The sequence below is a fragment of the Tiliqua scincoides genome, chromosome 1 (assembly GCF_035046505.1).
Source record: "Tiliqua scincoides isolate rTilSci1 chromosome 1, rTilSci1.hap2, whole genome shotgun sequence".
In the NCBI taxonomy this organism is placed as follows: domain Eukaryota; kingdom Metazoa; phylum Chordata; class Lepidosauria; order Squamata; family Scincidae; genus Tiliqua; species Tiliqua scincoides.
In genome coordinates this window covers 265957234-266029322 of record NC_089821.1, presented here as the reverse complement: position 1 = coordinate 266029322, position 72089 = coordinate 265957234, and the positions used below count along the sequence as shown (strand labels likewise).

Below are 72089 nucleotides of genomic sequence, written 5' to 3'. Positions count from 1 at the left end.
CTGCCCTAATACTTTTTGTTAAGATCCACTCCTGGGCACTGCCAACACCCAAGCTGTTCCCCAAACTCTCTTGCTTTATTCTTTGTTCCCTGCAATTAGCCCACCCCCATTTTATTTACTCCCCCTTTGTTTGGTGTTTTAAGAAAATAGATATATATTGCCCAGTTCATTTTCACAGTAGTCATGTCTCCCCCATCCTGTACAAAATATGACTGCAAGCAGAGTTCACCATGTTTGGACACAGTGTCCCAAAATGGCACTACATTGGGGGCATTGTGGGGAAAAATTGGTATTGGCCATCTTGCCTAACAAGAAGAGTGCCACTGCTGCCAAGACAGCATAAAAGAAAGAAAGAAAGAAAGAAAGAAAGAAAGAAAGAAAGAAAGAAAGCCAGCCAGCCAGCCAGCCAGCCAGCCAGCCACCTGGGTGAGGCAACCTCTGGACCCCCCTAGAAGGGAACATTTGGGTGCCCTTTGGGGAGAAAAGCAGGATATAAAATGAGTAAATAAATAAATTTGCTGAGGGTTCATTCAGTCCTGGGGCTGTGACAGCTATGAACCTTGCTGGGTCAAGGTTTCTTATTGCTCTAAATAGCTACACATTCTGTTGTGACCTCAACTCTTCTCCTCAGTGGCACAGGAGCTGGACCTCATACTGAAGAACATATTTATTCCTGCTTTCCTACTTCATACCCGTCAGAGTGAACAACTCCTAAATTAAAAAAAAAAAGCATATGTAACAGCAAAGGAAAGAGCAAAGTCAAAAGTGGGGGTGGGGTGGGGAAACACCTCCATATTGCCTGAGTAACTTTTTTCATATCCTGAAAGGATTTTCAAAAGAGAATATTAGTCATATCTAGTAATTTCTGATTTTAAAAAACCTAACAGTCGACAAATAGAGGGAGGTTGTTTTTCTGTTTAGTGCCAGAGGGGAAAAAAACAAGAAAAATCCTGTCGCACTAATAACAATCAAAATGCCAGAAATGGGTTGCAGTTAAAGAAATTCAAATAAGTGGAAAGTGGTAAGACAAGAGGGCTATGCTTCCTCAGTCAATGTACTGTACTCAAACAAATGGTCACAGAAGGGCAATCTCAGTGTTTATATGCGCAGAACCTCCATAACCAGAGACAGTAAGGCCTTTCACACACTGTACATATTTCCATGTGAATGAGTCTACCTGGGTTCATTTTCAAAGTCAACCTGGGATCAAGGATCCTTGAAAATCCAGTGCACAGAACCCAGAGACAACTCTACGTAGGGATCCTTATTTGATCTGTAACCCTACCCAGTTTACTAACCTGCAATATATAAAGAAAACAAAGTTCCTGTACTTTAGGACAGGGGGGTCCAAACTTTTTGGCAGGAGGGCCACATCATGTCTCTGACACTGTGTTGGGGGCCGAATTAATTTACATTTCAAATTTGAATAAATTTACATAAATGAATATATTAGAGATGGAACTTGTATGAATGAATGAAGGTCTTGCAATAGCTCAAGGCTTATAAAAATCCTTGCACAAAGCAAGGCCAGCCTTTCCTTCACTACCACTGCTACATCACAGATGTGAAACAGCAAGCAGTGGAGGGAACCCTTGTCCCACAGCTCATGCGAGAGGTCAAACAGTCATCTTCACACTGAGAGCAGTTGGGTCAGGCCAGCATGGGCTCCAACAAGTCTCCGGAGGGCCAGATGCTCATTGGAGACTGGGGGCTCCCTGTGGGCCAGATTGTGAGTCCCTGAGGGCCGCAAGTGGCCCCCGGGTCGGGGTTTGGGCACCCCTGCTTTAGGAGGCAGAAACACTTATCAGTTTCTTGCTCTTTCTTTTGAATGGTTGGTGAGGACAAAGGAGACTTGAGAACACTGGAGAAGGGCAAGAAGTCAGTCTAACAGGATGCTTTCAAAGCCAGCTGCCATGCTCCAGCGCCCTCACTGAGGCAAGTAGCAAGCACCTCCCTGAACTCCCTAGCAGGGCTGTTGGTGGGATACAAAACAACCCTAGAGGAAAGACAAAGTGATGAAGAAATGCCCTTTGATGGGCAAAAAGGCCCTGCCACAAAATGTGCATACTCCATTAGGTGTGAATAATTGTACCCAGGTATACAGGTGTATGCAGGCAGTTTAATGTGAGAACAGCTCCAGCATGTCACCGAATACTGGTTCCTGGGCATTAGTGCTGGGCATTAGTAGCCCATTTCAGATACCATCTTAGGTCAAAACAATCAAGAGATATCAGTAAATTCTTCCAAGTTTTGAGATTAAATGTATACATTCTAAAAGCAAATCTGAACTTCAAACCTGAAATTTTACATTCAACATTTGGGTGTCAAATTGAGAAAACTTGGTTCATTTTGAATATTGGTGAATATTTGTTTTGGCTCTCTAAGGCTGCAGTCCTATACACACCTACCTGGGAGTAAGCCCCATTGAACAGAATGAGACTTATTTCTGAGTAAAGAGGCATAGGATTGCACTGTTATTTTACTTTCATGGGAGCTCCAAGATGAATGTTCTACTTTAACCAATAAGCAGATTTGCAAAATAGAAGGGGGGGGGGATCCAGGTGCAAAATGGTCCTGCAGAGTCAAGTGTTTGCTGCACCCCAAGAGCTGCCCTGATCCTGGTCCCAATCCCGGTCAACCCATAAAGTCCATGCTTTACACTCATGATACACTTTAAGCTCTTGAAATGTATTTAATGTCACTCCCTGCAGTTCTTCTCCAAGAATCCCTCTTTGCCTTTGTTCTAATTGCCTTTGCTGAAAAACAGTCATGTGTAACTTGAAGAGCTTTGCTTGTAACAAAGTACAAACAGACTCTTAGCAGAAAGAGCCCCTGTTGGGGTCCAGCTTTGTACAATGAAGTTTCATAGGTTTCATGGAAGCTTGTCAATAGCACATGGAGCCAGCTGGTGGGGGCTGGATGTCTTGTGCTTTGCAATGATATGACAACTCACTCCTTTTAGGGTAGGGAACAAAAGCACCATGAGAACCAATGACTGTTTGCTGAAGGTAGACAAAGTCAAAGCAAAGTGAAGAAGGCGCAGAGCAGAAACTGGAGTTTACACCCAAAGTCAAGGCAGTGGGCTAGTCCTTCCCCCCCCTCTTGCCAAGCAGTTACTCAGATGGGGGTCCCACTGATGGCAGCATGACTGCTTGTACCAGTTATTACTCTCCATTGTCATAAGGGGATCAGGTGCTGGGAGACAGCGGGACATTCTTGCTGCTGAAGAGCCCTTTCCATTTACCTCTACAATGTAAATATTTCAGGCTGGCAGGAAAGGCACACACTTCCACTTTCCTCTATGCAATCAGGGAAGAAGCTTCAGTAAAGTGCTTGAGGTGGGGAAAGGGGATATTTGTTGCCAATTTGGGTGTTTGCTGTGCAGAGAAATGGAACTGGCAAAAGGGCTGGACGTTCAGTGATAATGTCATTGCTGAACTTCCCGGTTGCCAAGGAGCTGGAAGCGGCTGTGTAGAGCTTGGCTTGGGAGGCTTTGTATCCCAAGCTCAGCTCCAACATGGCCCAGATAACATTGGCTGGTGGGCTGGATCTGCAGGTTGCCAACCCCTGCACTAGACCATGCTGGGTCTCATATGAAGCTACCTTGAACAGAATATTGATCAATCTAGCCTATAGTGCTCTTCTGGCAGAGCCTCCCTCAAAGTCTTACAGCCCAATCTCATTCTGGGCTTACAGTGGTGGATCTCATGATCTGCCATTGTAACTTCCATACTGATGGCACGAAAGCTGCACTGCTGTCATGCATGTTGGGGCCTCCAGCACAAACAGCCTGAGATCCTGTGTGTGCAACAGCAGCTCACATACATCCAGTGGGAGCAGTAGGGGTGGTTTGGGGCAGAGTTGGGAGTGGTTTGGTGTGGGGAGCAAGTCATGTGGTGGCTGGGAGAGAGAGGAAGGGGAGGATCTTGACAGTAGCTGAAATCATGCTATCTTGTCTCCTCCCCACAGCATGCACTCTGTCAATAGTGCTGAGGGCTGGCAGGGGATAGAATTAGGCCCTTAGCCAACTGCTACTAGAGCTGCTAGAGACCGAATGCTACTACTCTTTCTGTACAGCTCACATATTTAGCCAAATGTCTAGGATTCATGTATATCTTTTGTTCTCTCAGGGAGAAAATCAGCTGGGGCAGGTGTGCTTGGGTGAATGTCTGGCAAAGAAAATTAAACAAACCATTTCTCCTTCACTAGTTCTCCGTCAACCTGAAGCCATCCGCAGCTGCTTTTCATGCTTTCAACATCACAAATGTCATAATGTTTTAAGAGAGCTTGGCAGAGGACACTTGGGAATTCATTTCACAGTCTGTGTGCTACTTGCTAACAGCCCAGTCCTAAGGGCAGGCCAGTATTCAGGACTCATTGGGAACATGAGAATGAGGCTTCATGGAAATCCATAGCTCCATAGCAGGAGTGTCACAAGGAACATAGGCAAGCAGTAGCAAAGGATGGAGTCAGTAGTGGAGCCATCACCAGAGGAATGAACAGTCTGAGAGAGAAGAAGGGACTTCACAGAGCTGTGGTCAGATCAGGGGCCAAGAAGGCCAGATCAGGATCCTGAGAACCCCCATCCCTGAACTTTATGAAGGCAATTGGACAGTGGGGAGGCTCATGGGAAAGACTGGGTTTCAGGTTGAGGCCTACATGCTTTTGCAAGTGGTGTGACTCTGCTGTGGCATGCTGGGAGAAAGCCCCTTGCCATGCCCCTTGTGCAGTGTTTGGAAACCTGGAAGTGCAGGACTGGTTTTATTTACAGGGAGCTCCTTTGTTCTTGCAGCTCCTGTAAATAAAATGGTACGTCCCACATTTCCAGTGTTTCTTTTGGGAACCACCCAGGGAGATGGTTTCCTGAGAGTCTCCTGAATCCTGGAACCATTATCACCTGGAATCCTGGTGATAACAATGAGGTGGGAGGATCACAGATGAATAGGTTCCTGTGGCTTGCCAGCTGCAGTCTCTATGCCCTTCCCTTGGTTGGTTCCAGGGAGTCACTGGACTGGAGCAGGCAAACCTTTTTTCTGCCACTGAGTTCAGGCTGGCATCTTCCCTTTGAAATCACACTTAGGACATCTCTTGGCTGTTTTGCCTTCCATAGCATTTGCATGTGTCGAGCAAGGAACATTTCACCACACATCTCCATTCTATGAGAATTTTGGGCAGACCCAGTAAGGACAACATTCTTCACCATGGGGGGGGGATATGCAGTAGATCAGCTAGAGTTGCGAATTCCAATAAGATGGTCTTTCTCTTCCCCCCACCCCACTTACTGTAATTTAGGCTACTGAAAGGAATGAAGATAGGGAAAAATAAGGAGTAGATTTTTGCAGGTAGATTTCTTATGTGCTCCATTCTGGGAGTTTGTATGCTGCTCATATGCTCAGAGGCACTCTGTTCTTTAATTCTGAGTGTTTTGTACCTGGCTATGGCTGGACGACCCACTAGGTGGGTTTCAGGTGGGTCTCTATTCATTTCAATATTTTATTTTTAATATATTAGACTTGATGCTACCATGGTACGTGACTGCATTTGGGAAATGTTACAGACCTGTACTTTTAACAAGCTACTATGTTAATTGTTAGTATTAACAATTGTAGTAAATGGGACTTACTCCTGAGTAAGCGTGGATAGGTTTGCAGTCTAGGATTGTTAAAAATTTTCCTGCATTATGATGTCACTTCTGGTCATGACATAACTTCTAGTGGGTCCTGACAGATTCTCATTCTTAAAAGTAGGTCCTGCTGCTAAATGTGTGAGAACCAATGATGTAAACAATTTAAAACAATTAGCACAAGAGATAAAAAATAAAATTGGGATTCTAGCAAAAAAACAGAATTGTTCCCCCAAGCCTGAAGTCTACCACAGACAGTCACCTCCCCACATGCTTGAAGGCTGACCACTGTCAGTTACTGCTTGACAAATGTCTTTCTACATTATTTGACCTCTGATATCTACTAGCCTAGGCTACGCACGCCACCTTTTGGTGTTTCTGGCACTACAGTTAAGAAAGCAAAACAGAAGCACCTGGTGAAACGAGTTCATGTTTCCACAGTACTTTCCATTTGTTGATCTCATGGCACTTGTTAGAGATGGAAATTCAGAAGAAGTGCCATTCTATACCTTTCAAGGTCACGGATCTTGTTACTTTAGTCTGAGAAGCAGTTGTACTTAACACAATATCTAAGCCTTGGATCAGTCATCTCAAAACCCTGGTTCTATTTCTGACTCTATTGTCCATTTCCCAAGTCACCTTGAGTAGGTCACCGAACCTGTCAGGAACTCAGTGACTCCATCTCTAAAACAGGTGGTCTCCAGCTCGGTTGGGCAATGCTGTTAGGTTTAATGAAATAAAGGTTGCACAGTGTGCACTGTTATGATCACCCTGGGGAAGAACATAGAACGTTTTGGCATCCTGCCCAGAGTTCTGGATAACTGAAGGGTATTTGAGGCACATTGGGCTTTTCAGCAGGCCTCTGTATGTTGGGAATTGGTCTGGATTCTGTCCAACCTGATTGAGTATAATCTGACAATTTCATGGAGGACAGCTGTTGGTTATGAAAGCCTTAGAAAAAAGACCATACCCTTCTGAGTAAAAGGTCTTGGGGAAAATAATGGGATAGCATCACCATCATGCTTTCCTTGTGCACCACTGGAAGCTAGTTGCAAGGGAGTAACAGTGGGTGAAGGGTATGCTTTAATCTCCTGCATGTGGACTACCCAGAGGCAATTGATGGGCCATTGTGGATAACAGGATGCTGGACTAGATGAGCTTTTGGCCTGATCCATATTCTTATGATCCAGAGAGCTTCCATTTAGCTAATTGCTTCTGGAACAATACTGGATTAGACAGACCTTAATCTGTTGTAGTAATTCCAGAAGGGGAGCCATTTTACATGTGCTGCAGCAAAATCAGCAAGGAATCTTGCACTACTTTGAAGACTTAACAGCCCAATACTTCCCCTCAGCAGTCTGTGTGATGCAGTAGCACTAATGGAATGTGTGTTGCATCTTATGGTGGAGGCACATCCTGAGGCCTGGGACATGTAAGTCAGAATGGTTTTTACTTACCTCCCCATAACAGTGCCTATACCTCCAACCATTGTATGGAAGAGGGAATTTTGGCAGGTGCAACTTTTTAAACCTTTCCATGTTGCACCTGCCAAAGTTTCCTCTTCTATACAATAGTTGCAGGTGTAGGCACTCTGTCCCACCTTGTATCTGGTAACCCTAGGATTGGGCCATAACACATTTATTGTAGCATAAGCACTTTCATGGATTGGAGTCTGCACCATCTGACCCACGAAATGAAGATGACTCTTTATGCATCTAATGATGCAGCCGTAATGCAGCCTTGAACAAACATTCCCGTACCTGCTTGAGGAGGCTTCCATGATTGCCTCCTCACTGCAGGATGCAGAACACACCCTATTGGCATGGTTGTATAATTGCTGGACAGTTGGATAGGATTGTGTCCAAAGTCTGGCAGTCCATGGCATAATGTATCTTGGAGATTCCCCACCCTAAAGGCCTGTATCTGACATATACCAAATTCTCACCCCCAGTTCTCTACATGGTGCCTTCCTTCCCTCCCCGAACCTTCCTTCCCTCCCAGAAGTCAAAAGCTGACAACCCTACATGCAGATCTAAGGAATAAAATGAATAACTGGCAATCCTTTCAGTAATGGGCTAATTCACAGTGAATGAAGACTTCAGTCGGTTACTGAGCAAGGGATTCTCTTGTCTGGTTCAATCTCTATATTGATATCAAGGGAGGGATTTTGCTCAGTATTGATCACAAGAGAGGATATCCTGAATTTGCACATAGCTGAATTTGTCATCTCTTCATCTTGGATTTCAGTTTTAAGGATAAAGAGAAACAGAAACTTGATGATAGCAGTCCAAATGCAAAATTACAGTGTGTTCTGCACACATTTACATTTACTGTACATATTTTACTGTATGTTTTGGTCACAATACACAAGTGGTAACAATTATTTCAATAATAAATCCTTGAAGGGGAAGAGTTCTATACTACATTATAATATTTATATGGGGCTTGTTTCTGCATGGAAGTAGCTTAAGGGTGTTTTGTCACAAGTGAAGCTTAAAATAGTTTGATGACTTGGTTCTTGCTTCAACTGGTTTGTACAGCCAACTTAAATCCTGCACTGGGCAGAATGTTCACTTGTATTTTAAATCACTTCCTTCCCTCTTTCTTATGAACATCACTCACAATGGTCAGCAAAAAAAGGAAACAAAGAAAAAATGAGGATAGCATCCAAATGCTGGGAAGAAAAAAGCTGAAAAAATCTCTGAAGAGGTGCTGAAAACCAGTTTATTGTAAAATATTGTTGAAAACCCAATGACTTTCAGTGTATCGCCTTCTTTCAGAGTATGTTCTGCAACAGTAAGTCATCAAAGAGGAGGACTATATTGACAGTCAATACAATCATTCTCTTTAACCTCATTACAACTTGCAGTATGTGTAGACCAAGCTATAAACAACCTCAAATGTGATTTATGTCTCTACCAAGAAAACGCTCTAGAGACCCCACTTCTAAATTTGGAGACGCAATGCCGGGGGTCTGCCAAAGAAAATGCCAGGAACTAGGTCCTTTTCCAGACTGAGGCACTTCAGCTTTGTTGTCTGTGCCTATTTCCCCAGAACAAAACTGTTGCATGCAGTTATGATAAGAGGGAGATAAGAAGCCCCACATATAAGGCAGAATGCATCTTGGACCGGCTGTTTTCTCTACTAATTGACATACAATGACATGTATGTAGCTGGCAGTTCTTGAACTGGGTATGGTTTGTTGCAGTACAACAGTGAACCACTAGATGTCTCTATGCTCTGTGAAGGGATGCAGGCAGAGTGTGATCCAGGGCCAACAGAAAGAGAGAGCAACCTGCAATTCAGGTAAGGGGTGGTTCATTATCATCCCAGTGGGCTGCAGCTTTATTTTACCTCGTGTTTCAAGCAGATGATCTGCTGCATAATTAGACAGCTCCTCATTTAATTGCACATGACCTGAAGAATAAGCTCACTCTTAGTTCAGAAGAAGAAAATCAGAGCAAGGTGCTTTGTTTTGTACTCAGGCTTTTTTCCCACAGGTAACCTGCAGAAAAAGCCCAGCCCACCTCCCCAGTTTCCAGTTTCCACTCCCCTTAGCTGTATATTCCTGTCTTCCATGGCCTCAGCTGTGGCCACTGCATCTCATGCACGCATGTGTGTAAAACATTTTTATCCTGCCATTTCACAATAACTCAAAATGTCACAACTATCTGATAACAGCTATTATGTCTATTCTCTGTGCTGCAGAGGAACACCAGGCGAAGCCCTGAAGACTGCAGAGGTGGAGGCTTTGCTTTTTGCCCCTGCAATGTGAATGAGAGAGAGAATATCCCGTGTGTGCACCATGATAAATAAATAATATGCAATAAAATTTCACTGTAGAAATCTCAGTGACCTCTGGTTTACTCAGAAGGAAATTCCATTGTGTCCAGATAAGTGTGCATAGGATTAATGTGGAAGCATTGTCAAGCATGCAATACCCTCCTACCATATTAGAGGTGGTACAGTCTCATAGATGCAGTATTGTTTGTACTTTCTGCTCTGTGTTTCAAATGGCTATTACTGCCAGCTCCTGTTGGTGGGTTTCCTAGATCCACCTGGTTGGCCACTGTGGAGATTGGGATGCTGGACTAGAGGGATCTTTGTTCTGAAAGAGCAGGGTGGTCCTTACGTTCATTTTGGGATGGGGGATTGGTGGAGAAAAGGAGCTTTGTACCCCCATTTTCCCCATGACAATCTTCAACACAGTCTAAAAATGATGTTCAGTATGGTGGTAACCTCACTGGTGCAGCTTACCATCAACTAGGTAGGAAGGCATGGCCAATGCCCTAGACCAGCGTTTCTCAAAATATGCTCCTTGGAGCCCTGGGGCTCCTTGATACCCCTGCAAGGGCTCGATAAGTGGCCACCATCTGCCCCTTCTCAGTTTGCTCCTCTGTTTCTCCTGCCTTCGGTGCTTGGGCTTCTCATTCCTCATTCCCCTCCTGTTCTGGCTCTTTGCCAATATTTGGTGTTGGATGTGATATTGTGCCACTCCCCACATGTGCTAGTACCCTGAGGCTCCCCGAGACTCTGTGCATGCACCAGTGGGGCTCTCTGAGACTCCTCTTTGGAAAGGGCCCTGGAGACTGAAAAGTTTGAGAATTGCTATTCTATTGCTATTCCCACAGACTGCACTTTCTATAACCCAGCTGCTCTTGATAAGCCAACCGCTGCCATCTGTTTGCGTAGGGATGTAGAATATATGCTAGTGCCTCAAGTAATTTGGAGGGGAATTTAGAGGGGAAATTAGTATTTTCAGAACTAATCTGCGGTGTTTGACAAAAGAGCGACAGTGAGACAATGAACTCAACGAGAACAGTTGTTGTTTTATTTCATGAACACAACCAAAGCCACGAGCACATTCTGTTGCTTCAATGGCACTGTGGCGTGGAGGTTCTTTTGTTGTGCAATAATTGCATGTTTAGTTTACAAGGCTTGACTGCTGAATAATTCAAGGGAAAACATGGCAAAATATTACTAGGAACATCTTTATTTTGCCACGAGAAAATAAGGTCACTCCCCTCAATAAACAATATCCCTGTAATTATTGTTTGGGCCTTTTCCTCTTTCAGAGGAAAATTCTTTTCTCTCAAGTTGTCCTCATTGACACTGCTGGCCCATCCATGAGGCCACCTGATGCAGCTTGTATCAGTGAAGGGTCTAAGGGGTGGCCAATTTGGGGTGCCTTTCACCCCGAGTGTGCTGCTACTGCTGCTTCCCTAAAATCTACTGCAAATGTGAGGGGCAATGAACTGCCTTTGAGCAAGAAGCAGACCATTCCCCTCCTAACTGAGCATCTTGAGCACTGTTGTGAAACCTGGGTGGATGGGGTTTCCGGTTTCATTGACAGGGACTGTGCAAATACACTGTCACTGTAAATAAAGACAGAAGTCCCTCATTTCCCGTTTTCTAGGCAGGATGCAGGGAGCATTGTAAGGTTTTGGTTCTTTCTTTGTAGCAGAGAGGCAGTGGACCTGAGATAGCATCAGGTGGTGTTCTAGGTAGCACTGCCCCTACTCACATAGGTTTCCATTCAGGCATGATCATAATTGAAGATGAGAACCTAAGAAGAGCCCCACTGGCTCAGGCTAAGGGCTCAACTAGATTAATTTTCAGCTGTTTTCAGAAGCAGCAAGGAAGCTAAAAAGCAGGGCATGAAGGCCACACCCCTTCCCCACTGTCTGTCCCCAGCACCTCTTTCCACAAACATTCTTCATTTTATAAACCTCAGTCATGTCCTCCTTACTTGTATTTTTTCTAAAGTAAAAGTCCCTGCTGTTTTAGCCTTTTTTCCTCAGGGAGAGTTCTTCTGCTGCTCTTTGTTTACCAGCTACTCAATGCTTTTCTCAGTGCTGTGATAACTATTCTGAGATGGATTAACCAGAACTGCATTACACATGCAATCATAGTTGCAATTTATATACAGGCTGTTTTGTCTTTCAGTCTTTTTTCTAATCATCCTTCATATTGTCAGTTTTTTTGAAGCGACTCATTTGGCTAAGGTTGCAATCCCCTTTAACCAGGAGTAAGCCCCACTGAGCACAGTGGGACATGCTTCTGAGCAAACATGCATAGGATTGCACTGTACCCTTTCCCAGCTGTCCCCCTTGTGTCAACACCGATGTGCACCCTTCCCCTCTTCTTACTTCTCTCTTAGGGTGGCGATGGGCAAGCAGAATGGGGCAGGGAGAGGTGAAACAGGGTGGAGGGGAGGGTGGAGACAGCTGGAAAAGTCTTTGGAGTCCAGGTCTACCCACCCCTGTGGCAACAGCAGTTAGATACAGTAATATGGAAAACCAAACACACTCCTAAGTTTCTCTAAAATCTTTTAAGTATAGAAAATCATGCAGAAAATTAGCATCCTGACATTTAGGCTCACACTAATGGAATGTGTCCTGTGCATACCAAAACTTGCTTCTGCAGCAGCTGTAGCCCTGCATTTGTGTTCCTGAGCTCCTACACACTCCTTCATGGTAAGCATATCCACAAGCCAAAGACCTATTGTAGCAGGCCAGTTTCCTCCCGGATTTGACACCGTGTTAAGGGGTGTCATATATGTATTCCTCAGCCCAGCATATAAGGCTTGCCAGTAGCTGCGGTAGCTGCAGCCACACCCTGGTAGTACCTCCAGCATCCTGTGCGGGCAACAAGTCTGAGTAGATAGGAAAATGTAAGATCCCAGGAAATTTCTGGGCCCCCTGCACTGGCTTCTGGGCCCTCTTTTTGACCCTGGGCCCGGATACAAGTTACCCCCTTTACCCCCGTCTCCTAGGCCCTGCTTTTAACAATGCCCACCCCATGACAAAATCGATCATCTCAGGTTCAATTCAGAATGTGGCATTTCCAAGCCAGAGAGGAATGATTTCAAGTCGTGGTGAACTTGGGGGAATGTTTGATGTTTAAAGCAGAACAACTACCCACTACTGACTGTGCCGTTTGTAACTGCCAAGTTTAGTCAAACGTGCTTTGGTGCTGGCTGTGACATCTTAGGCAAAAGGGACCTTATTACATTTCATTCACTTTATTGGCATTGTCTTGTTCCTGTCACATGTCCCAATAATCCATTTTCCCTTTCATTTTGCTGTTTTGTTCATCCCCTTAAGTTTACTTATAGCAAAAATCAATCTTTGGATTGCTGACCATTCATCTCGTCTCCATTCACTTTATTGGGACTATAAATGACTTGGAAAAGTCACTTCTGTTTTACATTCAAAGGTCATTTGGCAATAACAGAACCTAATCAAATCTGTTTTTATACTTTGAAAAGTTGGGGGTGCCTTTTTGAAGTTTTTTTTTTTTCCTTTTCTGGGCACACACAGCAATTGTTTGAACTTTTTTGACTTAGATTTTCTTTCCTGGAGTCCAGCTGGCTAATATGTTTTTCAGCAGAGGTTCAAGGGTTAGGCTGAACAACGGAGACCAGTTTGCAATCTGTTTCACATTGACAATAATGGCGTAAGTATTATGACAGGTTTGTTTTAAATCAAAATGATCTGCCTAATTTTGGCTGGCACCTTAATTGATGCCTTAGCTTTTCTCATTGGTTGTTGCTGGCAACTGTCTCTCTTCTCTTGGAAACAATCTCCTTAGTCCTCTTTGATTAAATCAGAAGCAGTGGAATCTGACCAGCAGCCTGCCTTTACATGAATGGTGAATAAAGGATTCAGAAATATACATGTAAACTACTCGCAAGTAAGATTTTACGCCCCAAAATTTTGTGTAGGCTGATGAATGCTGATACTTGCATACAAATATTGACACACATTGTTGGCAACCTTCAGTCTTGGAAAACTATGGTTTCGAGCTCTGAATGGTAGTTCTGGCACAGCGTCTAGTGTGGCTGAAAAGGCCGATTCGGGAGTGACAATCCCTTCTGCACCGGGAACAAGTGCAGTCTGTCCCTGGTCTGTCTCCCTGGCTATGGGCCTTCCTTCTTTGCCTCTTTGCCTCAGACAGTTGGCCAAGTGTCTCTTCAAACTGGGAAAGGCCATGCTGCACAGCCTGCCTCCAAGCGGGCCGCTCAGAGGCCAGGGTTTCCCACCTGTTGAGGTCCACTCCTAAGGCCTTCAGATCCCGCCTGCAGATGTCCTTGTATCGCAGCTGTGGTCTACCTGTAGGGCACTTTCCCTGCACAAGTTCTCCATATAGGAGATCCTTTGGGATCTGACCATTGCCCATTCTCACAACATGACCGAGCCAACGCAGGCGTCTCTGTTTCAGCAGTGTATACACGCTGGGGATTCTAGCTCGTTCCAGGACTGTGTTGTTTGGAACTTTGTCCTGCCAGGTGATGCCGAGAATGCACTGGAGGCAGCGTATGTGGAAAGCGTTCGGCTTCTTCTCCTGTTGTGAGCGAAGAGTCCATGACTCGCTGCAGTACAGAAGTGTACTCAGGACGCAAGCTCTGTAGACCTGGATCTTGGTATGTTCTGTCAGCTTCTTGTTGGACCAGATATCAAATGTATTTAAATAGATAATTATTGCTCCATTTAAAAAAAATTGCCCATTTCACGTGTAGGGCCAAGCAAGATATTATGTAAATATGTAATTTTTCCTTCCATTTGTGTGAGTTTTTTTCCCCTTAAATATCCGGCATAGATGAGACATATTGAGGATGGATGGATTTTTAACTCTTTCTGCTACACTGCACTGCAGATGAAAATTACCCCCACCCAACTGCTCTTTGATCTGGAAAAGAACTCACCATGGGCACCAGTGACGGATTTCCTTCTGGGACAGAGACGTGCTCCAAGGTGGGGATAAGCCCACAGTGCAGGTTTTCCATTGTTTCTATTTAAGGAAAAAAACGCACAAATGGAAGAGCAAACTGTGTGTTTGTGTCAGATGTATTTTGATCTTGGGTGGTTGCCAGCATTGTGTGTTTTGTTTGGCATTGTCAACCTGTGAAGAAAGGAAACTGCCATATGCCAAGGAAGACCATTTCCCCATCTAGATCAGTGCTGGCTACCATGATTTGCTGAAATTTTATAAAGTCTCAGGATGGGGTCCTTGGGTCCTAGCCCTGCTGTTTAACTTGAGAGGTTGGGGGCTGAACACATGGCCTTGTACTTACAAGCCACGTGCTCTGTTACAGAGCTATGGACCCTGACATTCACCGCATTTCAGACATTCACTGTAACATAATCAAGATGTTGCTTTTCTTCCTTTCTCCAGGATCCTTCTAGTTTATTTTCCTTTGCTCCTGTCTGAATACAGAAAATAACATTTTTTTACATTAGTAAGTTTGTAACCTATGTGTGGTAGAATGAAGAAATTGACCAGAAATTACACACCTGCCCACCACCACATGTAGGTGTCTGTGCACATCATCACATCCAAGTTTGTCCTCCTTCTAACTTGTTCCACTCACTTCTTATGTGAGGATGGAGGCTTACAGAAATTGAATGAATTGTGCATGTGCAAACATCCACAGTAATTTAGCTGTGATGTCACCAAGTCTAAGAGGCAGGGATAGGAAAGTCCAGCACAGCTTGAATCTAGAATCACCGCCCCCCCTGTGACTCAACTCAAAAACGAGTCATGATGGGGGCACTTTTAACGAGTCACCCTTTTGCACTTTAAAGAACTCAGGTTGAGTTGCTGCCTTTAAAAACCCAGCCATGGAAAAAATAAGGATGCTGCTGGGGTGTGTGTGTGTGTTGGAGTTCTCCTTTAATGCTCCCCTGATGTCTGTAAATAAGTCAGGAGGGGGTGGGAGGAACTGTGTGAGAGTGGGGAAGGAAGTGGCAAGAGGGAGGAGGGTCGCGCAGCAACTGCGAGGCTTACCAGGATGACACAATCCTTGGCAGCTGTACTCAGAAGTAGTCCCACTGTAGTCAGTCATTCAATGAGGGTTTCTCCCCCCAAGTAACAATGGAGCCATACCATATGATGGAAAATGTGATCGCTATGAACTGTCTCCTCCCCCCACCCATATCCCTGCCTCCTCCCTCTCCCCGGGCTTCTTCAGCCAGTTGTAGGGCAAGAACCCCCATTGGCTCCTCTTCCTGCCCTACCTCAGCCAGAGAAAATATCAAACCTCCCATCCCATCCAATGATAATTGGTTCCTTCCTTCCTATCAGAGATGGGGAAAAGAGCTCAAGCCTGCCTCTCCCAGGAAGGGCCAGTGTGGTTATTCTGAGATACTTCTAAGCCCTTCCCCAAGCTTCTGTGATGTCTCAGCATCCTAAAAGTTGCTGAGACATCCTCTTGCAGTAGCCTTTGTTCCCTTTAAATTCAGTTCCACTATCAGCCATGTGTCCCAGTAGCAAGGTCAGAATTTGACCCTGTTTTCTTGTCTAGCTTCCCAGACAATAAAAATAACTTATCAGCCCTCCTGCTGGAGCTAGCATCAGTGTTCCCTCTAATCATCAAGCGGAGTGTGCCCTACACAGCCCTACAATGGCTGTGCAGGGGCAGCTCTGGAACGCTTGTCGATGACATCATCGCTGAGCTCCAGAGTGCCAACAGGGAAGCTCTGCGGGGCTTAGAGGGAATGCTGGCTGACATGTGCCAGCCATCTGATCACCCAGTCCAGAGGGGGCAGATAGAGATCGCCAGGTCTATCAAGTCTTTCAATCAGATGGACCCAGCCCTTCAGCCCTAAGTTTTATAAAGTCACATACAGGGATGCTCTGGATGATGCCTCTGTTTATCATTTAAAGCAGGTTTTGTTTTGCAAAAGAATTTTAGGAAGCTGCTTGCTAGCCTGTGTGCGAAACTTGCCCAAAGTGGCCTTCCCCTGTCTGGCTCCCTTGCCTCCCTCCCACACATCCCCTTTTCTGCTGTTGCACACTGATCGCCCAATTTTCAGTTCCAACTTGGGTTCATCAGTATTCTCTGGCTCAGATATGATGTTTTAAAAGCGGCTGGTGAACTAGAACAGTGCAATCCTAGGCATGCTTACTCATAAAAGGTCCTACTGAGTTTAATGGGATTTACTCCCAAGTAAATATTTGTAGGACTGCAGCTTTAGATATGTTGAACCAGAGTTGAATGAGTTTAGATACACTTAGTGCAGAATAATATTAAGCTCTTTTTCTGGCACCGCAGTCCTATAAAACAAATACAATGGCAATTATTTAACCTGAGAAGATAATATTTATTTTCAGTTTCCAGCTATTCATTTTTGAAGGATTTTACAAATAAAATTCACACAACGGCATAAAAAAAACAACAGGCAAATATAACATCACTTGAACAATTAAAAGGGTGCTGGCCCTTTCTGAAGGCTGACTAAGATCATTACCTCAGGTAGCAGATTGACAAAAGGTGTCAATTTCCATATGCCCACTCATCTCTGCTGTTGCTGCTGCACCTCCTCCCACATCCTGAATTGGAAAAGGAAGAGAATGACGGAGTGGAAGAGGACAAATGGAGGAGAGGAGTTGGTGTAGAGCTGAGTAGGCCGAAAGGAGAGCAGGCAGTGGTGGAAGAGATAAATAAAGCTTATCTCTCTCTGCTGTCCTGGTCCCCCGCTGGCCCATGGGATACAGCAAAGGCCGCGTCTGTGGCCCTGCACCCTAGTGGGGTGTCTGGTGGCAGATAGGATTGGGCTGTAAGAGAATCACTGAATGCTGTAGAAAATGTGGAAATACAATTACATGAACGTGACTGAGAATTTTTTTTTTTTTTTGGTATACTTCTTTTTAGTGTGTTTACCATCTATATAACATGGGGGACCTTCTAAACCGTTTCCTGGCAGTTCTTTCTCTTTTATCTTAAGTGTCTGTGTTTGAGATAAGCTGTTACTGCATTAGCAACAGTCGGTCTTCGTTGGCTGGGAAATTTTTCCGTCCTGGCTACACTGAGCAGATCATCTTTTTATATTAAGATGATATAATATAAGCCAAAGCAACATAAAAGGCAAACACAGGGGGAAAATGGGTTTCCGGTGGTTTAACATTGAAGGATGATCTTTCGTACCTGCAAAGGAGGAATGATATGATCCATGAAGCGCTATGAAGCACGATTCTTCAGCCAGCATATGCCTCAGGTGGTGCCATTTTCTTGCCTGCAAGCTCAGACTCTTTGAGTGATGCAGCAGAGTGCCAGGAACTCATCAGAAGAGGAAAAGAAAACAGAATGGTCTGAGCAGAAGGCAGGCTCCTTTCTCTGTATATGGCCACAAACAGACTGCCATCCAGTCCTTCAGAATCCTCCTTGCCCATTCAGCCTAGTCTAAACCCTGGAATGGATTTGTAGTCTGTGATTAGCCCAGGACATCCTAAATATTGACCTGGAGTAAGGAATTGCTTAATTATAAACTTAAAAAGGGATAGAAATGAGCTTCAGTCCAGAACTGGAAGTGTGCGCGCATGCATGTGTGGTTTTGACATTTTGCTTTAGATATGAGAGACAGAAAGTTAACCCTGGCTGTAGGTTATTCTTTACCTAAACTGTCTTATAATGGAGCTGCCTGAGACTAATATCAGACTATCTGTCTGTCCAGCCCACTGCTGTAGCGACTCTCCAAGAGTTATTTCCCTGATTCATTTCTAGGATTATCAGAGACACCAAGGCCTGAACTTAATTATGGGTTGGGGGGTGCCAGACACTGGATATTATGGGTTTGTCCCAAATACATTTAGAATGGAGTCCAGTCACATCCTGTTAGGTGCTGCTAGCTCCTCTTTTTCAAATGCATCTGGTGGCATCGGGAATGGGCTGATATTGAGGGCTTCTGTTAGGCAGTAGTTCATGCCATGACCATTCACAGCAATGTCCAGGTCAGGCAGGACCACCAGAAATCATGGTAAAATGGATTTTTCTTGGTTCCCAGAGTCCATGTGCATGCATAAAAATGTCTAGGTGCCCCTGGGGAATTACATTTCTCATAGTTCCTGGTGATCCTTGACATTGAGAGAGAAAAATGTGGCACTTGCTGCAAGCTGTTTCTAATGCCATTGCCACTGCATGAGTTTGGGGGAGGGAAGAGAATGGTGGTGGGGGGGGGGCTAGGATTGAGCTGTACTGGGCCCAATTCAGGGTTGTCAAACAACTGCGTCTGTCTACCCATCACTAATTGCACCTAGAACCTTCCACAAGTCTTTTCCTGCTGCCTAGCTATGTCCGTTCCCCCCCCATCTCACTAGCTGTCATGTTCTGACCAAAGAAAGTATTTCCTGTAGATACGGAGGCCAGCTTAAAAATAAATAAATAAATAAATGAAGGAATAAATCAATGTGAAAAATCTATGAGAAGGCATTGGCCAGGCACTGGCAGGCACTGAAAACCAAAAGCCTAGGGATGTTCTCCCACACACTGGCAAATGTGGCTATTTTTCATTGGTAGTGGAGGCGTATTTTTCTGAATTCTTTCCCCTTCATCTATAGAAATGATGGCTAGTCCTTCATTTTGTTCTGCTTGTGGGAGTCAAATGACAAATGGTGCTTTCCTGACAATTCTATTTCACTGTGTGTGTACAGTTACCAAATCAGAGTTTCTCTCCCTCTTGTTGATAGACTAATTAAGGGGATTGTCATCAATAGCATCTCAAGTGGGATCATTGATTGCTAGATGGCAGATCTGTATGTCACTGTCAGTCCAATCCTATGGAATGGCAGTGGAATGATGACAGTGGAATGAGTCTTCCACTGTTGTAAAAGGCCCAGCAATGGTGTCAACATTGTGACACTGCTGGGTGCAGCCACAAAATGGTGGTGGCTTCACACTCCAGCTCATGGAGCCCCATGGGCTGCACTAACTCCAGTAATTTGGGGCAGGAGCGTGTCATGGGTGGGTAGGTGGAAGACAGGAGGAGTTTCAGGGTGGGGAGGGGATACAGCACATGATAGCTATGAAGAACTGTGGTCCTTGGCATTAATGAAAATATTAACAATCCAATCCAATGCTCGATGGTTCAGATTGTTTTAGGAATGACTGACATCCATTTGTTACATTTGTAAATAATGAACCAAATATTTGCCTGAAAAATATATATCAAGTTAGATTTAATTACAACACAGCATCCTTTGTTCATGCACTATGAGTGTTAAATGAAGTCCCATTATAATAATATACTGAATTTTATAAAAATTCTATAAAAAATGGTCTTTTTATAAAAGTGTATGTAGTCATCTTCTGTTAAAGAATATCTCCAGATGATTGATTAGGAAGCCACAATATCTGATTCTACTGTTCTTGGCTGTATGAAGAACCAGAGCTTGAAGAGATCCTGTGCTTTATATGCCAGGTCCCATTTTCAATTTCTGATGTCACCAGTTAAAAGCATCTCAGGGAGAAAATGAGAAAAGTGTCCTGGTAAGTCCCTACCAGTCAGACAGTCCTAGACTAGGTAGGCGAGAGGTTCATAAGGCAGCTTTATATGATCATGCGTGCTATCTAGTCTGAAGGTTGTACAGACTGTAGGTATGTGTGGGAAGGCTGGCTAGCAAACATGGTTATGGGATAATAACTTCTGTGAATGTATTTGGAGTAGCCCATTAGTCACTTGCTGAGAATGGTTAAATGATTTCCTTAGGGCCCAATCCTATCCACTTTCCAGCATCAGTGCAATTGCAATGCAGCTCCAAGGCAAGAGAACAAATGTTCTCTTGCATTGAGGAGACCTCTGTGAGTGCCTCCACACTACAGGATGCAGTGCATGCTCTATTGGCATGGCTGCACCAGCACTGGAAAACTGGATAGGATTGGGCCCTCAGATTTTAACCAGTCTGAATAAAACTGGTATTCATTCATTCATTCAAATATATGAATATATCAGGGATGGGAAAACCCTGCATGGCTTGACTCGAGTCAAGTTGCCGAGTCACAGCCCTTTACGACTCAACTTGAAAAAGAGTCATAATGTGGGCACTTTTCCGACTCTCCGAATCACCCTTTAGTGACTCTAAAAGACTCAAGTCAAGTTGCCCCCTTTAAAAAGCCTACTGTGGAAAAAAATGGGACTGCTGCCAGGTGTGTGTGTGTGTGGGGGGGGAGTTCTCTTTCTAATACTCCCCTGCTGTCCCTGCCCATCTGTAAACAGAGCAGGAGGGGTGGGAGGCACTGGCGTAGCTAGAGGGGGGCGGCGCACTAAGTTTTGTAGGGAGCCTCACTGCAGCCTGCAAGTGGCTCCTCCCACTCCCTTTGGGATCCATTCACCTCTGTTCCCCCCCCTTGCCCACAAGGCTCTTCAGGGGAGGGGAGGAGCCGCTTGCATGCTGCAGGGAGGCTCCCTACAAAACTTAGTGTGCTGCCCCCCTTCTAGCTACGCCAGTGGTGTGAGGGACTGCATGAGATCTGGGAGAGAAACAGCAAGAGAGAGGAGGGTCATACACAGCAGCTGAAAGGCTTACCAGGACAACCTGATCCTTTGAAGTCCTACTCAGAAGAAATCCCACTGCAGTGGATCATTCAATGAAAATTCCTCCTCCCTTTCCATTCTATGAACTCCCTCCCCCCATCCCTGCCTCCTCCCCTTCCTGGGTTTCTCAAGCCCATCATAAGGAAAGAACCTCCCTTGGCTCCTCTTCCTCCTGCTCACCCTCAGCCAATGAAAATATCAGAATGCCCATCCTTTGTCCAATGATCATCTGTTCCTTCCTTCCTATCAGAGATGGGAAAAGAGAGCCTAGTCCCGCCTCCCCCATTCATTGCAACATTAACCCTTTCGTGCCTCCCAGCTGGAACCTCCCTGCTGCTCGCCTGGTATGAATGCTGCCCTACATGGTTTTCTCATGTCATGAAAACAGTAAGCAAGCACACCTAGACACAGGCAGACCTGAGTCAGCATGCATGGGAATGAGTGCCGAGTCAGGGGGGGCCTGAGTCAGGGGGAACTGACTTGAGTTCCCAACCCTGTAATATATATGTATATACTGGTATATATGTATACTGGTATTCATTCATTCATATATATACAAACACTCTCAGATATGCATATATGTATACATGTGTGTGTGTGTGTGTGTATATGTATATATGTATGCATTCATATATTGTTATGATTCATGGATGCACAAAACCAATTCTCCATTGTTACATCATGATAACTATCCTAGACTTTCTCTCTTTCTTATAAGAGAAAATGTCTAGGATAGTAATAATGATGTAACAATGGAGAATTGGTTTTGTGGATCCATGAATCATAACGATATCATTATTCAATATTTAAGAAAGATTGTACAAATGGAAAATCTTTGCGACACGGTTCAATTTGAGGGTCAAATAATAATGTAAAGCCTCTATAAACTTAGAGGCACTTAATGACAGTTTTGCTGTGAACAGAAATTGGGCCATTAAATGTCACTGCAAGATATGCAGAAAAAAAAGGCATGACTGGATCCTTTTGTGTGGTTTTCAGTAATTCTTCCACTATTCTTACAGAAAGATTTAAAAATGCCCTTGAAAGGAGGAGAATGGAGGGGACTTTTTCCCCCTTGGTATTGAAAACAAATCCCTTGAAATGGCTTAAGCGTGATCCTATGCACATTTATCTGAAAGCCCCATTTTCTTCAGTGGGGCTGTTAAATAAGGGCACAATCCTAACCAGCTTAGCACCTGGAAGGAGCACATGCACTGGTCACAAACATGCTGGAAAGCATGTTGAGATGGCGCAGATGTTCCTGGTGCTGGCACTAAGACCTGTACTGGCCTTCTGGCACCAGATCCTAGTGGAGCACCCAACAGAACAGGTAAACCCCTGTCCTGGGGTGGGGTGACGGTGGGAGGGCGGAATGGAGGTGGGGAGGGGGTGAAATGGGGCAAGGGAGAGTGGGGAGCAGGCAGATTGGGCCCAGGAAGGAGGTGCAAAGTGCAGCAGAGGCTACCACTGTATCTTATCCTCCTTCCTGGGTCTGATTTCCCATCGTGGGGCTGCTCGGACTTGCACCAGCGATTTTGCTAGCCTGAGTAACCCCATAGTGGCTGCTGGGGCTTACCCTGAGAGAAGGGAACAAATGTGTCCTTCCCTCAGGGAGACCTCCAGCAACTTCTCTTCTCATGCTGGATACAGTGGAGGCAATTTTGGTGCCGCTGCATCGCAGTGTGGTAAATTAGGCTGTAAATTTATGCAGGATTAAATCTTGAGCTTGCAAGATTTAATCCTTGCAAGATTATCAAGGTTGCAGTTGCAACCTTTATAACAAGTTGCAGTTGTGATGGATCAGGTTCATGGAATCGCAGGTAATAAATCTGAGACTGCACTGCAAAATATGACATCATTTTGGTAAGGTAAAATCACATGAGAACTAGTCAGGATGGTAAAAGAAGAGACAGATGCCTTGAAACCAACCTCCTCTCTTTGGGTTTCCTTAACCCATAACACTTCAAAAATTATTTTTAAAAGGTGCCATTCATTTTTAGTAAACTGGCTGGGGCACAAACAATGACTCCTGCCCTTCTGGTTGTTCTCCCATCGATAGGAGCAAGGAAGAGTCAGGACAGCAGGTAATTGGAAATCAGAGCACCTTCTGCAGTGCTTCTGCTGTGCAACACTGCCGTCGCTCATTGTGCATTTAATGGACCAGATTCTGTTATATGTTCTGGCTGTTTTATGCTGCTCTAGTGATGCAAACAGACATAAACATAGTTTAATAGGCCAGATAGCTAGTTGCCTCAGGTTTACAGTTTGCAGTGCATAGCAGCAGGCAAAAACTTTTGAAAACAGTCTAGAGCAGGGGTGACCAAACCCTGGCCCGGGGGCCACTTGCGGCCCTCAAGGCCTCTCAATGCGGCCCTCAGGGAGCCCCCGGTCTCCAATGAGCCTCTGGCCCTCCGGAGATTTGTTGAAGCCCACACTGGCTCAACGCAACTTCTCTCAGCGTGAGGGCGACTGTTTGACCTCTTGAGTGAGCTGTGGGATGAGAGCTCCCTCCACTGCTTACTCTTTCACATCTGTGATGCAGCAGCGGCAGCAAAGGAAAGGCCAGCCTTGCTTTTTGCAAGGCCTCTTATAGGTATTGAGCTATTGCAAGACCTTCATTCATTCATATAAGTTCCTTTAATACATTCATTTATGTAAACTTATGTAAATTTATTCAAATTTTAAATGTAAATTAATTCTTTATTTCCCCGGCCCCCGACACAGTGTCAGAGAGATGATGTGGCCCTCCTGCCAAAAACTTTGGACACCCCTGGTCTAGAGCAGTGGCTCCTAAACTTCTCCTTGAAAGTTTGGGAAGCACTAAGTCTTTGTGGGGGCTGGGAGAAGGCAGGAACATGATATCCAGGATCCTGATCAGAAGCCACTTCTGGTTTTCGGTCATGAAACTGGAAGAGGTTTCCAATCTGTATTTTTTAACATTTCTAAGGCTTGGGAAGCCCTTCAGAGGTTCCTGCCCCCCACCACCCAGAAGTAGGCGCAGATGGAGGTATATTGAAAACTCCCCCTTCTGTCCCCAGCAGAAGCCTTCCACCATCCCTGTCCCTTAAGGGGCCAGTAACAAGTGCTTCCCAGGTTGGTGAATCGCGATCTGCCAATTTGCGAACCACTGCTCTAGAGTGTACCATATTTCCTCCTCATCAGAGGCAGCAGAAAAAATCAGTCCTACTCTTCCCAATTCTATGGCTTTAAGCAAGGGTTGGCTCAGAGTTATATGCTAAAGGCCTTCACTTGGAGTGAAAAGCACCTGGATGCATTCAAGACTCTAACAGTCTGCCAGTAAAGTCATCCATCATCAAAGGCTAACCTGGGCATCAGTGGCTGAGGTGACTTTTCAGCTTAACCTGTTATTTGGGGGGGGGGGGTGTCTATCCACTGAACCCCACAGACTCCCTGATCATTGTAAATTCAGGCATCTGCATGATCCAACTGTTGGAGGAATTGGGAGTACCACATAGCTATTAAAGTTTGTAGGCTGAATAGCGGAAGCTAATTCTTACTGTGATGTACAGCAAGCTGAGAACGTGTTCTTTTTCCAACATAACCACCCCCGTGGAATGTCTCCGTGATGCTATAAAAAGAGGACTCTTGGGTATTCCATTGAAGGAAATAACTTTGTAGGTCTCATCTAATAGATTAGGCTTGATATATGTCCTTTTAAAGAAACTTAACTCAAGTGAATGACAAAAGGGTACAATAAAATAAGTGTCAGGGTGTGAAAGGAAAGGCTTTTCCAAGGCAAGCATTTTTAGTGGCTTATAGTTGAAGAGTGTCAGTTACATGTTCAGACACGGAGGAGCTTTGATTGGTCAGGTAATGATACTACTTAAGTGTAATACATATTTTGTGAGTGAATTGTTGTCAGAGTAAGATAAGAACATAAGAACATAAGAACAGCCCCACTGGATCAGGCCATAGGCCCATCTAGTCCAGCTTCCTGTATCTCACAGCGGCCCACCAAATGCCCCAGGGAGCACACCAGATAACAAGAGACCTCATCCTGGTGTTCTCCCCTACATCTGGCATTCTGACTTAACCCATTCCTAAAATCAGGAGGTTGCGCATACACATCATGGCTTGTACCCCATAATGGATTTTTCCTCCAGAAACTCGTCCAATCCCCTTTTAAAGGCGTCTAGGCTAGACGCCAGCACCACATCCTGTGGCAAGGAGTTCCACAGACCGACCACGCGCTGCGTAAAGAAATATTTTCTTTTGTCTGTCCTAACCCGCCCAACATTCAATTTTAGTGGATGTCCCCTGGTTCTGGTATTATGTGAGAGTGTAAAGAGCATCTCCCTATCCACTCTGTCCATCCCCTGCATAATTTTGTATGTCTCAATCATGTCCCCCCTCAAGCGTCTCTTTTCTAGGCTGAAGAGGCCCAAACGCCGTAGCCTTTCCTCATAAGGAAGGTGCCCCAGCCCCATAATCATCTTAGTCGCTCTCTTTTGCACCTTTTCCATTTCCACTATGTCTTTTTTGAGATGCGGCGACCAGAACTGGACACAATACTCCAGGTGTGGCCTTACCATAGATTTGTACAACGGCATTATAATACTAACCGTTTTGTTCTCAATACCCTTCCTAATGATCCCAAGCATAGAATTGGCCTTCTTCACTGCCGCCGCACATTGGGTCGACACTTTCATCGACCTGTCCACCACCACCCTAAGATCTCTCTCCTGATCTGTCACAGACAGCTCAGAACCCATCAGCCTATATGTGAAGTTTTGATTTTTTGCCCCAATGTGCATGACTTTACACTTACTGACATTGAAACGCATCTGCCATTTTGCTGCCCATTCTGCCAGTCTGGAGAGATCCTTCTGGAGCTCCTCACAATCACTTCTGGTCTTTACCACTCGGAAAAGTTTGGTGTCATCTGCAAACTTAGCCACTTCACTGCTCAACCCTGTCTCCAGGTCATTTATGAAGAGGTTGAAAAGCACCGGTCCCAGGACAGATCCTTGGGGCACACCGCTTTTCACCTCTCTCCATTGTGAAAATTGCCCATTGACACCCACTCTCTGCTTCCTGGCCTCCAACCAGTTCTCAATCCACGAGAGGACCTGTCCTCTAATTCCCTGACTGTGGAGTTTTTTCAGTAGCCTTTGGTGAGGGACCGTGTCAAACGCTTTCTGAAAGTCCAGATATATAATGTCCACGGGTTCTCCCGCATCCACATGCCTGTTGACCTTTTCAAAGAATTCTATAAGGTTCGTGAGGCAAGACTTACCCTTACAGAAGCCATGCTGACTCTCCCTCAGCAAGGCCTGTTCGTCTATGTGTTTTGAGATCCTATCTTTGATGAGGCATTCCACCATCTTACCTGGTATGGATGTTAGGCTGACCGGCCTATAGTTTCCCGGGTCCCCCCTCTTTCCCTTTTTAAAAATAGGCGTGACATTTGCTATCCTCCAATCTACTGGCACCGTGGCCGTTTTGAGGGACAAGTTGCATACCTTAGTCAAGAGATCTGCAACTTCATTCTTCAATTCCTTAATAACCCTTGGGTGGATGCCATCAGGGCCCGGTGACTTATTGATCTTTAATTTATCAATGAGGTCTGAAACATCTTCTCTTTTAACCTCTATCTGACTTAACTCCTCGGTTAGGAGGGGCCGTTCGGGCAGCTGTATCTGCCCGAGGTCTTCTGCCGTGAAGACAGATGCAAAGAACTCATTTAATTTCTCTGCCATCTCTAAGTCTCCTTTTATCTCCCCTTTCCCTCCCTCACCATCCAGAGGGCCAACCGCTTCTCTGGCGGGTTTCCTGCTTCTAACATATTTGAAGAAGCTTTTATTATTCCCCTTAATGTTGCTGGCCATGCGTTCCTCATAGTCGCGCTTGGCCTCCCCTATCACCTTCTTACATTTCTTTTGCCACAGTTTATGTTCCTTTTTATTCTCTTCATTAGGGCAAGACTTCCATTTACGGAAGGAAGCTTCCTTGCCCTTCACAGCTTCTCTAACTTGGCTGGTTAGCCATGCGGGCACTCTCCTGGATTTAGTGGAACCCTTCTTTCTTTGCGGTATACACCTCTGCTGGGCCTCTATTACTGTTGTTTTAAGCAGCCTCCATGCACTCTGGAGAGACTGGACTCTTTTTACCCTCCCTTTCAACCTCCTTCTAACCAGCCTCCTCATTTGAGGGAAGTCCGCCCGTCGGAAGTCAAGGGTTTTTGTTAGAGATTTGCCTGGTATTTTCCCCCCAACGTGCACGTCAAAACGGATCGCAGCATGATCACTGTTCCCCAATGGCTCAGTAACGTTTACATCTCTAACCAGGTCCTGCGTACCGCACAATATTAAATCCAAGATGTGCTCGCTTGTCTGTGTGACTGTCAAAAGGAAACAACATAAGACTCTCACTTATGGACAGCTATCCTTTGTCCCTGAAAGGTAGATAGAAACACTTTGCCCGTGTTCTGCCTGCCTCTGAACTCTAAACTGTGCTTGCCCACCAGGCACTTCATTTGGAGACACTATATTATTGGCAATAGTGCAATGCAATGCTTTCACATATACAGAGAGAGATTTTGAAGCAGTACATATTTCAAATATAATGGTAAGATCTTGGTGTGTCTCCATTAAAAAAAAAAGACCCTTCCTGGTTCCCTTTTTGGCACAGCTGGTTTATGCAGCATGGTTTGGGAGACCTCTGTTAAGCAGATCACTTGCAGGCTTGTGGTTGTAAAGAAAGGCAAAACTTTATTCAAGGAGCTAGGTAATTGGATAGAAGGGTGAGAGGGACAGAGAGCCTGTCTGTCTAGCAGAGCATCAGAGGGAGGGAGGGAGCTGGAAGGAAGTCATCCTGAGAACAGCAATCTGCACGCTAAAGGAATCTGGGGGGGGGGGGCAGATAGCAAACCCCTCCAGTTGACAAACTAGCTCTATGACCTTTAGGTGCAGTTTGCAGGTATGCAGGGTTCTTGCATCTTTCTTCTCTTCAAGCATTCGTATGCTTCTAGCACTCAAAATGCCATTGGTTTATTTTGAATGGTTATGAGGAATGAATCAAAGCTGTGACCTTGACCAGGAATGAGTCTTGTTATTGCTCTGCCATGGCTGGAAGGGAATGATCAGTTTGGTAACAAGGACAGGCAGGGAAATCAATGGAGCAGTGCTCTGTAACTTACTGTTTTTCTCCCTGGTTTCTTATACAATCAAATGAGAATCCTTACGGTTTTTTTTTTTTAAATTGTATCAATAAAGTATTAAGTTTCAATCAAGGAGCTCAACTCAGGATTATCTGTGCAGAAATCAGCCACCCTCTCCTAGCAAGGAAAAAACCAGATACTTCCCAACCCAGATACGAGTATATACAGTACATTTCAGCTCCTTGCTGGAGACACTGCGTTGCTGACAGGGCTGTTCCCTTCCCTTATTAGTATGCTTTGTATAGAATGCTCTGTACATGAATTTAGGCAGCTGAAGCATAAAGTGGAATGTGATCTGAAATCGGAAAAGAATCATGATTTATGGACTTTGTTAAGAAAATATCAAAGTGTCCCCCTTTTCTCATTATGGCTAAAAAACGTTTGTCACTATGCATGAGTGTCAGTCCAGTCTATAAATGGTAACAAGATGAAATGGGGTAGTATGAAGCCCCCCCCCCCATTCAGCAGACTACTTCAGGCTACTCTGTGCTGCTTGATTAGTTATTTAGAGAGCAGATCTCCATTCTGAATGAGGGCATTTATTTCAGATTCATTACTACTAATGTGAACTTGGCCCGGAAGTTGCATAGAATTCTTCCCGCTCCACGCATGCATACCACAAGGTGAGGGGTGGGGGCTGTTCTCCTGCAGAGTGAGAAAGAGGGACATAAACCCCGCTAACTGGGCACAGAGGCTTCTCTTAAACTGATGGCTCTCAGATATATAGCAAGGGGAAAAATAGTTGTCCTTGTTTACCCCGGCACAGCATCCCTCTTAGTGGCTGTTTGGCTGCCATCTACCATGTGTTTCTTTTCAATTGTGAGTCCCTTTGGAACCCTCTTCTCATTCCTTTAGCTACATAAACAGCTCTGGGAAATTTTTGTTGTTGTTGTTGAAAAGTATGAATAATAAATACTTTTCCATAGTGGTGCCCAGACTGAGGAATGACTGCCCCAGAAGGGTGTGCCTACACCTCTCACCGCATATGAAGTGGGCTCCCAAGGTAGCTTTCTTTCAGTGGGATTTTCTTAGTTAGGCCACTTGGGATAATTGGTATAGTTTGCTGCCTCTACCTGTCTCTATTGTCTTTTTTTTTTTTTTTTTTTTTAAATCTACCATTTCATTGCTTTTCTGCAAAATTGTCCAGCTCTACCTTTAGGGCAGGAGGTCTGGTCTAGAGGGTAGAGCCTCCATTTGCCTGAAGATAACATCCACAGGTCGCCAGTTCGAGGCCACTGGCACCGTGCGACCTTGAAGCAGCTGACAAGCTGAGCCGAGTTATTCCATCTGCTCTGAGCGTGGGAGGATGGAGGCCAGAATGTGAAACCAGATCTGAAAGAAACATCTGATTGTTGTGGTTCTTGAAAGATAGAACCTTCTTTCAATAGTAAAAATCCCTATGGGGATTTAAATAGCCTACCTATGTAAACCGCCTTGAATAAAGTCTTGAATAAAGACCAAGAAAGGCGGTATATAAATACCTGTATTATTATTATTATTATTATTATTATTATTATTATTATTATTACCTTTAGGCAATGGCTGGCCTTGGACTGAATGAAAGAGAGTTAATAGCTGGTTAGCAACCTTCAGTCTCGAAAGTATGGTATAAGCCTACAGCACTCGGTATTCCCAGGCAGTCTCCCATCCAAGTACTAACCAGGCCTGACCTTGCTTAGCTTCCAAGATCAGACGAGATTGGGCATGTGCAAGGAGTTAATAGCTGCTAATGAACTAATGGCCCAATCCTATCCAGGGCTAGCCGGTGCAATATAGGGATGCTGATTCAGCCTCTACAGTATCCCATGGGCTGGCCAGGCGCCAGACTGGCTGGGAGAGATAAGTAAAGAAAATTTTTACTAACTTCCTCTGCTGTTGCCTGCGTCCATTTAGGCCCATTTAGGCCTAATTTAGGCCTAACCAGATGTTTTGCTGGCATAGATCTGAACTGCTGCAGGTGTGTCAGGCCCAGGACAGGGGTTCCGGATTTGGAAGACATTGTTCCTGCTGAGAACTACCCCTGACCCACACCTAGCCTGATCCCTGCCCCAATCCCTGCCCCTGTTCCCACCTTACCTATGATAATGGCTGGTCTGCAGCCCACCACTGCCAAAGTGTGGCTTACCAGCTGCTGCGCTTTCAAACAGTAAGCTGCAGACCATCAGAGCAACTGCAGTGATGGTGGCCTGGGCAAAGTGCTGGTAGATTGGCTTGTCCCCTCTCAGTTGATGGTGCTAAGTGAGGAAAGGGACCGTGTTAAGGGAAGGAATTCAAGGAGCCCTGCTCTTTTGGTACCAGCCCTTAAGACAGGGCAGGAGGGGAGAGGTAGAGGGAAGGAATGATGGAGAGGAAAGAGAAGAGATTTAAAGCACAATTATAGCCACCTGTCCTGAGCCACCAGCCTCACAAGGCTGGGCATGCAGCATTGTGGAGACCCAAAAACTGGTGCATAAACATAGGCGATCATTGGATCATAGAGTCAATTGGTCAGGTTGCCAATACTTATGGGAGTATGGTGGGATGTGTATGTGCTAGTTATGGCCAGTGGGTGGACCCTAATATACCTGCACATGTTCCCTGGCCCCCAAACTGACCAGCTCACCCCCCACACGCATGCACTGACTCACTGACTCCAGGGCCTCTCCGTAGGCTGCTGGTGTGCAGTTGTGATCATTCGATGCTTGTGGCAGCAGCCCAGTCAAAGTGAATGCTGGGTTGCACTTTGTAAAGCACACTGTGCTGCCGCAACATGTCTTCTGGTGGTGCAGAGGCCTTATAGGATTGGGCCAAAAATAATATAAAATCCCCTTGGTAACAGAACCGATTTCACTCATCACAACAAATATGTTTCTCAAATACTGAGTTCTTTGTGTGCTACAGAGCATGCATAGAGCTTTTGGCCCATGTAGGCTCTACCCCCACTTCTGTGGTGGGGTCGCATAATATTGTGACTACCAAACTGCTTTCTCCTTTCACCCAGGTGATCAAATTATATAGGAAAAGAAAAGAGTGAGCTGAATGCAGAAGGAATGTTTGCAGAACAAATATGAGTGCTGAATGATGAAACTCCCGTGGAATAGAAAGTGTTAAAGTGCAACAGCCATTACTTCACAAAACTGCTGAGTTCAATCAATGTTTTTTTCCCTTCTATAAGGCTTTAGAAACTGTTTCACTTTGACAGCAAAGAAGGCAATTGCTCTTGTGAAGCAGAACAAAAAAGGCAAATTCATTCTTTCCGTCAGGAGGATGAGTTTTTGAGCTTTCCTCCAAAAGGCGCAGAAAAAAGCCTTTTTATTTTCAACCGTTTTGCTCACTTTGCAATGAGGGGCTAATGATGTGGGACAAAAGTCTTTGTCAGGATCTGTTTGGAAGAAGCAATTCAACAACTTTATAGTGGGCCCCTTTGAAAAAAATACTTAACAAAACTGCCTTGAATCATAACTAACTGCATGCAGCAATCAAGGCAGAAGACACTGTGCATGGAGTTGGCTTACGGAAATCACATGACCCTTTTTGCTCTCTGGAATGGGATGGTTCTTGCTTGGATAAATAAAGTAGGTGAGGACAGCGTGGGATCCTCTTGCTGCCTTGACTAGTCAGTCGAAGAAAATGTTACTTCATGTAGGGCCAGCAACACTGTCAGAGGTTTGAGCACTGGGCAAGCTTTGGATGCTTAAATTTTGATACCAGCAGAGGGGGAGGTAAGGTCCTATAATTTGGTAAGAGATCTCTGTGTTCCTACCCTTTCCATTCTTTCTGGTCCCATTGGAGTATTTGCTTTAAATTTTAAACTCTGCTCTGTTTAATTTCATCGGATAAAGCACTGCATACATCACAGATGCTGTGCTATTGTAATACAGCTGCCATGGCTGAATTAATTGCAGACAATTACAGTGAAGATTTAAGAAATTAGGACCTGACAAATGAGGCAGTTTATTTATTTAAACAGAAATGTATGGAGGAGTTCGTCCCTAAACATTGTTTTCACTGCACCTGCTGTGGCTTTAAGGATTCCTGCTGCTGTGCAAAATGAAGATAATCACTCTAGCTTTTGTAACATAAGAAAAGCTGTGCTGGATCAAGCCAGAGGCTCATGAAGTCCAGCATCTTATCACAGAGGCCCACTAGCTGCCTCCAAGAAACCCACAAGAGGAAGAGAAAGGTTTTTCTCCTGCCATTGCAATGGGCATTCAAAGGCATCTTGCTAACCTGGAGGTACCACACATGACTAGTAGGCACTGACAGACCTGTCCTCCTCCACGCATCCAATCCCTTTTTAAAGCCGTCCAGTTGGCCATCATCACACCTTGTGGCAATGAATTCCACAGACAAATTGTGTGCCATGGGAATAAATATCTCATTTTGTCCGTCCTGACTTTTTTTGTCTAGTATGGAATTTCTTCACAGCTACCAATCACCATACCAAGGTGATTTTACCAGGAGAGTGGACAATAGGTGCTGATCAAAAGTGGGTGTTAAGGCAGTACTTGTCACCAGCAAATGAAAAGATCTGGCTTGCCTTTAGTCCGCTTGAAATTAACTCTTTTTCCTAGAAAAACCTAGAACACAACCTAGAAGTTATGCCATACCCCACCTGGTGGTGGCTGAAGGAAGCAGTTTTACGATTCCAATCAAACCAGAGAGAGAGAGACCTGAGTTTACAGCTGATGGGAAAGAAGGCGCCTTGAGGGATGTGCAAGTGCAGGGGAATGTTGTTGCTTTTGGGGAAGTGATACTACTGTAAAGGCTAGTACTGCTCATCTTTCTGAATGCTCAAGACGCCCTGCTCAGCTTGTATATTTGTAATAAACATATTTTACAAAAGTACCATGACTACATGAGTCTACAGTAAGGGTGGTAATGCATGCATCGCTCAGGTTTGATCATCAACACTAGCACTGATCAGCTGTTGTGGAGGGGGGAAGGAAGGAAAGACAAGATCCAACTCGATCCCCACTTCTGACAGGCATCACTGCTAGTTTTGCAGCTAACGCGTCATGTGGCCGGGACTGGCAGCTGATAAGAGATCACATTCTGATATCATGGTTCTATGTGGCTAGACATGTATGTCCCAGCTCCTCCCCTCCTTTCCTCATTTCTCGTGGGGATGCTGTTTGTCTGAACGGCCTCTCTACATATCTTGTGAAACCTACTTTAAATAGATTTAGCAATGCATACAAAGTGGTGGTTCTTACTAATTGCCCCCCTGCAATTGTCCCTGGGGCATTTGGTGGGCTGCTGTGAGATACAGGAAGCTGGACCAGATGGGCCTATGGCCTGATCCAGCGGGGCTGTTCTTATGTTCTAATTACAGGAAGAAACAAGGAAGTGAGGGGTGGGGACAGTATGTGCATGCAACGTGAACGTGCTCTCTCTTAATCATACGGGGCTGGTTGCTCAGTAAATGTATCTCTGAACTGGCCTATCAGAGACAAGGAACGTATGTTCGAATAGGGGCATTATTTCATGGAGTGGTCACACAGATGATCCCTACTAACTGAGTCACTAACTGGCTGCCCTCATTCTAAAATGTGATCCCTCTGGAAAAGTCACCCAATGCAGCATTTTCTCTGTATGCAAACATGCCCTTCTTTCAATTTCCCTTTCCAGGGAATTAAAAAAAAAAAATTAGACATACCAAAACAGACAGGAAAAAATAAATAGAGCTTGAGAAATCAGTGGTTCTACTGTATTTGATTAAAGATTCAGGACACACAGAGAAAATCATTCAGAACATGACTGCTCCTGTTGGGTAGCAGTACTGAGGATGGTAGACTTAACTAGATGTTATAAGAAATGCAGCCAAAATCATTGGTATACCAATCTATTTATATAGCTACATTCAAAATCAGCATTTGGTGCTTTTGCTGGATTTCAGTTCATAGGACCCATCTGTTTAACACAAGTAAGGCTCTAACCTTGAGCAATCACACAACAAAATAGCAGTGTGTATGTACAAGAGCAGTGTGTTACACCCATTGATGAGAAATAAATTGCACTGGCTTGTAGTCTGTCCCTTTCCCAAACAATCTGGCTTGGACTACGATGGTCTGTTGCTGTCATGATGAAATAAATTCTCCCTTCTGGTAAACAGCTTCCAATGTGACCTTGTCAGCTTAGAATTTAAACAAGAAATCTTTGTCAACACAGCACTGAATGCATAAGGGAATAAGATCAATGGGCTTGGTAAGTGATAGGAGGAGAGTTTTAAGATTTCTTTATGAGCAGCATTTATTTTTGTTGTGCCATCCTTTCTACCTGTGTAATTCTTCCTGCTCAAGTTCTGACATGCACAATGTGGCCTCTTTTGATGTATGAGGTTGCCACTGTCACGGAGGTAAACTTAGCATGAGTCAAAGAAAGGTTAAGTGTGGCTCCTTGAGTTGATTACGTGCTTCAATGGAATTTCAACTCTACAGAGGGCACTACTCTTGATTCCAAGTGTATGTCTCTGGAAGAAAAAGTTCTAGTTTGATCACAGACTGCTGTGCTTAAAACTAATTCACTTGGTACAGAAGAATGGTTCCTTTCATAGCAGGGAGTATGTGGGACAAATTCTATTACTTGGGTTTCAAGAAGAGATGCAAGGGTAGGCTTTGGAGGACATTTTAAGCCAAATGTAGGACCCATGAAAGCTATCATGTTATCAAGGCCAGATGAAAGGGCATGAGGGCTGTCCAATATGTCTTTGGTTTACAAAGTATGTTTTCTCTTTTGCTATTCATTCGCATATGCATCTATTTTCCTGCCAAAGCACATGTCAGGCTCCAGTCCACTTCCCCTGGAGTCAGATGCATGTCTTGGCAGGAAAGTGATGCGTTCCTCAAGTTAAGGCACATGTCTACCTTGGTTTACCCAACATGATTCCTGTTCCGGTGTCAGGAAAACTAGTGTTTTATATATTTCTAAAGTGCCTGAAATTGCTAGGCACTCTAAAAAGTCCCAGGACATGTGTCAAGAAGGGCACACGATGCACTAACTTTGCTGAAGCTGAACAGGTTTGGCTCAGGTCAAAACCAGAATGGCATACCCCACCATACTGCTTTCAGTTCCACCCTGGAACAAAAGTGGGGTAGACTTTTGTTTGTATAACACAGGCCCTGCCCTCACTCTAAAGAAAAGACTTTGGAGAAGAAGTAAAAGGAGGGCAGAATCATTCAGGATAAGGCAGATCAAGGGCCTGATTTAAGGAGGTGCTTGAAAGTCCAGACACAGAGTGTCAGATGGAAGCACATTCTACTGATAGGGAGCTGTAAGGAAAAAAGGAATAGAGAGGAATAGATAGGGTAATTTTAGGCTGAACTAGCTGTTAGGTTCCTTAGCGCATATGACTGTGCATAATGCTTTCTTTGCAAACATGTCAGAGGGTTCTTCTTTGCTTTCTGTCAGTGCTGAGGAGGACATTGCATTAAACTGTGCATCCTATAAAAAGGATGCACAGTTATTTAGCTAGTCTAGTCAGCCTAGCCAATTATTTCTGCTATTTGGGAGAATGGCAGTACTCCTCTTCTGCAGAACTCTCTCTTTCAAGCAACCTGGGACAAGCAGCAGTAAACCCAGCAGCAATTTTACACCAATGGCTGCTTGTAAAGAGCAACCCATACAGTGGAAGAGGGAACTGCAGGGCCATTAAGAGCCATAAACTCCAGTAATCTGGCAATTATTCCAGGGCAGCTACCAACATGCTGAATTCATACCATTTATGGCTTTGCCCACCCAATCCTGTGAGTTCAGTTTCCAGGAAACCACATGGGGCTGAAGATTTTTGTTGTCACTCTTGAAAACTGGGCCTTGTTCCAAATATGTCATAGCATCCTTTCAAATGGCACTATGCAAGCTATGTCATATGATAAACACAGGGCAGTCCACAAAACATTCTTTTGAAACAGTTTTAGAAGATTCACCAACTAGCTCTTGAACACCAGTACGAAGAACAATGATTTTTGGCGAGCAATTGGCTGGGTGGGCTACATATTTGAGGCGCTTTGGCAAGTGGTCTCCATGGGCCTTCTCCTCCATGGGCCGGTCACCACAAGATTCAGGGGAGGACTTGCCTGACTGCAATTGGTCTTATCTGCTTGTCTTGGTGGGTGCTGGCTGTGGCCACCCTTTTTCTCCACAATGGCTGGATGTGCATGTCTTTCCAGAGCATTGTGGGGATAATGGCAGCCCCCAGCAAAATGACACCTGGGCCCAATCCTTCCTGGTGGCTTCCAAGGGCAGGCACCAGATGCTGGTACAACTGGATTGCTGAAGCCCTAGTAGCTGCTGCCTTTGGGATCCACTGACTGCTTCTGGTCAGTCCAATTTGCTTATTGACAATACTTTATTCTGAAGTATGTAAAAGTACTGAAAGAGCTGTTTTCAGGCATCCCAGGGCTCTGATGAGGAGATTAGCAGATCAGGCACCTGTTTTCTGATTCCTGCACCAGCAGGAAGGATTTGTTGGCAATTCTAACTGGGAAATCCACATTAACAGTTCAGAGTCCTCCTGGCTCAGTAAGTCAGGTGACACCGAAAAACCAATCCCGTGCCATTGTGTGAAACAAAACTTCCAGATCTGTTGCCTTTCCCTGGGCTAATCAATTTGTAAAGGGAGGCCACTAGGTTTTATCTCTGCACCTCCAGACTGCTGCTGTGTCACCTGCCTTTCTGCTCAGGTTCTATATGTCTGATGGCAGTCTTCTTTGGCACAGTCCAGGTAGAATAGGTTTTTCTAAAGGAATAACATGAAAAGACAGATTTACAGCACAATCCTAAGTATGTCTACTCAAAAGTAAGTCCCATTGAGTTCAATGGGACTTTCTCCCAGGTTCAGGCTGACAATCAGCCTGAAGAAAACACAGGTCATAGTTCAGGATGTGGACTCACCTCCCTGCATTACAATCTCTGCGCATGAATGGAGGTTGTCCATGACTTTGTGTACTTTGGCTCAACGATCTCCGACACTCTTTCTCTCGATACCGAGCTAAACAAACGCATCGGTAAAGCAGCTACCACATTTTCCAGACTCACAAAGAGAGTCTGGTCCAACAAGAAGCTGACGGAACATACCAAGATCCAGGTCTACAGAGCTTGCGTCCTGAGTACACTTCTGTACTGCAGCGAGTCATGGACTCTTCACTCACAACAGGAGAGGAAACTGAATGCTTTCCACATGCGCTGCCTCCGACGTATTCTCGGCATCACCTGGCAGGACAAAGTTCCAAACTACACAGTCCTGGAATGTGCTGGAATCCCTAGCATGTATGCACTACTGAAACAGAGACGCCTGCGTTGGCTCGGTCATGTCGTGAGAATGGATGATGGCCGGATCCCAAAGGATCTCCTCTATGGAGAACTCGTGCAAGGAAAGCGCCCTACAGGTAGACCACAGCTGCGATACAAGGACATCTGCAAGAGGGATCTGAAGGCCTTAGGGATGGACCTCAACAAGTGGGAAACCCTGGCCTCTGAGCGGCCCGCTTGGAGGCAGGCTGTGCAACATGGCCTTTCCCAGTTTGAAGAGACACTTGGCCAACAGTCTGAGGCTAAGAGGCAAAGAAGGAAGGCCCATAGCCAGGGAGACAGGCCAGGGACAGACTGCACTTGCTCCCGGTGTGGAAGGGATTGTCACTCCCGAATCGGCCTTTTCAGCCACACTAGACGCTGTTCCAGAACCACGTTTCAGAGCGCGATACCATAGTCTTTCGAGACTGAAGGTTGCCAACTAAATAAATCTCCCAGGTTAGTGTGTATAGGATTAAAGCCTCAGTTTAAAAAAAAAAATTCTTTAAGCCCTAAAGCCTCCAGTAAATAATTATTGCAATAGAACAAGGTACCCAGGAACATTGTGATGTTCCCCCAAGTCAGTGGCATAGCTAGTGAGGTGCAGGGGGCCGGTCTGCCCCAGGTAACAGCCTTGGGGGGGGGGTGACACCACAAATTATACAGGCCTACAAAATAGAGGGTCAGAAAAGTTTTTCCCAAACTTTATGGTGGTTTGATATGAATTTGGGGTGCCTGTTCCAAAAATGGCATCTGTTTTGCCCTATCACAGCTAGTTTTGGAGAAGCCATGATGTAGGCTTCCTCATGAGGAAGCTGCTTGAACCATTCACTAAAGAGGCTATGCCGTGTTTCCAAAACTAGACGTGATAGGGCAAAATGGATGCCATTTTTGGAAAGCACCCCAAATATATCCAGGAACTGGGTGTAACATTTAAGGAAGCAAAGTGTATGTTGGCCTGTGTTACCCAACATTGCAAACATCACGGAGCTTGTGAGTAACCCCATCATGCTATATACCGTTGGATGTGGAATTTCCAGCTGAATGCAATGCAAAAAACCGGATTGAAATATCTCCTTTCCATCAAACGTTATGGCCAAAAAACCGGAAACCAAAAAATGCATGGAGACCTATGGAAAGTGAAACCGAACCATATCATGCATTTACTCGTGAGTAGGCGAACGTGCCTTAGTTCATAAGAAAGGGCAGGCTGAGAGGAATCCAAAGACATCAGAATGGTTCCTATCCAATGAATGCTGCCCCCAAAAATCACCCAAGAAGGAAGTCCCTCCCTCCAAGCAGGTGAATGTATTGAGCCCTATGGAAAGCAAATGTAAGCCACATGGTCACGTTTACTCGTGAGTAAGCAAATGTGCCTTAGCTCCTGGTCAAGTCAGGCAAAGGGGAATGCAAGGTTGGCTGCATGGTCCCAATCTGATGAAAGTGGAGCTCAACAACTGCTCCAGAAGGCAGCACCCCCCAAAATAAAACAGAGACTTGAGCTGGTAAGGTGGGCACTAGGGAGGGCTGAAAATCTCACCGATTTTTTGTGTGGGGGTTTTATTGCAGGCAGGCTACAGAGAAAATTCACTTGGTGAAACAGGGTTAGCTTCCCCTTATTTAATTATCTGCTTTCCTTTAATTTAATTATTTATAATTATCTTATTTTGCTTGATGATGTCACTTCCAGCCATGGCATCACTGCTGGTGGGTCCTAGACAGATTGTCATTCTAAAAAGTGGGTCCCAGTGTTAAAAGTTTGAGAACCACTGCCTTAACTCAAAACAGGCCAATGAGACATCCTTGGGGGGGGGGGGGGTTTGACACCCTAGTGACCAAAATTCTGGAAATCGTGGCTTTTAGGAATAATACCATCATGTTATATACCATTCGATGCAGAATTTCATCCATTGCTTGTGGGGAAAGATTCACTGCATTTATTTTCTGACCATTATTATTATTCATTTCATGTCACGACTATTACTATCTCTGTCTCACCTACCTCACAGGGTTGTTGTGAGGACAAAATAAGGGGAGGAACCATGTACACCATCCTGAGCTGCTTAGAGGAAGTAGGCATAAAAATGTGAATTAATTAATAATTGATAATTAATTAATAATTAATTATGTCATATAGGGTGACAAAAATTTATGGGCCCCGGGTGTCAAATGACCTAGCTATGCCTCTGCCCCAAGTAAAACTAAATGACTTTCTGTCAAGGAGAGTTCAACTGGTTCTGCAGATATGCTGAGTTTTTAAGTGAATCTTCATCCCCAGATAGGTTTAGCTGATCCATTTTTACAGCCTGATCCAGTGTAAATTCCCCCACACTGATGCAGTGGGGCTAGCACAGGTTTAGCTGTATCCCACAGGGAAGTTTAGAAGATGGTAGGTCTTCTCGGGGTAAGGGGACATTTGGTCCCTTGTCCTGGAGAAAGACCCAGCCCATGCAATGAATCTCCTCAGACCTGTGTCAGTTACATAGCTGGCACAAGTCTGCATGCAACAGGACATGTCCTCTTTTTTAACCTCATGTCCTGGAAAAGAACTGAAATGTCCCCCTTTTCCCTGTGAAAGGCCCCTGCTGGTCATGCATAGTCTTCTTGGAATTAATAAATTATATATAATAAGTTATATGTAATATAGTTTTAAATTTAATAATAAGTAATATAGTGTTTCAGTTAACCACATGAAATCAATATGCAAGTATTTTTAGCTTTTAGTTTGTCATGCCCTACATTTTTCTTGGATGTCCTACATTTTGGGGTGCTTTGTCCTTTTTTGCAATTATGACATCTGGTCACCCTGGCATGCACCCATGTTGGTGGATAGAAGGGATTGGATGCAACGTGCACCACTGCCACCAATGTCCACCCACATTGCTGTCCTCCCCCCATCCCATCACACCTCTCTCTGCCTTCCTCCACCTTTCCCTGTCCCTGTGCCACTCAGCTTGGAACTCACTATGTCTGGCATGTGCTGCTCCGTCTGCTAGCACACGCAGGCCAGTGCAGATCTTTGTGCTGGCACCGGAAATTGCTTTGCCGTCCCAAAGTGCTTTATGGCACTTTTATGACAGCTAGCACCAGTGCAATGCACGTTATGCCAGTTAGGATTTGACCTGTAGTCTACTAAGCATCTGTCCACAGTAGCAGAGAAAGTAGCAGAGTTGTCAATATACTGTTAGAGGCGACAACTTTTCACAAAGAAAACTTGTTGAGGTTAAGCTGGGTGCTCATGTGAGGCCACAGCAAAGTGGTAGAACACATGCTTTGTATGAAGATGGCCCTAGGCTGAATGCCCACCATCTCCAGTTAAAGCAGGGGTGTCGAACATAAGGCCGAATGCGGCCCCCAGAAGCTATTTATCTGACCCCTGTTATATTTCGGCTCCCCCAGCTTATCTTGAAAGTATGAACAAGATTTTTGCACATTTTTTATTCTGTCATTTGCAGCTAATGAGTTTCCATGAGAGAACAAAGTACTTATTTCTGACCACCGGCTGCTTAATGATGTCACTTTCTGCTTGATGATGCCTCTTCCAGCCCTCAGCAGGCACCATGAATGCTTACTTTAGCCCTCTGTATGAAAAGAGTTTGACATCCCTGGGTTAAAGGATCTCAGATATCAGGTGCTGGGAACCTTTGTCTAAGGCCATTGAGATCATCTAGCAATCAGGGTAGATTAACACAAAGCTAGATGATCTGACTCAACAATGACAACTTGATAGAGTGCAGTGGGTCTGAACCAAGGACAGGAAGCAGAAGAGTCAAGGTTAACCAAGAGCAGCATACTCTGAGGGCCAATACACACGACCAGAAAATGATCACAGGCTGACTTTAATTCCAGCATGTTGAACTGGATGTGTGAATGCTTTGAAGCAAAAGAAGCAGTTCTGCTGCTGAAGATCAGGGGGTTCTGGCCTGAGGACTGGCTGTGGGCTACTACATGGAAACCTTATGTAAGATGCTCTCAGCTCTTTAGAAGAAAAATGATGATGATGATGATGATGTCTGGAGCTCAGGCATTATATAATGGCCTCTGATAAATTCTCTCTCTCCCTCTCTCTCTCCCTCTCTCTCTCATCAATCCCACTTAATCCCACTCAGTTTGCTGACAGTCCTAAACTATAAAGGGTTTATAGGCTTCCCTTGGTGACTTCACTCTCTGAGAGCAAATGTTAGTCCATCCTACCTCCTTTCCTGTTACATAAGACCGAGGCTCAGCCCTGCCAGACCTTCATCTTGTTCTTTTCCTTACATTCTAAAATTAGCTCTGTTGGGGTGGTTGTGGGTCTGCAGCCATGTGTCCCTGCGCAGGCAGCAAATTAGAATTTACAGGCTCTCAGTGTGTTACCTCAGACTTTGAACAGCCCGAGGAAGCTTGCTGGAGCTGCAGGATCCCTTCTGGGAAATAACGGTGTGGAGAAAGAACCAGGAATGTTATCAAGTCGCTGAGTGGCGCCGGAAAGAGAGGGAGGAACTGAGCCCCCACTCCGAAAGAAGAGGAGCTTGGTTTTATAAGGGCTAGTTTAATTATGTATGGAACAATAAAACTTTTAATTTAAAAGAGATTTATGGGATCTTTAATAACCGAGCTTTCGTGCATTAACCTGCCTCTTTGCCACCTGCACAATCCACTGCTGTATCAGGAAGGCACATAACAATTGCCATGCCGGATCAGACCAAAGGCCCCTCTGGGGATCTTCCCTTCCAATTTGGTTCAAAAAATGTTGGGACTATTTTTTTTTTTTTACCAATTTGGGGCCATTTTTGTTTGGAAGATGTACTACCAGTGACAGTATAATCCAAGAGGTTACTTGGTGTTAAGCTAAAGTGAGAGAAGAAAAGGAAGAATGTGTTGTTGTTACTGTACAATCCAGCAACACAATGTTGCTCAGTTTCTTAGAGAACAGTTTGAGTTTGTGCCTAACTCTGTGTGGATGTTGAACAAATGAATAGAGTTTGGCATGAAAAGTGCACAAGTGAAACAGAGGAACATCACTCCTGAGAAATATCCAAGCAGCAGCTGACCTCAGTTTCCCCACCAAAAAGATGCAGATGAGTTGCGGGCTAGAGGCAGCAGATTTGCTAGGATCGTCACAGTGAGTGGGATTCTGTGCCATTAGAAGTGTCTGAGCCTTGGAAGAAGGCAATTTGCGGACACGTGTTGGGCATTGTGAAGTCCGCCTCCTCCAGGGGAGGGGGTGTGTTCATGTCTAGGGGGTTTAAGAAGGCTATGCAGGTGACTATTGAATCACCTCAGAAGACTATTGAGCAGGGACTTGCAGTGTGGGGGCCGCAGGTGAGGCAGAACTGCCCCGTCATAGTCCACGAAAAAGTATTGTAGCCTCTCCGCTCACTTACACCTGAGGAGGCTCTCCTTACACCCAAGGAAGCTCTCCTTGCACCTGCTTTCTTTGGTGTAAGGAGAGCTTCCTCAGGTGTAAGTGGGCAGGGAGGCTGCAATGTTTTTCCATGGACTACGACAGGGCAGTTCGGCCTCACCTGCTGCCCCCACACTGCACATCCCTGCTACTGAGATGCACTTGGGGTTTCAAACTCATTGTTTAGTGGCAAGTTGGTCCAAATAAAAGATTTCGGCTTAGACTTCCCTACTGTGCTAGTTTCCTTCTTACAGGGATGGTATTTTTCCCCTTATTCCAAGAAAGAGAGCATTCAAAACATGTAATTCCCCACCTGCAGTGTGAAGTGGTCCTGTCTACTACCCCATCCCCACCTCTTACCAAGATTCTCCCCATCCAGCAGAACATCTTCAAAAAAAGAGACTTTCACTAGGTCAGCAGAGCAATACAGCATTTTGAACTACTCTCTGACATAACCAATTGGACAGGCAGCATTGGAAGGTCTAAACCGGGATCTCCAAACTATAGAGCCTGCCACAAGATTTTATCCAGCCCCAGCAACGTTTTTTGTCAGAGCATTTACTGATGTTTGAAATTTCTACTCCTTATATATCAATTCTCAATTTAAGCATAGCATTATTTCTTTGTAATTGTCACATTTCTCTTTTGTTCTAAATCATATCATGTTGGTTACAAAAAAGAAAGTCTACGTAAAACATATTCATTAATTTAAATTTCATTCATACATTTATAAAACTGATTTTTGGGGGGCCTGCAAAAATGTGTAAAATGTACGTGGCCCTTGTACTGAAAAGTTTGGAGATCCCTGAAAAGATCCCTGAAAAGAACTGAAAAGTATCCTGTCTAGGACATGCCTTGGAGGGCAAATGTTTTGCTCTCAGCATTGGCCTAAACCATTATTTCTCAACCAGTGGTATGGGTAGCACCAATGGTACTTGAGGTGGTGTCTGGTAATAATCACAGGACCCCTGGATATCTGCTGCCCAGCAGCAGACCAGGAATGCAACACAACAAAGAGCCATAGGAGGCGAAGTTGGCAGGTAGAGCTCCAAAGCATGCTTTTCCATTCTTGAAAATCCCTCCCGTCCACCCTGACCCTCTAATTGGTATTTGTTGTGTTGCATCTGGCCTCCAACCCGGAAGTAACTGCCAGTTACTTCCGGTGGTACTTCAAATAGGTGGACCATGTGAAGTGATGTGGTGGAGAACAAATGTTGGAAACACTGGCCTAAATGAAACAGTGATGCCCCAGAGTGCTGCATGTTGGGGATATGACTTAATCTTTGGGCCAGCCCTGGATCTGTGATCCTCTGTTGCCCTGTGCAAAAGTTCCTGAGCACAGAAAACGAGCAGGTCAGGAAGCAGGCTGTCCAGGGCCTGTACCTTTGGTAGTAATAACCTCCCACCTGCAGCCTTAAGTGATAAAGTCTAGGAAAAGTTTTACCTATTTGTGGGATTGTCCCTGTGGTGTGGGAAAGGCTGTCTTTGGGCCACCCGTGAATCTTTGCCTCCTGAGACTGCATGCCAGGGAAGAAGAGCATTTCTGAAAGAAAAACAACAGAAGAACTGAAAACCTGAGGCCACTTTTGAGTTGGGGATAGAAACAGAAGTTCTGAAAGGCCCAATGGCTGTGAATTGATGAGAGTGCTCCTAGCAAGATCCCAGGGCTGTGACAACAGCAGTCCTTGTGCCGAAGGGTAGATTCCCTGTACAGCTCAATAGCTCTAACATTTTGCAGTCAGGAATCTGAAGCAGCTCATAGGAGGGGGGTTCAAAGACTCCAGCAAATGGTTGCTTGGAGGCCATTTATGTATATCATGATGCTTTCAGCACCCCAGAATTGTTCTGTGATTTGGCCCTTGGTCACAGTGCCTTAATGTGCACTATCTGGATGGTAGGACTGAACTCTTCCCTGCAGAGAGGAGTCTTGCTTACTGTGGACACATCTTGTATCTTGTGCAGTGCAAAGTTTATTGCTTCTGTTATTTCATTAAAGGATGTTCTAACTTATGGACACGAAGAACTCCTCTGAGGAATGTCACTTGTCTTACAGAAACTCATTTGGCTTCCTGTGAACATTCTCAGATGTTTCTCTTGGGAGAAAACTGGACATTTGCTTCAAATTGCACTTTGTGCGATGTTTTAGTGCCAACCCAAGTTATAATCCACATGACACAGGTAATTTGTGGGGAGATGGGGGGGGGGTCCTAATATGAAGATAATTCTACTTCAGACTCATCAGAATTTCCATCATCAAAGTGAAGGGCAACCTGAACCTGACTTGGATTGGGCTGGTGAGAGGAGGACCTTACAACAGCACAACAATGTTCTACTGTTGTAAAATGGCTGTCAATGGCAAGCACAGTGCATAATTGGTGGCCATTGTGCGTACACTGCTGCAAAAGGTAGCAGCACCACACTTTGCTGCCAGAGCCCATTGTGCCTGATGCAGGCAGTAAGCTAATGGTGGAGGTGGGGGATGGATGGGATGGGGAGGGGATTGGGGCCTCATGTGTCTTGTTGTGGGTGGTGATAAGTGGATATCAACAAAGCCTTCTCTGCAGATATCCTGACCATCATTTTGCGCATGACATGTACCCTCAGGTCTGCTCAAACTTGCGTCAGCAAAATAAGTGGTACAGATCCAGGTAGACCCATTGGAGGCCTTTTGGGTACAGAGTAGGGTAAGTAAAGAAACTTACCTCTCCATACCATGATGGTCTCCAACTGCGCACAGGATGCAGCAGAGCCTGTGCTGGTCTCACTGCACCTGGCAGACAGCATTCAGTTAGTATTGTGTCCTTACTCTTTTCTTTTTCTGAGGTTGGTGATAATGGGCAAGCTTCCAGTTTGGTAACTCCTCTAGGGAAAAAACTCACCTTTTCCTGAGAGGTCTCTTCTTCACAATGTTGTTAAATGAGTGTTGATGGTGCCTTACCATCAACGCAGTGTACTTGTGCCTTACCACATTACTTTCTGGGAACTGTGGTATTCCACTTACCCTCAATTTCATCAAGGAACAAAAGAGTGTGTTCTTACCAAATAAAAGACTGCTCAAGTGGTGATGAAGTTTCACAGTGGTCCATGAGAGTTTCAGTAAAAGTTTCATGAGTTTCACCAGGGACATAGCGTTTTGGGTGGACATCACCAGGGACATTACCTGGTACTGGGTCTCCTGGCTCCTCCCAGTTCTCTCCTCCTGCCTCCCACAAAGGAATTGAGCGGATAGGGCTCAATTGTACAGCTCTTGTTTGATCTCCCCATATTCTAGTGCCCTTCTCTATGAGACCAGGGTCTTCTTGGCCACCTTCTGCAGTTATCAGATATAGTGCTGCATAGCTGCACAGAAGATTCAAACCTTCCATGAGACATCCTGGCCTAGATATGACCAATGCATGAGTTAAAAAAACCAGATCTGCATTCACCTGGAAGGGACTGCAGCTGATATACCAGCTAGAGCCAAGATATTCCTAACCATAAGTACAACCTGGTCTTCCGGAAGCAAAGTCAGGTTCAAAAGAACCTCCAGACAGTGAACCTGGTCCTTGAGAAGAAGTGACACCTGTCTAGAACTGACCAGATAACCACACCTGGGTCAGCTTTCCTACTGATTAAATAGCAATCTTCCAGAAGAATGTTCTGGAAGCCTACCAGGTAGGACCAGAACCAGCACAATACCCTGCCACTCATGGCTAACCTATATATTCAGTCACATCTTCAGTTTACCCCTTTCTTCATCCACTTCATGCATCTTAAGAAGCCGATTACATGAGAAATCAATTTAATTTGAGATGCTTCACCTTCTTTGGCCTTTTCTAATGTAGCCTAGCTACACTTCTGGAATCTGCCTGCTAAGTGTTATCCACAAAAGCTATCTTTTCTTAAACCTAGAAATTGCATAAAGTTCAATTATTTTTCAAACACATCATCTCTTAATCCTTTTAGCACCTCATCACCATAAGGTCCTGGAGATCCTAGCAGAATTTGCAGGGACAAATTAGCAAGTAACTATAACAAGGATGTTGAAAACAGATCTTTTGTAAGCTGCTTAATCAGGGACTTCAGAATTCTTTTTGAAGTTGCTGACCCACAAATTAAAAACTGCTTGCTTTGGTTCCTTGTGGAGGGCTGTATTTCTAAGCATGCAATAGGTCCTAATCTATTACTTAAGATTAGTTTTGTTTTCCTAAACAGGAGAGAGAGAGAGAGAGAGAGAATTTGAGTGGGTGTTGCTAATGTGGTGGTCAGTAGGTGAACTCATCTCTGCCAAGAAGTGACAAGGTGCTTTAGGCAAGCCATCACGTGTCAGCTACCCTTCCTTCAGCCCCTCCAGATGCAAAATGGGCATAAGTTTGTGTGTGCATGTGTGGGCGTGAGAGAGAGAGAGAGAGAGAGAGAGAGAGAGAGAGCTAACCAAGGTGCCTGTATATGCTTGGGCCCATCACGTGACTCAAGAGGATATCAACAATACAGTCAGTTCTCTTTATATACAAATTTGCTATCTGTGAATTCACTTATCTGCAAGGGGCAGAATTGCCACCTACTCTTGTTATCTGCCACTCTGTTCTCATTATCCACGAATCCTGTGCCAGTGCACTTGGGGTAGGGCATTCTCAGTGCAGGTCTGAGCAGGTAGGCAGAGGTAAGAGAGATTCTGGGAGGAGGATGAGAGACAGTGGCCTCCTTGTGAACAGAAGGCAGCACCGGGAGAGGAAGGAATACCTATACAGTATACAGCTGACGGGGAAGGGGGTTGCAGTAATCACATCCAACCAATTATACTCGTTTTTTAGAAAGTTGTTTAGATTAGGTCAATTTTCTGCATCAAATAGGCATTAGTATTGGCCTGCAGAGAATCGTCAGACACATTTGTGCCCACTTCCAGACTTGCCCCACCATCTTGGGCACCATCTCAGGAACTCCAGCTGAACTTTCGCAACCCTATGAATAAGGCAGGGCAGAGATGACAGAGATGAGAAATCTCTAAAAGGCTACCTGAGGTCTGCTCTAGGACTGGGGCAAGCCCAGGGAATGAGCCAAGTGACAGGTGATTAGGACAGAGGGGTGAAGCAACCCCCTCTCCACTGCTGAACTCTGAGGCCTCGTTGTTGGACCAGCATCCTTCAACGAGTTGAGGGACTCACCGTCTCTACAACTTTCAATGCACTGAAGGATTATCCAGCATGTTGGATACATCAGATGTTGGAGAAATTGATGGACCCTTGTTATCACCCAGCCCCATAGATCTCAAGTTAAGATTCAGGTTCATAAAGTTCATAGAGTGTATGGTGAAGAGGGTCCCCTGGAACCTAACCCATTTTCCCCATTCGCTAAAGTGTCCACTAATTTGGTATCCACTAGGTTTTCCAGGAACCTAACCCTAGCAGATAATGAGAACTGACTGTACTTGGGCACTTTCATAGCAGAGGGAAAGGGAGACTTACTAAGCAAGTCTGGACCCTTCTTACTCCTTTGCTTTCAGTGCACACATTCATATCAGCAACATTGTTGGGAAGCCCTTGGGCAAAGCATCCTCAATGGACACCCTACTCTTCACCATCATCCATTTGCTTGCTGTCTCCCTCTGCTGGTCAGATGGGGAAAGGCTATGGTGGAAGTTCCTGCTCCTTTTTCTCACTCACACAATTTGAGAGGGCAGGTGAGCAAGGAAGGAAACAGAAGTGCTGGGGGTGGGAGCTCTGGTGCTCAACATATTGCTCCTCTGCAGATTCCTGGGTCTTGGCAGGTGCCAAAAAATACTGTGCCTTTATTAGCAGCCACTGCTCGTTTTCAGTTATTACATTCGCACCCCACTCAAAGCAGTGTATAGGGCAGCCATTTTCAACCTTTTTCAGCTCGCGGCACACTGACAAGGCAGTAAAGTTGTCAAGGCACACTACTAGTTTTTAATTACATTATGTTACAATTAATTTAATTAATATAACTAAGCGTACAAGCCCAACCAGGTCTACTCAGAAGTAAGTCCTATTTTGTTCAATGGGGCTTACTCTCAGGAAAGTGTGGTTAGGATGGCAGCCTTAGATCATTACATGACAATGAAAGAAATTCCCAAGAAGCTTGGAGAGGGAGGTGTATGTGGTTTCTGCAAAGGAAGAACAATGTTTTGAAGCAGGTCTGTTCAAACTGTTATCAATTGATGTGCTCTGATATGCCAAAAAGTGTTGGCAAAGAGAGATGAGACTGAGCATACTGGAGAAAGGGGGGGGTGAGGGGCAGTGAGGAGATGTGGCTGAAACTAGTGCAGGATTCACTGGGGTGGGGGAAGAGAGAGAGAGAATGGGAGGCACCTTCTGAACTTTGGAAGGTGGGGAAGAGGGAGGGGAGGGGCAGAAAGAGAGGGGTTAAATGCAATTAGGATGGGGGCATATGTGTGCAGGAGGGGAGGAGGTTGGTGGGTGGGGGAAGAAAAGCATTGCTTGCCTGCTCATTTATTCAAGAAAGAGTGTGCAACCAAGCCTCTGTACATCTACTCAGAAGTAAGCCCCATTATAGTCAATGGGGCTTACTCCTAGGTAAGTGTGGATAGGATTGTGGCCCAGTGCCCTTCCTGCCAAAGCCTTGCCAGGGGAGGCAATGCAGCCAGGGTCACTTTGGGGCATTGCAGACAAGGAAAAGGGTCTCTCCAGGATCCTTGCCAGCCAGCTGCTTTTGGCTCCTACCTGCTTCCACCTTCAGGCTCATTCTCACTCCCTCCTTCTGCTTGCTGCTCGCCCTCACTCCCTCCACGTTTCTCCAGCTTCTCTAGCTGCCTGGCTGGCTGCCCAATCAGCACGTGAGGCAGCACCAGCAACAACAGGAGCATTCAAGCCCCTTCGTGGTTGCCCCTTTCTCTCCTGCTGCTGCGCGAGGCTCCAAGCCACCGCTTCTCCTGCACGCGCTGCTGCTGTGGCTGCTGCCGCCGCCTGACTCCTTGGACCCACAGCACACCTGAGGCAGCCTCACGGCACACCAGTGTGTCGCGTCACAGTGGTTGAAAACCACTGGTATAGGAGGATGCCAGGTTGTCACCCATCCAAATACTGACCAGACTGAGACATGCTTAGCTTCAGTAAGGCAGTTGCATTTCCAGGGGTCATTTATAGATGTAGAGTGCAAGCTCTCTCTCTCTCTCTCTCTCTCTCTCGCTCTGTGTGTGTGTGTGTGTGTGTGTGTGTGTGAGAGAGAGAGAGAGAGAGAGAGAGAGAGAGAAGTTTGTATCTTTTTCCCCACTTTGATACTTCTGTGTTGTTTCATATTTAATTCAACCCCAAATGAGCTGATTTCCTCTGAGAATAGTCTACACTGGAAAGCTTTTATGTGTTTATCAGGCAGCCCAGATGCCTCAGCTAGGCTGATATGCCACTTCTCATCAACCCAGAAACAGCAGGATTTAAAAGTTCCTCATCCCCACCCTTTCTGTCTAAAAATGTGGTTCATGTCACAATAATGTAACTCATTTGCTTACTATCTCGAATCCTCAATTAAGCAAAACTCCATTCAGTTCAGTTCGAGTGAGGACACACTTCTGACCTGCTTGCTCAGATGATCAGATGAGATGCAACAGTGCAAGTCATGATTTGTGCTGCAGCAGTCAAGGCATGACTGCTTTACTTACATACTTCACGTATAGCCCACCTTTCTGACAAAACATTCAAGGTACCTTACGGTTTAAAATAATGGTCTGCACGCTAAGAGACATGATGCAAAGGGGGAAAGAACAGGGATAGAAGAGGAAAATGTGAGCCTGCCTAGGCATGAAATCTTTCATACTGTTATATAATGAAGCTGAATAACTAGAGGAAACAGTTCTAGAATATGAGAAGCATGCATGGCCTCTTCCCCCACCCAAGATATTTCTCCCCCACTGGCTTCCCACCATTGGCTTTTTCCACCCTGGACCCTGCACCTGTTACTCTACAACTGTGGGGTGGCAAGTTGTTGTGAAGAAATGTGGACTCCTGATCCGTACTGCTATACAGTATTCATTCTCTTGAAAACTCCACCCCTTGGCTGCCTACCAAGCAGACCTGCTTAATTTCCTACGACTTTAGGCCAAGAATCCCTGATGCTCTTGATGTTCCCATAATCGAAGGCTGCAGTGTGCCTGCATTTATGAGAGCAAAGATGTACAATGTTGAGCTGATAAAATGAGCAGGAGGGAACAATGTTCACTTCCCTGAGCTCCTTACAGAAAGGCCATGTTGAAAAGTGCAACAAGAGTCAAATAAGGCTGCATGTAGCTCATTCTTATTTCCTCCATTATTAACAAAAACCATGTCCATTTTCAAATGCTAGTGCTGCCTAGAACTGTTAATGAACAGCAGAAATGCTGTTTAAAACCAGTAATGACCAGATGGATGCCCCAAATCAGGCATGATGGAGAAAGCCATTATCCATTGATTGTCAGTCAGAGGAATGCTGAGGATAGGAAGCTGTTGTATACTGAATCAGTTCTGTGGCCCATCTAGTTTTTATTCTTTACATTGGGTGGCAGCAGCTCTCTGGAGCAGTGGTTCCCAAACTGTGGGACCCACTGGTGGGTCGCGACCTGATTTTTGGCGGATCCTGCAGCTCCAAGCAGAGCCTCCAATGAAACCACTGGTGATTGAAAGATCAGATAACTAATGGCCTCAGCCCTGAAGCTATGCAAAAATCAGATAGCTGCTAATTGCCCTGTAAAGAGCACAACTCCTGCAGTTTGCAAGGAACTCAGCTCCTGCAGTTTACAAGCTTGTATAAATATAGGGATTGTAGAAACAGCTCAGACCAGAATGATAGAAACTACACAATGCTGATTGGCAATAGGAATTTGAATCTTTACTGCAGTAAAGGGAGTGATCCAGACCATAATGCTGGTCAGGACCAGTTCACAAGAACATCCATCAAACATACATTTTATAACCTTCTTCTGTCCGGAAGTTCTTCGTCTGTTCACCATTGGCTAAGTTACTAAGAGGTTACATCCTTTCCAACTGCCTACAACATATAGCTCCTTGATAGTTCCCCCCACCCTACACATGCATCCCATGTTCATGCTAAAGGCCTAATTAGCTAAGTGGGATATGCAAGTACATATCCATTTGCTAATTAAGCATGTGTACCACAACTTGAACTTTTACTGTCCTTCACTGGGAGATAAAATGTTTGAGCATGTTTATCTGGTTATTATTACTTGCAAATAAAAATATTATTTTTCTAGATCTCTTTTTTTAAAAGTCTGGTAAACCTAGGTGGGTCCCAATAGAGTGTCATTTTAAAAAGTGGGTCCTGGTTTTAAAAAGTTTGGGAACTACTGCTCTAGAGTTTCAGATAGGAGTCTTTTTTCACTCTTACCAGGAGAGGCTTGGCATTGAACCTGGGACCTTTGCCTGCAAGGCAGCTCTCTATCACTGAGCAATAGCCCTTCTCCTCTAAAGTCAGAAGTCCCATTCTTAATGGGCAGTTTTATTATTTATGAAAAAGATGTGTACTGTATATACTGAACTTCCACCTACATACAAGCACACATGCAGACCTATAAATACACAAAAGAAATAAAACCAGTATCAAGAAGCAGATTACACTGAATTCTGAAGCCAAATTAAACAACAACAACAACAGTAGAATCCCCCATTAAACTATTACACCAGGCCATTGATAGACCTATCCTCCATGAATAGTCCCTGATAGATGTATTCGCCATGAAGACCCTCATGGATCTTCATCTTCCATATTGTCTCGTGAATACTACTGATCCAGATGTAGTGGCAATACCTGAAAACCACTATGCATTAAGAGGGGCTCTTTACTTGTCTGTCTACTCATTTTAGTGAGGCCTGGGAGCTGCAGGTTCACAGGTGTGTGTTTGTTTTGAATAACAGTGCCTTGCAAAAATGATCTCACCAAGTAGATAAGAGGCTAGGCCAAGGTGGAGGGATGGATCCATCTGCATTGAAAGACAGTAGAAGGTTTTTGTATAGAAAGCTTCGAGTAGATTATTGACACTTCCCTGAGGATATATGAGGCTCAGGAATGCCAGCACTCTTTGGAATTCACCAGTGGACAAGGATCCACAAGGCTGTTCCTTGGAATTGTGCCCTATTAGAGTATTTGCTGCTGTGAAGAAAAGGTGAAGAAAGAAAGCTATAAGCTTGTGTTTGCCCAATTCCAATTTCATATATATGCTTTTCTTTTACATATTGCATTTTCTGGGTCCTTGTATGGGGAGAAAAGCAGGATAAAAATACAGTAAGTAAATAAAAATGAATAAAATATAAGCTTTCTCTTGCTTCTGTATATCAATAAATCTTACTCTTTTTGACATATCCTGTGACACCCTCCTTAGCCAGTCACCAAACCTGAGAAAAGCAGAGGACCAGTCTCTGGAATTTAAAACACTGGGGCATTGCAAATAGACCAACCTAGACACTGTAAGTGGAAAATCTGCAATAAAGAAATGAGTGAAAAGTACATTGGCTGTGATTATCCTCCATTAGCTGAAAGGTGAGAGCATTGGTCCAAAGAGCAGAGTACCATCCATATATTTTTAAGCATACTTGAGATAATGAGTTAGAACTACAACCACACTTTCCAAAGCCAAGCTGAACGTTCTGTTTATTAGGATTACATTCACACAGGGAAATTTTTGTAGGGTTTCAGCACTTTTTAAAAACCTGAAGTCAATGGAGTCATTAATGTTAACTGTGCAGCCTGACTTTATCTGCACTTTATGTAACTTTATGTACTCTTGTGCTAGCAAATAATGAGGTATGACAAGCTAGTCCATTGTGATTGCTGATAGCATGGTAGCATGGCCTGACAGTGGCAATCCAAATTAATTCAAAAAGACTAATTCAAAAAAGTGACAGTAGCACAACAGGCTGGACTGGCTGATATCTGACCACTTGAAATCCAGAGCCCAACCAAAAAGCAAATTGACACCGATGATTGCCTCTTATGTCTCCACCGGAAAAGGCTTACCAACACTTTGCTGTTGCAGAGACAATAGTGGTCACATGGGCTAACTAGTCACAGAACTTCTGATTCGTTCTTGACCTGCAGGCCCTGTTTTTAGTCTCTTGACCTGAAAGGCCAAACCACATGTGATGTGGAACACCAGTGATCAAATTCGGCTGTTCATGTACTCTGCAGTCCGCCACACGTCAAAACCCAAGGACAATTATTCTTTTGCTTAGAGAAATTCTAGAAATGCATTATTGCCTATTAATAACAGGTTATCAACAGTGTGTGAAATGGCAGGATGCACACTATATGGTGCTTTCCTGTCCACATGGCTGTATTTATCTTCCTGTGCACCAGACTGGATGCATGCATCCCCCACTCAGGCAACCATCTTGTGCACACCTACGTGGGAGCAAATCCTATTGCCCAACTGCACATTTTGGCCCATATCTCAGCTTTCAGAGCAAGCTGGCAGTTCAGACCAGGTAAACTCAATTGGGTGAAACTCACACTAGATGGGAGGTCTAAAATATGTGAAAAATCCTTTGATCCAGATAAGATGGCAACCCTGTGAATATATTGACTTTTGGATCAGCCTGACTCTGCATTTGGCAACTTTCTATGTTCCTAAGTTAAGCCTGGCCTAGAAAATCTTCATTTTTCTCCTCTGGATCTGGACACTATGTAATGATTCTTTTTCAGGACAATGAAAAAGTGGCAGAGAAGCAAAGGAGGATAATAAATTGTGAACTGCAAATAATTTGCCTCGGGTATGCCTTTTCTGATGCACCATCATTCAGTCTAAAATTCATGAGTTACCCTGGATTCACAATCATTGCCATGAATTAAACTGGCAGGCAATCCAACACTCTGAAAATATTTAACTAATGGACAGTCATGAATAACAGGAGACGGCGCAGGCGAGGTTGGTTGATAACATTGTTGTTGAAGAAACCTATTGGGGAGCCTTGAGACTTACTTCACCACCCTTAAAAAACAAAAGACGAACTTCTGTGACATCACCAGGGTGTTAATGGGAAAGATGCAAAATAAGCGGAATAACAGCCCAATCTTGAGCTGCCAACACAAAAGGTTGCAGTGGTGACAAAAATGGCTGCTGCGGCATCCTGAGTATACTAGGCAGCCACAGGCAACATTCATCTCCTTCCCTGGGTATGGAGAGTAGCCCCACAATGGGGCTACTCAACTCTGTGTTGACTGTTTAGCCAGTGCAGAGTAAAGACGCCTTGTGTCTGGACACAAGACCCGACCCGGGGCTCCGGATCGAGTGCAGGGGAGCGTCGTCAGTTCCACCCCCTCCCCATCACGCCTTCTCCCTGCCTTCCCCTTGCCTCCCCCAACCTGGAATGCCTCCTCCCATCCCTCCACTCACCTCCTTGCCACCTGACATTTCTCTTGGAATGCTGGGCGGTGATCTGTTGGCCTCTGACCAGCGCTGGTCTAGTGTGGTTTGTGCTGGGCCCGCACCAGTGCTGGGCCAGCGCGAATAGCTGCAGGCATGCCTTACGGCACAGTGCACACCGGCAGTGAGCCGGCGCCCATTCTACAGGATTGGGCCCTAAGATATTTACCAAAATTAAAATTAAAAATTAAAAAATGATACAGCTGTTGCCACGTGGGTTATGTGTTGAACCTTGAATATTGTATTCAAACCCTCCACAGCTGATGGTAACTTAACTAGCTGGTTATAAGTTTATTGATTTATAAGCTTATATGCAGCTCAATAGCAAGCCTTTTAATAAAGGCCTGAAACAGGGTTCTCCTAGGATGAGAATCAAGTCTGGGTTGTCCTTAAGGTGATAGTGCCCAAATAATTATTATTACAGTATTTTAAAGAATATTTATATACCACTTTTCAACAAGAGTAGTTAACAAAGCAGTTTAAATCATAAAATAGATCAATAAATAGTTCCCTGTCCCCAAAGGGCTCACAATCATACAGAAGAGACACCAGCAACAGCCACTGGAAAAGACACCATGCTGGAGTGAAGAGGGAGAGTTGCTCTTCCCCTGCTAAATATAAGAGGAGCACCACTTGAAAAGGTTATCAGGTTTGCCCAGTGAGCAAACAGTACAACAAACTAAGGATCCACCTGGAAAGATTCGAGGTGCAAATGTCATTTCTGTCGTTGGACTGCATGGCATATTACCTGCCAAGTTATATAATGAAGGATTTAATTTTGAGTGAAGGTCTAATGGAAAATGATAGTGAGAGTGTTGGATGAGAGGCAGCTTTCACGGTTGTGCAAAGAGAGGGAAAGTAATTGACAGTGATTGAGAAAGAGCACCAGCGTACAGAGAAATATGGGGCAAAATGACATATTGGCTCTAGGGAAACTGCTGCCTTCAGAGCGAGAGTGTAATAAAGAAGAAAGGTGGTGGCAGAGTGCCCTGCACAGACATCTCACTGCAGGGAATATATAGCAGGAACACTGGCAATGATGAGCTGAACTTTGCTTTAGCTGGAACTTTACCCTCTCCTGTTGAGGATGGTTCTTCCACCAGTCCTTTGAAGAGGGATGTATTTTTCAGAGAAGTGTGGAGATGGGTGGGAGAGATGCAAGTGGCTGTGTTTGTTTCTAGTAGGTTTTTTGTGGGGGCAGCTTGCATTGTGATGACAGCAGCGGGTTAGGGGTGGCTTCAGGTGGCGGATCCACTTGGGCTGTTTCTGTTGCCATCTCAATCCTAAACATGATGAGAGCAGAGAAAACTGTAGTGTTGGTGCAAATACCTTCTATTACCCCAGTCCAGTGTTTTATTATGGTGTTGATGCAGTCACACCCAAGAGCTTCCTTGCCTTCAGCAGTTTCTCCATTCACTTCAATGGCAGAAGGAGAATTGCACATGTGTTCATTTGCATTTGTGGATCTGCTTATTTCATTGAAATGAATGGCACAGTCTACCTTTGAGCAAGATCTCCATGCAGGCAGCAGAGTGCATGCAGAACCGTGGAACTGGATGAGCATCTGCCTAATGACATCTATTTAGGCTTTTAATCCCCTTTATCCCAAGGCTCCAGAAAGGCATCAACTATTCAAAACAGTAACCATGACAGCACTGGACAGTCTGCCTCAGCAGTAGTGCACTCTCCCTCGTTAGAGGTTTTCAAGCAGAAGCTGGATGGGTGCTTGTCCAGGATGCTGTAGCAGGTGCATGAACTGAGAAGGGGGTGGGAGTAGATGATCTTCAAGGTCTCTTCCATCGCTAACATTATATAATTCTGTTTCAGCTGAGAAGAAATTAAAAACTTCCCCTACTAAATTATGGCACGGAATGCCACCTTCTACACATCAAAAGCGAGCAGCCTCTTAAGGTATATAGGGTTTAAACCTTTTAGATTTTATGTTATGTGATAATGTTTTGGTACATTAATAGGCATCCCTTGTCCTAAGCTCTTACTTAGTGCTGCAGGCCGAATGGCTGCACACCATATGCAGAATGAAGTGATGGACTTTGGCATGGTACTGCTTCAAACTGCTCTGGCAGCCAGAAAAGTCCGAGAGGATTTTGTGCAGGCAAATGCAGTTTGCTTGTTGTTATGGAGACTCTCTGATCTAAAATTTGACATGGTGTTATGACTGTTTTTCCATTCTGCACTCTGAGTTGAGTTGTTGACCTATGCTCAGTACTGTTCGGTAAGTCTTCTGCTTTGGTGTGACCTGTGCTTAGGAACAAACAAATAAGGAACCTGACACTGATTTGGTCTGAGTCTGGAGCAGCAGTGCTGACTGGAAGCCTGATGAAATTGACAAGATCCGTCCAGGAGATCATCCAGTACCATGGGAACCTGAGCTGACTCCCAGAAGGGCTTGCCAGGCAAACCCTGCTTAACTGTGCTCTAGCCTGATGCTGGCCTAAACAATTGGGTTGAAATGGCTTGTCATGAAATTAGCGAGGAGCGGGGGTGGGGGAGGACACATGACGTGTCAAAATGGGTTTGGGGAGAGGAATAAAGAGGAGTCTTTCTCCTGAATGTGCAAGAATTTTCAGGATGACCAGAATTCTGGCCAGGATGACCAGATGGCATAACCACAAAAGAGAATAAGGTACTCCAAAATGCAGGACATCCAAGAAAAATGTAGGACACGACAAAATAAAAGCTAAAAACACTCATATATTGATTTCATGTGGTTAATTGAAACACCATATTACTTATTATTAAATTTAAAACTATATTACAAATAATTTAAGGCATAAAGTTTATTAAATACAAGAAGGTTCTGCACTGCCTGCAGGGGCCTGTTCAAAGGGGAAAGGAGGACATTTATGTTCATTCCAGGACACGAGGTTAAAAAAGAGGACATGTCCTGGAAAAAGAGGATGTCTGGTCACCCTGTTCAGACCAGAGGTGGTAGCAGCAGAGTGGGTGTCCTTCATCATCTTTCCTTTATGCGACATCTGTGGAGGCAGCCATTGCAGATGCTGCTGGCTTTCATTTAGTTCCCTGGAAGCCAACAGAGGATGATGCAGTGTCACCATGGGGCATCTTCCAGTACTGCTATTGCCTGCAAAAATATGATGTAATAAAAAGAGTACAGTGGACACCCATGTTGCTCCCACTGCCCCTGGTCAGCCCCCTACACTTGCAGAAACCTCACCTCCACCATCCCCATGAAAATGCTAATGCCTCATGCCAGTGGTTCTCGCCCTTTTTAGCCCGGGACCCACTTCTGAGAATGACAATTTGTCTGGAACCCACCAGAAGGGATGTCATCAACCTGTAAGTTATGTCATAGCCGGAACTTACATCATCAAACAGGAAGTGCCATCACTATGATGTCAGAGCTTGAAATGATGTCATCAAGCAGGAAGTTCTTGCCTAGGAACTCTAACTGTAAATGACAATGAAAGTATTCCAGCTCAGAAGCTTCTTCCAATTCTCCCTGCCCTCACTACTATTGCTATCCAGCAAAAAGAATAAAAATAAAACAATATCTGGAACAAAATATTTGTGTATTTACTGGGGCTGTTCTTATGTTCTTATGACTTTATTTACAAAATCTCTAGCTACTTAAACAGCTTTGTGAACTTTTGTTGAAAAGCAGTACATAAATACTGTTAATAATGTTAATAATAATAATAGTTCTTGTATTATGCTTGAAACTAACTAACACTGATGTGGATGTGGATACTGTGCTCAGTACTGGTCAGAAGCAAGTGTGCCCTACTCATGCACCTCAATACAAGAAGTTGCTTGAGCTTTTGTAAATAAAGGAAATAACAACAGTAGTATTCCCCTCAGAAGGAAGATAAGGAGAGACATCTCCCCTCACCTCCCCCTCTCAGCTGCTCGCCTAAGTATGCCTGCTCAGAATTAACTCCCATTATTGGCAATGGGGTTTACTCCCAGGTAAGCAATGGGGCTTACTCCCCCACATGCCAGGCTTGCCCCCCTTCTCCCCCCCTCCTAGCTGCTCTCTGGGCAGCCAGGGATCTGCTCTCACCCCAGCAAAGATGTAAAGAGAGGACGTGCTAGCCAGGGCGGGAAAGGATCACGGCTTCCAGAGAGGGAGAGAAGATACGGAGGAGGAGACTCCTGCAAAGAGCCCCAGAAGAAGTGCTGGGAGAGAGGGGGCAGCAGTATCATAAGGGGTGCAAACGGCAGTGGGGTGGCAGCATCAGCGATGCTGCTTTCAAGGCAGGCTCACAAGAGGGGAGATCACGCGGGTCTGCCCCAGTCCAGCTGGGAGGGGGAAGCTGCTCTGTCTTGCAACCCTGAGGCAGCCCATCCTGTCCAGGCAGCTGAGCTGACAGAGGTTGGTGGGGAGAAGCCTGGCTGGCTCTTACAAGTCTCTCCCTGTCCTTCTTTGCCCCCACTCCACGATTTGCCCTCCCCAGAAGCCTCCGAGTGCAGAGGAAGGTCCAGCTGGAAAGCAGTAGCACACTGCTTTCTTTGCGCATGTGCAAGCCGCTCTTAGTTACTTCGCAATGCTGGGAAGTTTAAAATGGCGACGCCCAGGCTTTGCCCACTTCCAAAATGGCGCCACCTGGGTCTTTTGCCATCTTCCAAGATGGCGGCCGCCAGCTTCTTGTGACCCACCAGAAATTGCATCGCAACCCACCAAGTGGGTCCCAACCCACAGTTTGGGAACCACTGCCTCATGCTGTTTGTGGGCCAAATCCTAGCCAAGTTTCCAGTGCTGGTGCAGCCATATGCATGAGACATACGCTGCATACTGTGGTGGTGGGGGCAGTCATGGAGGCCTCCTCCAGTTAAGGGAAGATTTGTTTCCTTACCTCAGGGCTGCATTGCTGCTGCACCAACACTGGAAAGTTGGATAGGGTTTAGTCCTGTGGCAGTAGTTGGGCAGTGCACGACAGTGGCCCAGCTTTCACACTGCCGTAAAGAAACATGCACTGCCAGAATGTCAGTTCCGGCAGTACAAGGCCCCAGTAGGATTAGGGCCTTAATGTAGTGCTTTTCCTTGGTGTGCCAGTTGCACCCCTTCTTAGAGAGAGATCATCTGGCCCCAGTTGATGCCTGAGTAACATCCAGGTTAAAATACTGTTATATGTTGTGCATGGAGCTACCTTTCAAAATGTTCAGTAAAGTCAGCTGATATAGGACATATGGCCAAATTGCTCAATGATACTGATCACCATGGACATATTACTCCAGTATTAAAAAATCATCACTGGCTCCCAGTTTATTTGTCAACAGTGCACTCCTATTCCCCAGTGGCTACCTGCCAACAAGTGCCACTTTTTTTCCTGAATGCCCCACACTGTCAACACATTGTGTCATTCTGGAGTATTCTGGTGTGTGTGTGTGGGGGGGGGGGGAATGGAGAAAACATTTATTTTGGAGAGCTTTTGGGCCAGCTTTAGAGTGTACTGGTATTCAGTTTTATATAGTCTGGCCCCATGGTACCTAAAGGACTACCATATGCAACTTCCTGCCAGTTGAAATGTTTCTCAGAGGCCTTTAACTGGGGGGCAACCAGATAACAGAGCTGGCTCAAGACCTCCTGGTGCTTGAGGTGGCGGGCCAAATACTGCCCCTCCTTATCTGGTGATGTGTCTGCCTCTGCTCCATCCACTCTGTGATTTACAAATGGATGGATTTTGCCCAGTTTTAGGCCTTCCAGATTATGGCCATGTGATTTGCCTCTGGGGTCCTCTGGATGTTGACCTTAATTAAAGCAATAGTAACATGCGCTATGGTAGCACATGCCATATATCAAGACTACCAGTCGCAGATAGATACATCCTCCAAGAATGATTGTACTCTCCTTTTAAAGCCATCTAAGCTAGCAGCCATCATCACATCTTGCCGCAGCAACTTCCCTAGACAGATTGGGTGTTGTGCAAAGATGGGTATTCTTTAGCTTGGCCTGTATTTCCTGCCAGCCGGTTTCAGTGGATGCCTTGACCTTCTAGTATTCAGAGTGACAACTTTTCTCTTTCACTTTCTCCTCCTAACTCATATTTGCTCAGCTTCAGTCAAGCAAAGGCCGTGCTCTGCAAGAAGAGGTGGTGGCTGAAGCCTTCATGTGGCAAAAACAAAGCAGCAGGAGCCAGTCTTTCCCCGAGCTGGTGAAGCAAATCACGGTAGCCAGGCTGCAACATGGAGCAAAAGGACGTTTATAAAGGACATCAGCCCAAGAAGGCGTTCCTCTTTGCTCCCACTTGTTCCATTTGTAAAAGTGCTTTGTGTGTTGAGCTCTGCTTTCTGGCTTCTCTGTACCTCTTCCCAGCTGAGCCTTTTTTGGTTTGTGAGTCACATAACAGCATATATTCCCTCCCCCAGGGATCATGAGCCTCAACTACGTACACCTCCAACTATAATCTTGGGCTACCGAACGTGTGGGCACTGCCTTTCTCAGACGGAGCCATTATTTCCCAGCAACAACTTTCCAATCAAGCGTTCCTTTCACTTGCCTTTTCTCTGTTTATTTGTTCGAAATATTATATTAATGAGGGGCCTTGAACAGTCTTTATTAAATCCGGTTGGCAGTCATCACCATATGGCACCTATTTACCTGCTGACAACATAATTAGCCATCCACCCCCTGAAACATTTTCAATGCTTGCCTCTGAGAACACAACCAAACAACAACTCCCACCATTACTCCGGTGCGACACGCCAAGATGTGACACAGAGTAAAGCTCTGCTATATCCAAGATGCAAATTAGCCTATAGATAGTGACTTAAGCCATATTTCCCATATGGGAAATTTTCCCATAACACACATTTACTTTATGTCAGTGATCACTACTAAAGATATATTTGGCAGCTATAGGCTAAAATCCACTTTGCAGCCAGACTAAGAGTAGCGAATATATGTGCTCTGGGCCCTGATTAATGTGAAGTTAGCAAGCATTGCAGTTCAAAGGGGATTGGGCAGGTTCTGATGGACTTCAGAAATCAGAAATGTCCACAGAAATCCACAGTATGATGGATTTCTAAGTATGATGGAACTCTAAGCAGCATTCCTTTGGGGTGCTTCTCCCTCAAAGAAGATAACAGAGAAGAAAGAGAAGAAAGGTAATACACTAAGCATACAGTCAGTGTGACTTCAATAACAGGGAAAGTAGTGGAGTTGGTGGATCTTCAGCAAGACTCACTGGACCAACGTTACTTACCCTTAAAGCCCAATCCTATGGGCCAGTACTGCTGGTGGAATTAGCATTCTGCCTGAGGCAATTGCCTTACAGCACTCCAACAGTGCTTGGAAGCTTGTACTGCCAAAGTGCTCGTGGAAAGACAGCAGCTGCTCTGTGTGCAGCAGTGGCTCCGCTGGCTCTCGCCAATGATGGTAGGTCAGTGGGAGAGGTGGGACAAGGCAGGGGAGGGTGGAACAGGGTGGGGGAAAGCGTGCAACAGGGTGGAAAAGGGTGGTGACAGGGACAGAGAAGGGCAATTGGCTCTGGGAACAGTGCAGGTTTGGTGGCAGGAGCTGCCGCTGAATCCTAGACCCCTTCTAGACTCAATCCAACAGCCAGGGCCCACACAGGCTTCTGCCAGTGATCTCGCTAGCTCAGATCTGAGTAGAATCCTCTGTTCCTCAGAGGTTTACCTCTGAGTAAGAGAACTTTCTTTCCTCACCCAGGAGCCCTCCAGGACTTCCCCCCTTCTCCCGCAGGATGCAGTATGAACTGTTTTGGTGCTCCTGCATCAGCAGGGAGGGGCATTGGGCCCTTACTCTGTAAAGATTGAAACCACTGAGTTGCAGTGGCAATAATGGCAAATGGCTGGCCAAATATCTCTCCTGGGCAAAGAGGTGCCTCGAGGACCTAAAGAGGACTACAAAGCAGGTCCTAGATGAAACAAGGCAGTAGTCTGGAAGGGAGCAGGACAAGATAGTTGAGCTGCCTTTCTTAGGAAGAAGGAAGGAAGAGAGAGAGAGAGAGAGAGAGAGAGAGAGAAGTTAGCTGTCCAGCCTGTGCTCCAATTCTTTAGTTTCATCTGACATTTGATCCATTCTTTTTTTCCATCCCCTCCATACTTTTCTTTGTTTGTCTGTTTGTCAGGGAGGAGTTTATTTGCCTCATTTGTTCAGATAGTTTTCCAACCTCTTGCTTCAGTTCATTTCTGAATTCTTGCAACATATCCATTAATGAGGTCTGGCTTTCGCTAACATCCTTTATATTTTTTGATGTCATTCTTATCAGTATCAAATCAAGCCGATATAACTCTGGCTATAAAAAAGAAAAACAAAATGGTCTAACAATTAAAGAATCAACTAAGTCTCATTGCTTCACCTTCTTGTAAGACTAATTCCCAAATTTTATATCTAAAAGGAATAAGTCAATAATCCATATCAAGTCAATATCAGTGTCCAAACATTCCCACAATTAAAGAGTCATCCAATTCTTATTATCTTGCATCCCTTCTTATCAAAGATAATCTTTAAGTTTTTATATCCAAAAGGGATGGGTCAGTAATCCAATTCAAGTTAATAACACTGTCAGATTAAGTTAGTATACCTTTAATTGTTCAGGCCTGAGTCAAGCCTTTTGCAGCAAAAAATGAAAGTGAAAGTTATTCCATCCTTTAAAGATTAATTGTTAATTTCTTTTCCATGCGTACCATTCCAACAGGGTGATCCTTTATCTTCCCTTATTTATCTTGTCTTGTTTCTCGGCTTTTCTTCCAATCATCCTTGTTACCAAAAAAACCCAAAAACCTACTCCAGCAGGGGCTTCTTTAAATTCACATTCGCTCTTTTTCCCCTCTGGGTGGCTGCAAGCCAACATAAATAAAGTTGTCTTTCCCTCCTTCCAACCTCTTGATTACAATTCTTTTTATAGCCTTTTAATGAACTACTGACAGTTACAGGCTTTGTTCGCTTTCATGTTTTATCCAGGCTGTGGGGGGGGGGGGGAGTCCTCAGCTGTCCAAATCGTCTCCGAGGATGGTGTCCGGGATACAATGTGATTCAGCACAGAGCAATATTGGGGAAAATATCTCTGAAACCGCCATCTCAAGAGACTGCCCCGTTCAAGCTCTCCGCCTTTGTTCCTTCTTCTTGGCGACGAAAAGTACCTCATTATTGAGGTCCTTGAAAAACACATCTATTTAGCAGTTCCTCCCCTGGAGCCCTCCAAGGTTCCCTGTACTTCACTGAGTGTTAGCTCCGCCCCCCAAGAAGGGCTGGCACCCACTATGGGTGACTTGTGCTGGATGTGATCCCCTCTACAGTCAGCCAACATACTCCTTTGCCTTCTCAGACCTGTGCTAACTAAAGACCTGACACAGGTCTAAGAAAACCCATTGGCAGTTGAGGGGTTTACAGAAGGCAAGGGGATTTTACCTTTCCCCTCCCAAGCTTCATAAGAAAAGTCCGACTGGATCAGGCCAGAAGCCCATCTAGTCCAACCTCCTGTAACTCACAGTGGCCCACCAGATGTCACAGGGAGCACATAAGACAGCAGGAGACCTACATCCTGGTGCCCTCCCTCGCATTCTGAGGTAGCCTACCGCTAAAATCAGGAGGTTTTACATACCCAACACAGCTTGTAACCTGTAATGGACTTTTCTTCCAGAAATTTATCAAATTCCCTTAAAGGGCATCCATGCCAGATGCCATCACCACATCCTGTGGCAAGGAATTCCACAGACTAATTACACGCTGGGTAAAGAAATATTTTCTTTTGTCTGTCCTAACTTTCCAACATTTTAGGGGCTGTCCCCTGGTTCTGGTGTTGTGTGAGAAGAACATTTCCCTTAAGCCTCCTTATCTGCCTGCACACTCCTTATCTGCACATCTCCTTATCTGCCTATGTGCATGCAGCACATAGGATTGTAGTGTAGAAAAACATAGGATTGGGCTGCTAGACGGAGAAAGAGAGAGATGGCCAAGACAGGCCACCCAATGAATTTTATATCCATGCAGGACTCTGAACACATCTAAATGCAACTTGCTTGCTGGCAACTGCATTATACTGGCACATAGCCAGAGGAGCTCTCGCTCAGTGGTGGAGCGCATGAGGTGTTTGTAGAAAGCCAGAGACTCAGTTCCCAGGATTTCGGATGTTATGCCAGTGTTGGAAATGTGTTTTTTACAAATCCTTATGGTCCAAGCTCTGTTGATCCCAGCAGCACAAAAGTTACCCAGGAGCATATTCCGTTTACCACCTCCGCATCCAAGTGGAGGGGGTCAGCCATCAAGACATTCAAATGTCAGTTTCTTGATTGATCCAGCTCAGCTTTTATAAACATGGCTACTGGCCTTGGAAACTTGGCCCTAACAAGATCATTGGTACCAGGAATTTTATCCTGCCATATCATTTGTATTCATTTACAAAGGCAGCTTATGTCAGTGCTTCTCAAAGTTTTTGAACTTGCCCCACTCCCCTTTCAGGATACTCCCCCAACTCAGAGACAAACCATCTGTTTGGTGGATGAGTCTACACAGATCTTTGCCTGCAGTCATCTACATCCTGCTGATGCATACAAGGCTGCTGACATATAGCCAGCATTTCTCAATATGCTGGCTATATGTTGGCTATATTTCAAAAACACAGTCCGTTTCCATTGGAAAGTCTGTTTTTTCAAGAATAATAATAGCAAGGATGAAAAATGATTCTTTAAAAAGACAATCTGTGTGCTTGCTGAGCCATTTCCTTCCCTTCTTTTCATCTGATCTAAGCACAATTGTTACTTTCTTTAGCACAACATTGGCTCATTTTGTGGAAAATGAGCAAAATTTGGCAAGGCTTGACTTTGTAGTTCATTAGTAGATCCAGTAGCAGAAGCATCACAGTGCAGCAGTGTTAAAGGAGGTGTTCCGGAAGTGCTTTTAAAACACCTGTGGGGGGCTTTCTGAAGTCCGCAGAGGCTGTGCACAGCTGCTGTTTGGCTTAGAAAGGCTCCAGATGCAAATGGAAATGGTTCTAGTTGCATTTTGAAGCCTAGTGACCCGGAAGTGTTATGTCACTTCTAGGTCACATGATGTTCTATGCCTCATTGGCCCAGAGCATCATGGTACATGATGGACCATGGACTCTGTGGACTTCCACTAGCTATTTAGCTGGCATGGGTTGAAGGTGACTGAAGGCAGCCAGAGGCCTACCCAGAGGCAAAATTTTTATACGCTGATTGGCATTCTGGTCCCTCCCCATCAGATGCAGTGCGTACTCCATTAGTGCATCTGCTTCACGTACAGTGGTTGGGCTGTAATAGTAGGAAGCAGACAAGAGGTGTGCAGATGCATTGTGGTTCTGAGGACAACCACTTTCTTTCCTTGCATCCTTGCCCTTGGCAAAGGAATAATTTAACGGAGAGCTACAGCAGGTTGCATTACCAACTGTCTGACCACTTCCCTGTGGTGATGCTCTGTGCCATGAATACAGGATGCCATGTTGCATTGCTTATTGTCCAGAAACTTCTGACATGACAAGTTTTGACTTCAGCAGTGGACACCTCCATAAATATCTGGTACCAGCACAGAAATTCTCCGTGGTTGCTTACACACTTTCTGTTTAGTCTGGAATTGCCATCCTTTGTTTTCCCACATTGGCTTGTCTGCTATGGACTGGTAAAGCACTGTGGAAGCTTTTGGGAGCTACTGTGTCTTTCATTAGTACTGTTTTCTTTGCAGCGTCTGCCTCTTTTATTCCTTCTATTCTTATGATGAATAGACTCTTAAGCTATTTCTGCCCAATGTTGCACATATGCAACAGGGATCAAATGTGTACGTCTGTGGGCTGGCCAGAAACAGGTTAATTACTCAGTTCTTATTCTCTGTAGGGAAGAGGCATTAATTTCCTCTCATTTTTCATTTTCATTCTTTATAGTAAATATGAAATGAGGACAAAGAGAAAGAATCAGTCCCTGAAACCCCTTCTGTGCAGGGAACAGGAACTGAATAATTAAGAGGCTATTGATCTGTACTGTTGCTGCTGCAGAGAACAAGAAACAATGAAAGAAACTGCAATGAAGAAGCTACAGATTAAAGAGGTGGAAGGATTAGGGCAGGAGGTTGGTCTGGAAGTGGAGCTGGAGCTGTTGCTTTGCCTGAAAAAACTAAGTAGAATCGGTTTGGGACTAGTCTTGGATGGGTGACCACAAGGTGTTGACTAGAGAAGTGTGGAGGAGTCAACTGGCAAGAAATTGATAACATCTTGAAAACCAGCCTATGGAAGCTTGGACAGCGCAAGAGCCAGGATGATGACTGCACTGTTAAAGAAAGCATCCAAAGAAATGGAGGGTTCTATGAGCTTCTCTCATAGAATAACACTTGTAAAACCTTATTTGAAAAGATTGGGTTTATGGTCAGCCTACCTATGTAAACCGCCTTGAGTCTATGAGACTTATTTGAAAAGATTGGGTTTTTGGTCCATCTACCTATGTAAACTGCCTTGAGTCTATGAGACTCAAGTCTATGAGAAAGGCAGTTAAACAAATATTCCAGGGTATGCTTGTGGAATGGGAATAACTTCTGAATGAACATTAGAGAAGGATCTTGCCCCTGGGAACAGGGATTGGTGGGTCATGGATGCAATTCTAAAATGTGCCTGTGTGGCTTGCAGGCTGCAAGTCCCCCTCCTGGCCTCATTCTGATTTAGTGATTATTGCTGTTACTTCTGCATAGGTCCTTTGGGTAAAAAAATACAACATTTGTCTGTTTACTGAACCCAAACACCAAATCTCATGCACCCATGGTTCCTTTACAAGCTGATCAGTACATAAGGTATATACTTGGAAGCAAGTCCCACTGAATTCAGTAGGACAGACTTGTAAGAAAGTATAAACAGGACTGTAACTTGAAGCGAGTTTCACCTGTGGTTCTGAAAAGTGCATTTAGTGCTCTCCGGAGTTAAGTTTGCCACCCATGAATGCCTGAGGTCTATTCCAGGCACCACAGACTTTGGACTGAGGGCCCAACTTTATTCAGCACAGACTAATTTGAACTTCATGTGTTAAAAGGTCCCTGGAGAAGATGTGAGGAATTAGATTTTCTTTTCTTTGATTTGTGCTTTCTGCTGCCTCTCTCTCTTTTTTTTTTTTTGAAAAGATTTGTTCTCACTTCAAGGCATTTTGGGCATCACAGTTGCTTTCCAGCTCAGCTTAACTTTCAGCAAGCCCTTAATCTTGGCAGAGCATCATTTGACTGCATGCGGCAGGACTACATCTGAGCTGCTGCAAGAACATGAGAGAGAATTTCCTGAAATGAGTTTGATCTCTCAGGGTTGCTGAGCCAGAAAAGGAAATCAGTCTAGACAGTCATGTGGCTGGTTAGGGAACCAGGTTTACCAGAAAGTAGGACTCCCCTCCCAAAATGAACAAACAAAAATGCAAATAGCACCAAGTGTATACATTCTGTCAGTGCTGAGCTGTGTCCATGTCAATCATGGCATGATTTAAATGTGACAATGGCTGTGCAGAAGCCATCACAATTACATGGCAATATAAGTTCCCCTTGCAGCCAGCATCCTGTCTAAAAGGCAGGATGCTGCGCACTGTGCAGCCTGCTAGAAATCTCTGCACTAAGTGGACATTGAAATCTGTGTGTGCGTGCGCGTACCTGTTCATGGGCTACGTGTCTTTGACATGAGCTGTCACCTGCATGAAATGCATGTGAAATGCATCATAAGAACATATGAAGAGCCCTGCTGGATCAGGCCAAGGGCCCATCTAGTCTAGCTTCCTGTATCTCGCAGTGGCCCACCAAATGCCTGAGGGAGCACATGAGACAACAGACACAACCTGCATCCTGATGCCTTCCTCTGCATCTGGCAGTCAGAGGCAGCCTACCTCTACCTTGCACATACCTACCATAACTTGTAACCCATAATTAACTTTTCCTCCAGAAATTTGTCCAATTCCCTCTTAAAGGAATCCAGGCCAGATGCCATCACTACAAACTGTGGCAAGGAGTTCCACAAGCTAATTACATGCTGGGTAAAGAAATATTTCCTTTTGTCTGTCCTAGCTCTCCCAACACTCAATTTTCGTGGATGTCCCCTGGTTCTGGTGTTATGTGAGAGGGAAAAGAGCATCTCTCTATCATCTCTGTCCATCCCCTGCATGATTTTGTATGTCTCAATCATGTCCCCCCCTCAGGCGCCTCTTTTCTAGACTGAAGAGGCCCAAACGTTGTAGCCTTTCCTCAAAGGGAAGGTGCCCCAGCCCAGTAATCATTTTGCTCTCTTTTGCACTTTTTCCATCTCCACTATATCCTTTTTGAGATGTGGCGACCAGAACTGGACACAATACTCCAGGTGTGGCCTTGCCATCGATTTGTACAACGGCATTACAGTATTAGCTGTCTTATTCTCAATGCCTTTCCTAATGATCCCAAGCATGGAATTAGCCCTCATCACTGCTGCCGCACATTGGGTCGACACATTCATCGAGCTGCCCACCAGCACCCAAGATCTCTCTCCTGATCTGTCTCAGACAGCTCAGAACCCATTAGCCTTTATGCAAAGTTTTGATTCTTTGCCCCAACGTGCATGACTTTACACTTACTTACATTGAAACGTATCTGCCATTTTGCTGCCCAGTCTCACAGTTGTAAATTGATCCAGTTGTAATGTAATCCAGATGTAATGTGAGAATTCAGGGACTGATTGGAGCTCCTCTTTTTTCAAAATGCAGCCTTGAGGGGAGGGTTCCAGATGAGTGCCAAAGTATGGGGGCAACCTAACCATCCCCCCACCCAGTCGCAACCCTGATCCAAATTCCTCCAAAGCTACTATTAACCACAGAAGGAAAAAACATATGGGCACGTTGTTTGCCATGGCCAACAGCAGCTGTGGGGGGGGGCAATTTTAGTGTGTGCCCCCCTGCCATTAACTCCTTGCCCACCTAGCTACTTAGAAAAGCAGAGGCATGGGCACGGAGGTGGGAGCAAAGCTAGGCATGGCAGAATGCAGCGATTGGCGCTGTCCTTACTTCCTTATCTTCAGCTCTGGTGCTGCCTCTTTCCTACATTCAGGTTAAATAAGCAGAATGAGAGGAGCATGCTGGTTTCAGCATGTTGGGCAGCAATGGCACCTTTCTTTTTCTTCCCCCAGTGGTGCTAAAGGTGGAGGTGGGCTGCTACTGCCACAGTCCTTTTCCCTCTCACTTGTAGCAATCAGGAAGTGGATTGGAAAGCAGACGGAAGCAGTTCAGTGGGTGGCAGACCAGAGGAGGGCAAGGGCAACTGCATGCTGCACAACACCCCTTGTTCACCATTCCTCCCAGCATGCTGTTCAAACAGCCATTTTGCTTGTTTGCTAGGCTGATCTTGTCACATCTCCAGCCTAAATCTCTCCTCCCTAAACCCCCTAGCTGCCTTTGGGAGAAGGGGAGACATTGGGAGTACCGATTAAGGAATGAATTCCCACATCATGTCAAGTTTGGTCCTAGCATAGATGAGGTTGGTTGTGGGGCTGAGTTGATGAGTAGCCTCCAGCAGACAAAAGGTGAGTTGACCTGATGAAGGTTTTGAAGGTCTGTACTGTACTGACTGTACTGAGCAAAGAGGAGTAGTTAAAAGGAAATAGCTGGAGTAAATGAAGCTTAAATGAAATTATCAGACTTCCTGACAGGCGAACAAGCTAATTACTATAGAGTTGTAAGAATCAATACATAGGAGAAGGTTCAGCCTTGAAAAACAGCCACTGGGCATGCTACATTCTCCAGCTCAGAGAAGACTTCTCTGGGTCACTTTTGTGTATTTACGCTTCTCCTCTGTTGTTTTTTAGTTGGTTTTTTTGTTAACGATGCAAAGAGACAATTTTAGAGCAAGTGTTCCTTTTCACCTCAGCACAGTTACTTCTGGTAGCCTTTTCCTAGTGCTTCTTCTGCACCTTTTTAGATGGTGAATCCTTTTGGTGAATCCAAACAGGGGATCATTTGTTTGTTTTGCTGTGTTGGCAGCCTTGTGAACATTTTTGTTGAAAAGCAGTGGAGAAATCTTCTTTTTCTTCAAAATAACAACAATACTGTTTTTGTAGATAACTTCTGAACCCTTGTGGTTACTTTATTGAAATTTAGCAGGATCATACTGAGAGCACCTCCACATTCTCGGAGAGTTTCATGCAAATTGGCCACAAAATCATGTGGTGCAGTGTTTCTCAAACTGTGGTTTGGGACCCATTAGGTGAGTTGTGAACCAATTTCAGATGGGTCCCCATTCATTTCAATATTTAATTTTTAATGTATTAGACTTGATGCTACCATGGGATGTGACTGCATTTGGAGAAATGTTACAGACCTGTACTTTGAACAGGCTATGCATATGCTTTTAACAATGATAGTAAATGGGGCTTACTCCTGGGTAAGTGTGGGTAGGATTGCAGCCTAGGATTGTTAAAAATGTTCCTGCTTGATAAGAACATAAGAACAGCCCCACTGGATCAGGCCATAGGCCCATCTGATTCAGCATCCTGTATCTCACAGTGGCCCACCAAATGCCCCAGGGAACACACCAGATAACAAGAGACCTCATTCTGGTGCCCTCCCTTGCATCTGGCATTCTGACATAGCCCATTCCTAAAATCAGGAGGTTGTACATACACATCATGGCTTGTAACCCGTAATGGATTTTTCCTTCAGAAACTTGTCCAATCCCCTTTTAAAGGCGTCCAGGCCAGACGCCATCACCACATCCTGCTGCAAGGAGTTCCACAGACCGACCACATGCTGAGTAAAAAAATATTTTCTTTTGTCTGTTCTAACTCTCCTAACACTCAATTTTAGCGGATGTCCCCTGGTTCTGGTGTTATGTGAGAGTGTAAAGAGCATCTCTCTATTCACTCTGTCCATCCTCTGCATAATTTTGTATGTCTCAATCATGTCCCCCCTCAGGCGTCTCTTTTCTAGGTGCAAGAGGCCCAAATGCCGTAGCCTTTCCTCATAAGGAAGGTGCCCCAACCCGGTAATCATCCTAGTGTGCAATCATCTTTTGCACCTTTTCCATT

General features: G+C 44.9%; 2 long non-coding RNA genes across 2 annotated transcripts; one reads left to right on the top strand and one right to left on the bottom strand.

Annotated features, from left to right (window-relative positions):
• Positions 1-14198: 14198 nt before the first annotated feature.
• On the bottom strand, positions 14199-17636 carry LOC136636668 (uncharacterized). The gene is made up of 3 exons (XR_010793535.1): positions 17553-17636; positions 16876-16957; positions 14199-14832 (listed from the first exon to the last, which is right to left on the bottom strand). It is a non-coding gene; the product is annotated as an uncharacterized lncRNA (long non-coding RNA).
• A 16587-nt stretch (positions 17637-34223) lies between these two features.
• On the top strand, positions 34224-57042 carry LOC136649592 (uncharacterized). Its single transcript, XR_010794411.1, has 3 exons — positions 34224-34300; positions 44821-44945; positions 56959-57042. It is a non-coding gene; the product is annotated as an uncharacterized lncRNA (long non-coding RNA).
• The last annotated feature ends 15047 nt before the right edge of the window (positions 57043-72089 follow it).